The sequence below is a fragment of the Ostrinia nubilalis genome, chromosome 11 (assembly GCF_963855985.1).
Source record: "Ostrinia nubilalis chromosome 11, ilOstNubi1.1, whole genome shotgun sequence".
NCBI classification, from domain to species: domain Eukaryota; kingdom Metazoa; phylum Arthropoda; class Insecta; order Lepidoptera; family Crambidae; genus Ostrinia; species Ostrinia nubilalis.
Window position 1 is genome coordinate 13647179 of NC_087098.1, and position 72089 is coordinate 13719267.

The 72089-nt window shown below is 37.3% G+C and overlaps 1 protein-coding gene across 1 annotated transcript; it reads right to left on the reverse strand.

Annotated features, from left to right (window-relative positions):
* Nucleotides 1-5457: 5457 nt before the first annotated feature.
* Nucleotides 5458-57165, reverse strand: LOC135076344 (spondin-2). Its single transcript, XM_063970836.1, has 8 exons — nt 56973-57165; nt 35751-36019; nt 15249-15448; nt 10179-10283; nt 9582-9761; nt 8660-8877; nt 7241-7425; nt 5458-6019 (listed from the first exon to the last, which is right to left on the reverse strand). The coding sequence occupies exons 2-8, from the start codon at nt 35956-35958 to the stop codon at nt 5820-5822; spliced, it is 1296 nt and encodes a 431-aa protein (XP_063826906.1). The 5' UTR covers nt 35959-36019; nt 56973-57165; the 3' UTR covers nt 5458-5819.
* Nucleotides 57166-72089: the final 14924 nt, after the last annotated feature.

Genomic DNA, 72089 nt, shown 5'->3' on the forward strand with positions numbered 1-72089 from the left:
TAGGGGTGGAGTTTCGTAAAATCCGCTCTTAGCATCTATAGCGCATACATTTAAAATTTCAACTCTCTTACTTTAAACACATAGGACTTTCATAATATAAACTTCCAACCCTCCTTTTATCTCCTTAGCCCCCGTAGTTGATTTCTAATGATACATTTTCAGTTTCAGTATATGTACCACCACCACCACCACCATTTCAGCCATAGGACGTCCACTGCTGAACATAGGCCTCCCCCAATGCTTTCCATGTTGATCGATTGGAAGCGGCCTGCGTCCAGCGCTTCCCTGCTACCTTTACGATGTCGTCGGTCCACATTGTAGGTGGAAGTCCCACGCTACGTTTTCCGGTACGTGGCCTCCATTCCAGAACCATTCTGCCCCATCGGCCATCAGTTCTGCGTACTATGTGCCCTGCCCATTGCCACTTCAGCTTGCTAATCCGTCGGGCTATGTCAGCGACTTTGGTTCGTTTACGGATCTCCTCATTTCTGATTCGATCTCGCAAAGAAACACCAAGCATAGCCCTCTCCATAGCACGCTGTGCAGCTGAGCTTCTGTATAAGGCCTATAGTGAGAGGCCACGTTTCCGAGCCATAAGTTATCACTGGTAACACACATTGGTTATACACTCTAGTCTTCAGGCATTGAGGTATTTTGGACGAAAAGATGTTGCGTAGTTTCCCGAACGCTGCCCAGCCGAGTTGGATTCGACGATTGACCTCCTTCTCGAAATTGGACCTACCTAGCTGGATCGTTTGTCCGAGGTAGACATACCTACTTGTCGACAATCTTGAGAATTGAGCTCCCAACTGAAACTGGGTAGGGCGCAACATGGACATTCGGCATAAGCTTCGTTTTGTCCATGTTCATCCTCAGGCCTACCTGTTGGGAAAATCGATTAAGGTCTTCGAGCATTGTGCCAAGATCTTCCAACGATTCTGCCATGGCCACAATATCGTCGGCAAACCGATGTGTACACAGTACCACAGTGTACCGAACAGTATATGTACACCTCCACAATATCTAGAGATCATAGTGAGCATACACTTTAACTTTCAAGTCTCTTACTTTAAAAACCGAGGACTGCAATACAAACTTCTAACCCCCTTTTTAACTCCCATAAGGGTTGAATTTTGCAAAATTTCGTCTTAGTGACTACCTACGTTCTAAAAGGAGGTGTATTCCACTTTGATCACCTGGCTTTGATTAGCCAGGTGATCAAAGTGGACTTACAGCGACAATTTAGTGTCCTTTGAATTTATTCTGTGCCTTTGATCACCCACGGATACGATGACCTGGGTGAGCCAAGTGGACTCTAGTTAAATTATTATTTTAGTGTCCTTTGATCATCTACAAACAAATCACACCTCCTCTGAATAGTCACATTTCCAATTGTTGTACTACATATTTTGTTTTGTAACATTTTTGATATTTTCTAAAAACCGCAATAAACAAATTGGACAATGTGACAATTCAGAGGTATGATTTATTTATGGTGATCAAAGAACATTAAAAATATAATTTAACTGGAGTCCACTTTGATCATCTTGGTGATCAAAGCCAGGTGGAATAGACCATTAACCCCTGAGAACTCTTTTGAGACTTGTAGTTTCTGAGACTTCGTGATGAGTGAGTGAGTCACTTAGTCATTCAATGACCTTTCTTTCTACTAAAATTATACGTACCTATAGTAATTATCATTAAAATCAAATAAGTAAGTACCTACCAACCTAAGTAATTAAAATAAAGACCCTACCAAAAAATTAACAAATTACATACAGAAAATAAAAACGAAGTAGGTAATTCTTATCCTATTTAACTGCAATCGCCCACGCGCCCATCCCATTTGTCCGCCGCTGAACCGTACCCTAATATTCATCTCGGTAGATGGCGGCACATAGTAAGAATTTGCAAGGAAGTTTGTAAAAAGTCACTAATTAACACTTTGATTTGCTCGTTTAAACACAGTGAATGATTCAAATAGGTACATACAGTGAATGGTTCAGTTACATAAAATATCTTTATTTATTAAATTTTCAATAATTATTTACGAACAGCGCTATTCATAGTACCTACATGTAATATTTAGTTACTAATTTACTAATGATGTCGATAGATGGCGTTTGACAGCTTTGCCTTCATGAATATATGAAGAAGATTTTAACCAATGACGATAGATGGCGCTTTTCCACGTCTTATGAAAATCCCAAATATTTTACGGGACCCTATTTTTTCCAAAATAAAATTTAGCCTATGTTACTCGTGAGTTATGTAGCTTTCGAATGGTGAAAGAATTTTTAAAATCGGTCCAGTAGTTTTTGAGCCTATCCATTACAACTAAACAAACAAACAAACAAACAAAGTTTTCCTCTTTATAATATTAGTGTAGATGAATTTTCTCAAGAATAAGAAATGCAAAAGGCAGCTCGCACAAACCGTTCCTTAATTACGTGAGGTTGTTCCTCCAGTCCTCATGGGTGCAATTAGTGGCACACCACCGGGATTGCGTGGTCGGAGGACAGGGCGCGCCGCCGGGTCTCTGCCGCCGGACCACGCGCCGTGTGCGCAGGGCAGAAGCAACGCGGGAACATTAGCACGTGGATTTTGCGAAAAACTGTGTAACTAGTACTCGTTTTTTGAGGGTTTACTGGTAATTTGTGTCCAAGTAAGCTTAATATGCTTGTGTTAAGAGTGGGTTCACCATGAAAGTCCAGCGGCCGACGGCAATTTGGTTAGCTCTGAATCTTTTGACCTGGTATTATTACATAAACCTGAAAAGCCTGGCACACTTGAAGTCTCATGTCATGTCATATCTGTTTTTCGAGAAGAAATGCAAAAGGCAGCTCGCACGAACCGTTCCTTAATTACGTGAGGTTGTTCCTCCAGTCCTCATGGGTGCAATTAGTGGCGCACCATCGAGATTGCGTGGTGGGAGGACAGGGCGCGCCGCCGGCTCTCTGCCGCCTGACCACGTGCCGCGTGCGTAGGAAAGAAGCAACCCGGAAACTTTAACGGGTGGGTTTTGCGAAAACCTGTGTAACTAGTACTCGGTTTTTTAAGGTTTACTGGTAATTTGTGTCCAAGTAAGCTTGTTTTAAGAGTGGATTCATCACAAGTCCAGCGGCTGATCAAAGATGGTGGGGACCGAACTAGCTCTGAATTATTTGACCTGGTATTATTACATACACCTGAAAAGCCTGGCACACTTGAAGTCTCATGTCATGTCATATTATCAGTGAATTTTCGAGAAGAAATGCAAAAGGCAGCTCGCACGAACCGTTCCTTAATTACGTGAGGTTGTTCCTCCAGTCCTCATGGGTGCAGTTAGTGGCGCACCACCGCGATTGCGTGGTCGGCGGGCAGGGCGCGCCGCCGGGTCTCTGCCGCCGGACCACGCGCCGCTTACGCAGGGGAGAAGCAATTCGGGAACATTAGCGGGTGGGATTTGCGAAAAACTGTGTAACTAGTACTCGGTTTTTGAAGGTTTACTGGTAATTTGTGTCCAAGTAAGCTTAATATGCTTGTGTTAAGAGTGGGTTCACCATGAAAGTCCAGCGGCCGACGGCAATTTGATTAGCTCTGAATCTTTTGACTTGGTATTCTGACAACCTGGTCGAGATATCCCGAAAACCCGTGCACCCTTGAAATGTCATGTCATATCTGTTTATCAATGAATTTTCTCAAGATTAAGAAATGCAAAAGGCAGCTCGCACGAACCGTTCCTTAATTACGTGAGGTTGTTCCTCCAGTCCTCATGGGTGCAATTAGTGGCGCACCATCGAGATTGCGTGGTGGGAGGACAGGGCGCGCCGCCGGCTCTCTGCCGCCTGACCACGTGCCGCGTGCGTAGGAAAGAAGCAACCCGGAAACTTTAACGGGTGGGTTTTGCGAAAACCTGTGTAACTAGTACTCGGTTTTTGAAGGTTTACTGGTAATTTGTGTCCAAGTAAGCTTGTTTTAAGAGTGGATTCATCACAAGTCCAGCGGCTGATCAAAGATGGTGGGGACCGAACTAGCTCTGAATTATTTGACCTGGTATTATTACATACACCTGAAAAGCCTGGCACACTTGAAGTCTCATGTCATGTCATATCTGTTTTTCGAGAAGAAATGCAAAAGGCAGCTCGCACGAACCGTTCCTTAATTATGTAAGGTTATTCCTCCAGTCCTCATGGGTGCAATTAGTGGCGCACCATCGAGATTGCGTGGTTGGCGGGCAGGGCGCGCCGCTGGGTCTCTGCCGCCGGACTACGCACCGTGTGCGTAGGGCAGAAGCAACGCGGGAACAGTAGTGGGTGGATAGTACAAAAAACTGTGTAACTAGTACTCGAACTTTTTAAGGGTTACTGGTAATTTGTGTCCAAGTAAGCTTGTTTTAAAAGTGGATTCATCACAAGTCCAGCGGCTGATCAAAGATGGTGGGGACCGAACTAGCTCTGAATTATTTGACCTGGTATTATTACATACACCTGAAAAGCCTGGCACACTTGAAGTCTCATGTCATGTCATATTATCAGTGAATTTTCGAGAAGAAATGCAAAAGGCAGCTCGCACGAACCGTTCCTTAATTACGTGAGGTTGTTCCTCCAGTCCTCATGGGTGCAGTTAGTGGCGCACCACCGCGATTGCGTGGTCGGCGGGAAGGGCGCGCCGCCGGCTCTCTGCCGCCTGACCACGTGCCGCGTGCGTAGGAAAGAAGCAACCCGGAAACTTTAACGGGTGGGTTTTGCGAAAACCTGTGTAACTAGTACTCGGTTTTTGAAGGTTTACTGGTAATTTGTGTCCAAGTAAGCTTGTTTTAAGAGTGGATTCATCACAAGTCCAGCGGCTGATCAAAGATGGTGGGGACCGAACTAGCTCTGAATTATTTGACCTGGTATTATTACATACACCTGAAAAGCCTGGCTCACTTGAAGTCTCATGTCATGTCATATCTGTTTTTCGAGAAGAAATGCAAAAGGCAGCTCGCACGAACCGTTCCTTAATTACGTGAGGTTGTTCCTCCATTCCTCATGGGTGCAGTTAGTGGCGCACCACCGCGATTGCGTGGTCGGCGGGCAAGGTGCGCCGCCGGGTCTCTGCCGCCGGACCACGCGCCGTGTGCGCAGGGCAGAAGCAACGCGAGAACATTAGCAGGTGGGTAGTAGGAAAAACTGTGCAACTAGTACTCGTTTTTTTAAGGTTTACTGGTAATTTGTGTCCAAGTAAGCTTGTTTTAAGAGTGGATTCATCACAAGTCCAGCGGCTGATCAAAGATGGTGGGGACCGAACTAGCTCTGAATTATTTGACCTGGTATTATTACATACACCTGAAAATCCTGGCACACTTGAAGTCTCATGTCATGTCATATCTGTTTTTCGAGAAGAAATGCAAAAGGCAGCTCGCACGAACCGTTCCTAGATTACGTGAGGTTGTTCCTCCATTCCTCATGGGTGCAGTTAGTGGCGCACCACCGCGATTGCGTGGTCGGCGGGCAAGGTGCGCCGCCGGGTCTCTGCCGCCGGACCACGCGCCGTGTGCGCAGGGCAGAAGCAACGCGAGAACATTAGCAGGTGGGTAGTAGGAAAAACTGTGCAACTAGTACTCGTTTTTTTAAGGTTTACTGGTAATTTGTGTCCAAGTAAGCTTGTTTTAAGAGTGGATTCATCACAAGTCCAGCGGCTGATCAAAGATGGTGGGGACCGAACTAGCTCTGAATTATTTGACCTGGTATTATTACATACACCTGAAAAGCCCGGCACACTTGAAGTCTCATGTCATGTCATATCTGTTTTTCGAGAAGAAATGCAAAAGGCAGCTCGCACGAACCGTTCCTTAATTACGTGAGGTTGTTCCTCCAGTCCTCGTGGGTGCAATTAGTGGCGCACCATCGAGATTGCGTGGTTGGAGGACAGGGCGCGCCGCCGGGTCTCTGCCGCCGGACCACGCGGCGTGTGCGCAGGGCCGAGCCCACGCAGCCGCCATCGCTGTGGCAAGGGCTCCACTCGCCCCAGTCTGACACGCGGCAGTCTAGCAGCCCTGCGGGATAGGCTTTATGTAGTAACCGCGATGAAACCCTATCAATATGCATGCGTTCATTCCTCCACGATGCGGAGAACAAAATTTTTATCATGGAGGAACATTGAGTTATTGTATTTGTATGGCTTAAAAGCTGTTTGTGAAAGATTTAATTCCCCACACCATCTGGCAATTTTTTTTAATTAAAAGTAGGATGAATTTTAATTTTTATGAATGTGGTTGTTGAAAATAGGTAAGTATTTTTCCTTATTTACTTTTTTCCGGATTCAGGTGAGCTCATTAGCTTTCAACTTAATAAATGAATCTACAAATAATGACGATTTAAAAATAAAAATAAAAATTATATTATAATTCTGTTTCACTAACCAAATTGAAATTTCTACTTTACTTTCACTAGGTATTTTGTATCTAGGTTACTCTTTAACACGAGATACTTCACATTGACTTTGTGCCTTTGGAATAATACAATAAATACAATGTTGGATTCCCGTCACATGTCAAGCTGCTCCATACAGCTGTCGGCAGCAGGCTTGAGCCATCTACGTACTGTCTAAAATTAAATTGAATGTGTGTTCACGCTACAAATTCGCTGCATTGTTTGTAGACAATAAAAGCTGATGCGAGCTGTTCTGACTCAATGACAGTTTAAAGTGGCAAAATGTAACTTTAAAGCTGGCACTGTCAACTCTAGATTCTATATTGGAAAATATTTCAACGTAGTTTTTTAACAATTTTCAATATTCTCTATCTTTACATTTTGAAACAACGCGACGTGCAAGATCCTAAATGATGACCGTAACTCCGATTTAGTTAATTAACGTCTGTTTTTATTTTATAGCAGAGAGGACAGACATGCCTGCGAGTCTATTTAAATCTACATCAGTAAAACATGGATAACAGGAGAAATATGCTAACATCATCCCCAATCCATCTGGCCAAAGCGTATAAAGGAATATAAACCAAATCCTTCATTCCTTCATTAGCCTCTGCTTGAGAGAGTCGTGTTCCTGTAGTAGAGACTATAGATTGTTTCATCCACGAAGACGCGTCCCACCATTTTTCCGCTAATATTTGAGTGTTATCGGTGCCATCAGTACACAAGCACACTACAATAATGACGCTTGGATCAAACTCCCCGCACCCCGCGCTTCCTTCGACCAGAAATTTGTGGGGCGCGTCTTCGTGGATGAAACGATCTATTCACCTGATAATATGACTTACTCGCTCTTTTTCGCTTCCTCCGCTCAGCCGGGTCGGTATTGTCGGCTCGCAGCTTGCGCCGCCGCCTGGCCCGGTAGCGGCGAGCTAAGCTGCGCAGCGCCGACCGCTCGCTCGCTGTCGGACCCGACGTCGGCAGCTCGTTAGCTGAACGAGGCTCTTCGGTCGTCACTGATGTCGTGTTCACTCTGGTTTAAACATAAAAAATACTAGTACCATTTTTAAAGACTAGAAATATTGTCACTATGTTCTGATGACAAACTTGACCTTCACTGGTTTTTATTGGTGGTCAAGCTGTAGATCCTGGCTACACAGGAGTTGCAGCGGTGGGAACGAGAGAGGGGAATAGTCCCGTAGTACCATTTTTAATTTCAAATACTTATCTGAAGAGCTTGGCGAGAATTCGAGCACTGGAATGTTAATTTTCAATCACAGGGAAATCTACATTATTGGACGTTTGTGTAGGTAAACGCATGAGACATACGGAGCAGAAATATAACAATAATATTATTACGTATAATATCAGCAGGAATGTAAACATTATTGCACATTTTTGTCTCCCCTATAATAAAGCACAAATTCAATTTCTTCGTAAGGGGAACGTTCGGAGATCCTAAAATATAGTCACGTATTGTGAATTTTCACCCTCTTTCTCCTATTTAGTAGAATATTACGGTTTTTGTTTACGATGATAACGTAATAAGTTATTGTTTATTTTAATAACTATATAACGTCTGGAACTCAGGAATCGTCAATTTACGTGTAGGTACTCAGAAGTTATTTTTACCCTTCTGAAGGGGAAAGCTCTCTCTCCACCTTCTTCACTTACTAATAATAATCTATCTCATCGATGGTTTCTGGTTTTGTACCTATTTAGATCAGAGTAGTACGAGTACGATCCATCAGGCGTAGTCAAGTCGCCGTCGGCGTATATTATCTTTCGCGCTTCAGCTCTCTCCACCTCCTCGGCTATAGACAGCGCGCGGTTTCTGTCCAGCTCGTCGATGGTGTCTGGTTTTATCCCTATTTAGATCGGTTACTTACACAGTGTAGTACGAGTACGATCCATCAGGCGTAGTCAGGGCGCCGTCGGCGTATATCTTTGGAGCCTCGGCTCTCTCCACCTCCTCGGCTATGGACAGCGTGCGGTTTCCATCATATCAATAGGGTTGAGCTACGTACCTTTGTACTCTGTAGAGATCGTTTCGATGACTCTTTTATAATGCGAATAGCTAGGGACTGGAATTCTGCCTGCTGCTGTCTATCCCGAAGACTATAATTCGGGCATTTTCAAGGCGAGAGTGAATAAGCTTACAGGGCAGATATGTACCATCCTAGACTGCATTCCACTTAACAGCAGGTTGTGGTCAAATAACTGCCTTGTTATGCATAAAAAAAAGATCAAAGAATGTGATTACTTACACAGTGTAATATGAGTATGATCCATCAGGCGTAGTCAGGGCGCCGTCGGCGTATATCTTTGGAGCCTCGGCTCTCTCCACCTCCTCGGCTATGGACAGCGCGCGGTTCCCGTCCAGCACGTCGATGGTATTGTGGCTGAGCTTGTCGAGCTGCAGCACGTCGTATCGTCTGTCGTCGCTGCTTCGGTGGAACACTTCGGAGAGTTCGTATTCGCGGAGCTGACCAAAAAAAGATAAACGTTATTATTCAGGCAATAGCGTCTAGTTTTGAATGATGTTATTACATCATACATAATATACATTATCTATTGATAACGAAATTATTTTAGCTAGATCTTTCTTTAGTATAAACTGGTTGTTGCCCACGGCTTCTCCTGCGTCAGAAAGTGTAACGCGCGTCCCCCGAAACATTTTTATTCATATGTAAAAGCATAAAAATGAGAAACCATATCGCTATGAGAACTGATTGATTCCCCATACAAAGTTTCATCCCTCATCTCAACCCTTTTACGTTCTTGCGAGCCTTTATTATTATGTTATATTTTCATGACAAAAAATAACGCGCGACAACGATCAATACAAGGTTCCATGGATCTCTCCGCCAAAGTTGTTTAAAATTGGTTCAGTGGCATGTAAAGGTAACTGAAAGGCATACTTTTTATTGAATACCTAATAGTAATTTGTACCTATTGCACAAATTACTAATGCTCGTAGTCCCGTTAATCTCTCGTACTAAGCTAAAATGCTTGTGTTACGTATAGGCTCCCCCTAAAATAGTCGAGCGGGCGGCGAGTTTCGAACCCGCGTTTTTCGAACGTTGATTCGGCCAGTCCGACTCCTTTACCGTTCAGCTATCGTAACTTTCCTGCTTTTGTACGAGTATACCTATAGGAATTGACAAGGATGAAACAAACAAAACTTACTTTTATAAACTGGAAAGTGGCGATCGGCGGCAGCCTTCTCAGATGCGGGTAGAAGAACGACCCGGCCGGGTGTGAGGGGTACTTGGACGTGATGCGGTAGGCGACCCCTTGGGGGGCCGTCGGCCAGTTCGGGGCCGTGAACGTGAAGCCGTTGTCTGTGCCCGCGTCTAGGGGGTCCACCTGAACAAAACACCATATTTTACAGTCAGAATCAAATAGTTCGTGACACCCAAAGTAGCCAAAAAGTTCGTAACAAGTCTTTGTTACAATTTTTGGTTGCTTTGGGTGTCACAAATTATTTGACGTAGAGATACACCACTTAGAGAAGAGAAAGAGAAGTTCGAAACCGCCTCAAAACTTCCACGATTTTTGAAATGGGCGATGTAGTTCTCGATTTTAAGTTGATTTCACAGTTCCGCTGATGGACACATGCTAAAACATGAGTCACAAACCCAAGTGATTAAATAGCAGTGCTTTTGTGACAGTGAAATCAGCCTTAAGGACGTTCTATCTCTTTTTAGGTTTTATTCATCTAGTTCACAAAATAACTTCCTTTCCTTTCTCTTAATCTACACTATAACTCTCGTTACTTTGTACCTCAATGGTTATGCTATCGAGCCAGTTCCCGTCGACGCATAGGTCGAAGCTGTCGACTCCGATGAACCAGTCGGGAGACGGGACCATCCTGGCCATCACTGATACCTGGAACAAAGAGAATACAATGTATTTTGAACCTTGTGTAAGGCAGACAAATACTCTTATCAACAATTGAATGATGTCATCTTCATGATAGTAAAGATATAGATGGGACCTAGGACGTGGATTGTTTTATTCAGCGACACAAAACAACATCAAGAAAATGAAACAAAGCTAAAACTAAAATACAGTAGGTAATGTACGTGTCACCGAAACAGTATCCACTCAGTATCATGCCGAGGTGTTGTAAGAGCCACGCTGGTCATCCGTGGATACTCGAATTAGATTTAGATTACCTTTTGTCACATTAAATAGACGATGAAAGTTAAATATGAAACTCATTATTTTACACTCCAGCGTTTAGTTTTTGGTTACTTGTCAACCATCAGAGCATATGTGAGTAAAGGACAGTACTTAATAAATAGTGTTTCAAGATACTTAGTTTTAAATTACAAAAGTGCTTTACGATAATACCACAGATAATACGATAAAAAATCGCAAGCAGTCGCATCAAAAGCTAGTGCTTTTTCCCAAGAAGGTTGAATTCCCATAAATAAGTAAGGAAAATTACACGCTTTTCTTTTTCGCAATTAATATCTTCATACAGGTAGCCTCTAGACTAATCGTTAGACGTTTCAGATTTCGCTAGCTAATTAAAGTGTCAGGCGCAGACGAATGTTGTTGCCAAGTCCAAGCTTCGGGAATTGAGGATGTATACAGATACATCAATTCTAGAGAGATATTAAAGTTATCTAGAGAAATGTGTATCGATAGATCTTTAATAGAATTAGTAAGAAGAAGCCGTGATCTAGTTGAGCAGTAGGTTTTACAAAAAATAGATAACTTCTAAACTACGAAAAATAGTAGACCATACATAAAGGTGAAATCGATAGGTCTGGTCCTCACCTATCAAATGCCTTCGGCTTGACACCTTAGCCGTGTGGTGACGGCAGAGTAGAATACATTTGTCACCAACCCCTACTCTTCCCGCGGGTGTCGTAAGAGGCGACTTAGGGACTACACATCAAACAGAGAATGGGCAGCAGCGCTCTCTGAAAAACATCAATCTTTTAAACTGCGATCTCCAACCCGCCTGCCTAGCGTGGAGATTATGGCAAAACCCTCCACTATAGTGGAGGAGGCTCATAGTCCAGCAGTGGACTGTAAAGGGCTGTTGATGATGATGAATTATTTCATAGCCCTGACTATGAATAGGGAGAACAGCCAGTTCATAGTCCTAAATAATACTAAGTGATTTTTATCGTAATAAATGTTTCTTTCTTTCTTTCTAAATATTTAACCTGAAACATGCCATTTCAATATACTGCGCCAGAAACTAAATTCTGATAAATTAATTATCTTTTTGTCCTTATTGCACACCAAACACAAGGATGTCCACTGCTGAACATAGGCCTCCCGCCTATGTTCAGCAGTGGACATCCTATGGCTGAAATGATGATGATGATGATGATGATGAAAAAACATAATAAGGCTCTAACTTTCCAAGTTTCGAGGTCACAACAAATCTCTTCAATAGACTGTGACGTGCATCAGCAGAATATTTATTTGAATCTACATAAATAGCCACAAAGTGGCTGTTTTATTTAAACTCCGCTGTGCCAAGCGACCTAATTAATGTACGAGTGGGAAAATCTGACCCAACTACGAGTAAATGTATTTATGGAAACATAGAAAGCATTAGTTCTCGCCATTTTAGCGTCAAATGTGCTAACTGAAATTGTCGTGTTCGATCAACCATTACAGTAGATACGAATAAATTAATAGTCGACGTAGTTTATGTAGGTACTCGTATTTTCAGAAGGGGTGGAGCAAACTTCGTAGAATGCTGGAATTTTGTGGGAGCTATTGCAATTCGATACATTTTATTGCTGTTATTTTTAAATTATTTGAAATGTCTGTCTAAAACTTTATTTAAATTGAAAAAAAAATGCTATAGAATGCTCACAGCAAAGAGTATGAGACCCTGCAGTGATCCCGATTCAAAAAACCCCAAAGCCCCAAGCTGCGAGTAAATACGCATCTTCTGCATGAGCAAGCATCGATCATAGATCATGCTGCACCCTTCGGGTGGGGTTGTGATCAGGCAAGCTCATTCAACTTTAAAAAATATATCGATCGGGTCATGAAATAAAGGAGTTTGAAGTAGTGGCCATAATCCTTTAGAACTATTTCCTAAAAGGGCAAAATTTTTGGTGAAATCAATAAGTAATTGTTATCATCATCATCATCATCAGGCCATATTTAATCTCCACTGCAGAAGCACGGCTCCCTCTAATTTACCAGATGCAAATGGAAAATTTAGCTTACACTTTCCAGGCTGGCCAGACGGGTTGGCCACAGTAATAATAATCATTTTTTCCGTATTGAAGTAGCGATGACTTTAATAACAAAACGTTCATGACGTTCTATCAGTCACCAACAACTTTTGATTCGCCAAATGAAGCGTATCATGAGTCAGATAAAACCCGAACAAAACATCGAAATAAAGTCGTAAACAATCGGAATTAGGAACGATTGCGATAAAATCCCCCTATAATATGATGCTCGCATCTCCGGGAGGGTAGAGGTGTGGCGAGAGCTGGGTTTATTGATGTTTATGACGAGACGATCAAGGATCTGGGTCATCGGTTATTGCCTTATGCAGCAGTCTACACAAAACCCGCTGACATGAGTCGTCGACTTTTCAAATATCGTCAAAGTCATCGACATGATTCTTTTGAAATAAAGCCGCGAAAACCACCGGGCCGTCGATGAGCTTGGTCTGTAGAGTCCTTATTTACACAAAAGGATAGGCGAATGTGCTACGGTCAGTCTTACTGCTTAATCCTACCTGGTATAACAACGTTTAGTAGGTATGTAAACGTTTGGAGTGGCCCTAAAATAATTTTTGACCACCGATAGTAAATGCCACGAAGGTCGATCTCTCTTTCTTTCATTCAGCTGCCTGATAGCTCCTAGAGGTCATCGGCCCATCAAGCAAAGGACGTTGTACTACGTTTACTGAGACGTAGTCGCCATTTCATACCAATTCCACTTTTCATTGGTACTAATGTGACAGATTGAGCCCAGTAAATTGGATGTACGTCCACCAGTTGACTGACTTCATAACACTAATTTGCTAGTATCACTGTATTAACTATTGAATATAAGATTCAATCACAATGCATTAGAGCAGTGATTCCCCAAGTTGTTTGGGCTACGACTCATCTAAAACAAGATCCCAAACTCGGGACCCACCTATAGGACGCCTGCTGCCCAGCGGTTGGATGGGTAGGGTGGTGTGTCATTCTACAGGCAGGGCCCACTCAATGTCCGCTCGAGACCCACCACTGGGTCGCGACTCATAGTTTGGGAAACCCTGCATTAGAGTACAATGCGATACGAACCTATTCGATTCAACTTTAGCGGTATCGATACACCATTATCGATACCTCCCTAATCGATGTGCCTTTTTATTTGTCCGCACTCGACTGACGTGTCGTAATTGTTGTTTGCACTGGGGCATTAATTAGTGATGAAATACGATACTTGGGAAGGGAGCGGTGCCGCATTCTACAAGCAATATCCATTGGAGTGTTGTTTGATAGGGATACGAACTTCTGTATAGGAAACAAACAAAATAGAGAGATTCGTAGGTAGAGTTCTTATGAAGAAGTTACATGTCTTTCAGGGCAGGGCAGCTATAAATCATCCCAGACTGCATCTTACTTAACATCTGGTGCGATTGCAGTCAAATACCTGCTTTGTACTGTATAAAAAAGAGACGATAGTTAATCGATAGACTCTTTGACACCATTGAGCTCGCAACCCATTTCACTTACAACTTCAGAACTTCAAGCATTTATTTCAACTCCCAGTTCAAAATTTTAATTGCAAAATTGTCCACGTATTATAGTTATTGCTTTCAATTACCGTCGTTATTGTGTTCGCAATAATGAATCGTGGATAGTTCCGAAGTCCCAATAATTGAAATCGTTACCTGTCCGTACACCCATTATTTTAATTGGCATTATTTCTATAGCCTTTGTTGGTAAATTGATGAGCGTCATTAAGGGCGTTATTTGCATCGGCATTTTGTTTTTGATGACATTAATTTTGCATTTTGTAATCGCTTTGGTTTGCAGTCAACCGTACAGTCTATTGAGTAGCTATGGTAACCTAATTGGATTGAGAGGGTATAAAATGTTTCTATATTTTTATTTCTTCTCAAGACTATACCTATTGCATATTTATGAATAAGTTCGAGGCCTTACTTATAAAATACCTATTTCTAAAAACATTTACAACCTTAATAGTATGCTTTTAATTAATCACTAAGCTTTGATTTCTCTAATTGCCATTATTTCTCATTTCAGTGGCTATTGAAACCAACTGAATTAATTGGTGAATCTGAGTCCATCCATTACTCTAGTTTCACGTTTCTCCTTCTTGTTATTTGGCTTTGGGATTCATTAAAGCCGACTAAACTAAACTATCGGGTTTTGGCGCCGTTTGAGAGGTGAACGTGGATCTAAATAATTTCAAAGGTTATTAACTCCTGAATCCTCGTCTGGAGTTTAGTAACCTACGTAATTGTCATTATTTAGTTAATTTAATTTGAGGATTATCTGTTATGGGTGGGTATCTTAACATTGCGGATTTAATATGTGATCTACTCGTATGTAAACAATGTATTTTAAAATAAAGTACAGGCGATAGGCTCGCTCAAGTCAGCTCTTATAAAAATATTTAAAAATAGTTACAAAGTGGTCCTTAATTTAACATTAGGTAAGTAAGAAAAAATTACTGTAAATAAACTTAAAAGTGTTTTTAATGTGATCTTAAATGACTCGGCTATAATTGAAACCACTGTCTTGGGCTAGCCTACCGCCCGGTGCCCGCTTGACATTAAGTTTTGGGATACCATGTGTGTATAGATAGGAAAGAGCCCCATAATGAAGGGATACTTACCCTGGAATGGTTTCCATCGACGAAGAATTCGGCTTCGGTCCGTCCTGCTCCCTGGTTGACAGATGGCGCGCCGAACACATCAAGCGTGCCGGGACCCGAGCCGAGCGCGTCTGCTCGCCCCGATTCGGCGAACGCTCGCACGGGCGACGACACGCGGCGGCCAAGACGGAAAAGCACGTAAGACCGGTCGTGGGACACACCTGTGGACAAGAGAAATGTATTTTAACATTTGGGATGAAGGAACAGGAAGATAAAATTTTGATATTGTGTGTAGCGATGAAAACAAGTTGCTACCAATTTAAACTCTATGTTAATTTATTTGTGGCCGAAACGGAATACCATTGGCCAGTATCAGTATTCACAGTAAGAGACGACATTTTGCGTTGTATAAAGTTTCAATAATTTAACGTCGATTTCGTGAAACTCAACGTCTAATGCTTCAAAAAGATCCCAATCTACCTCAAATAGGTACCGGGATTATTCCCACTTCTCGCTGTAACCGCTGCAGCTCCTGTGTACTCAGGATCTAGGCAGCTTGACCACCAATTTTGTGTTTTCACACCCAACCAGTGAAGATAAAGTTTGTCCCTAACTAGTCATTTTTCTACCTCTAATATAAGAATGTCCCTAAATCATCAGAATTTTGTTCATCCAACATTAAATTCACAACGACCCAACCCTTAAAATAAAAGCACAACACTACGCTCAAGTACCTATCTCAGCTCCAACCTCGGTCCAAAACTCCAATTGGAACTTTCCAGATGTTCGCAACTTCGGGATCGTAAAACGGTACTTGGTCTGCAAGCAAAACAGCTAGCATTGGGGGAATTATCCTAACCCGGCAAGTTCTGCTAATAGCGAGTTGTGCGATTAGTTTCCGTTGAATCGACTTGCGGACAGGATGTAGAAAAATTAACATGAAAAATTCATTTTAGATCAATAAATCGGCACTTACGAACGTCAAAAATTTTTTTTTTAAATGTTAACTGTTCTATTTACATGTCTCCTTATCTTTTGGGCCCTACCAGTGCAGCGCCTAGTTTCTTGGATTTTTTTTAACAAAAACTAAAAATTAAACAAGGTCTATACTTACTAAAAAGTAACTCGAATAAGAATATTAATAAAAGTCAAGGTAACTAACTACTCTACATATGGTGGTCGGTACGGGTATAATATGGTAGGTGATCAAAATGGATTTCAAGCAACGCTTCATGGTGTCTTTTGATCACCTCTGGATAAGAAGTCCACTAGGTGATCTTATCCATGGGTGATCGAAAGACACCAGTGTAGCCTGGAGTCCACTTTGATCACCTTGGTGATCAAATCCAGGTGACTAAAGTGGAATAGACCAAAATCAACAGTATTAAACTTGGACCTATGAAAAGAGATGAATTATTTTGCAAGTAGTGAATTTACTGTCTCAAAAAATTTAGTGGAAAATGCTTTCTAGAAGGATGAACGAACACGTTCGTCGTTAAGTTTTTGCCAACACCCTGTTTGAGCTTGTTTATTTTAACTTTCAGCAGATAAGTTTACTATAATATTATCTTGACTGCTAAAGTTTAAGCGCACTTTAGCACTTTGCGATTATAGTTTCCGTAGGATCGACGCCTGTTGAAACTTTACGCTAACCTATACATCCTTACTACGTGATATTCATGGAAGCATAAATAAGTGGATGTTACCTACTTGGGTTGTTCAAAAAGTAATGAGAAAGTGATATTTCTAGCCATCATAAAAATCTGTAAAAAATTGGTTAATTATTCACTGGAAACTGGTAAAAAAGTCAAGAAAATCAGCCGACTGGTCGTGTTCAGGTGAATGTAATTCTTAAACGTAATGTTGAAATTAAATATTTTTTTTACCAGTTTCTAGTGAAGAATTAATTTACCTACCCAATTTTTTGCAGATTTTTGCGATGGCTATAAATGTCCTATTCTCATTACTTTTTGAACACCCTTCGTATAACAATGAATAATTGGATATGAAATTTTCTGCAGACAATAATGGAATCTATTGATCTGTTTATGAAAATCTGTTCACTGGTGTGTTTCACCAGTTATTCCTAAGTCACACTTTTATAACGTGAAGTAGTTATACAGTCAAAGCTTCCAAGAATTTTTGTACTATAATTAACTTTTAAAAAAAATAAAACCGACTTCAAATGCGTGAACACAAAAAAAAACTAAAAATTAAAAATATTGCGTATAAAAAAGTTCATCCCCAATTTTCCACCCTTGGGGGTGAAATATTTTCTTCAAATTCGCATGAAACCACCCTTTTGATAATACCTATTCAACAAAAAAATAATCAGTCAAATTGATTTATAATCGGCGGAGATATTGCGTATAAAAAAGTTCATCCCCAATTTTCCAACCTTGGGGGTTGTTTTTTCTATTATTAAATTTAAATGGGACCACCCTTGAGGTATTACCTATATGCCGAAAAAAGATTTGTTCAAATCGGTTCATAATTGGCGGAGTTATCGCGTAACAAACATAGAAAAAAAAAAAAAAAAAAAACATACGGGTCGAATTGAGAACCTCCTCCTTTTTTGAAGTCGGTTGAAAAGTGAAACAAACGCGCGTGGAGCGGCAATAATGTGCTACAGTAATACTAAGCCACTATTTTCACAACTAGTCCAACCGTTTCCTAGTAAAAAACCTAATACAAAAAATAGAATATTTTTAACACCATCTTTGCTCATTTAATGCTTATTCAAGCGAAATGTTTATTAAAAGAAAGTCATAAGAAAAACTCAAGGAAAAATAACGTTTTCATTAAGTAAGTCCCCGCTAATGAAGTTTTATGAAATCTCAGATGGACTGGGGAAAGAAAGGCTAACGAATTACTTCGTAAACTGCCTGCCCCTGGACAAAACAAAAGAGAACAGTCAGGTTAATTGTTATGTACGGATGAGCGAGTTTCTGTTTTAGTTACATGATTTCCAGGAATGTCTTTTTTATTTTTAAGAAGTTGTTAAGTTTTCTATTTTTTTTTATAACTGTTCTAATGTTTCTTCTTAAGGACAATCTGGCCAGGTGGGGATTCTTGGATGGCTTAAACATGGAGTGCAGGTGCGGTTTTGTTCCCCAGTCGATGAGGCACCTGATGTCATGCCCTGGGTGCCCAAGCAACTGCACTCAGGAGGATTTGATGAGTGCTACTGACAACGCCACTCTTGTGGCGGAGTTTTGGGCTGACACTGTGTAGGTTTGTTGTCGACACGAAAAGAAGAAGAAGAATGTTTCTTCTGACTTCAATCAAGCATAAATCACAAATAGTGATGACATAGCTGTTTTCTTTAAGCTATGTCGTTAATGTTGCACTTTTTTCATATTAATTAGGCGATTCTCACAGTAAGCACCTACAGTAAGGCAAAATGTGCTATATTTTTGATCAAATCTGAAACAGATTTCATTACAGACCACACAAGAAAAAAAAATATAAGAGGTATATTCACATAGCTTTATGACGGCTGATATAATTTAATTTTATACATAAGACCACGGGGGATATCAATAATTATGTGAAAGATTTTAAAAATCCATTACCACATTGACAGAAAGCAACATTGAAAAGAGAAAACTGTAGAAAACACAAAAGGAATTGTAAAAGAAAACGACATCCACTGCAATGCTGATAAATTCTTTTTTAAGTGCAATGTAACAAAAGCCACCAGACACTAATTGTGCAAGCATCTTGCACATGCCCATTACACAATATGAGAAGGGGCAGAATTACCACATTAAAAGTTCATAATTACTCCATAAAAATATAGTCAGCAAATAATTCAACACAAAATATTGAAGACTTCGAAAATACAAATAACCTTGAGAAGGAATGGTAATTAATAGCTTAAAAGAAAGAGAGACTAAAAGGCTTAAAGGTTTTTCGCTTGGTTTTTTAAAGTATTTTTGACCTTCTCCTCAAGATTATGGTAGCTTGCGAATGGCTTGCTTTTCGCTAGACATCTTTGTTTACTACATCTGAACCATCTTATTATCCTATTAGCTATTATTATGTTTATTCAGTTGATAGATGGGCATATGACATCTCTAACGTAATATAATCTATCTTCACTGAATCTCAAATATCCATACCAGATATTGCCTATTCAGTTTATGAGTTTTCGCATTGAGGAGACCAACTGAAAATAACTATATTATGTCAACTTTTTAAACTGTGCCGCATGTGGGCGACAATTAAATACGTTAAGATCGTTTTATTTTCGCTCGTTCTTTACAATAGTGGGCAATGAATAAGATTTACAATGAGTTTTTCCCGATTTATTTTCCGACATTAATAAAAACTTTTGGCCAAAGTAGGACGTTTTGTGGGCGGGTAATTAATTCGCGGTGCTTAGTGCTTTATGTTTATTTTTATTTGGATTAAACAGCATCAATATTTCTTTACTCATTCAGTGCAGTATGTTGCAGGATTTTAATTTTGGCGGCTTGGCTCGTATAGTTTTTTGTGCATTTAGCTTACAACTTGCTATCTATCTTATGTCAGTTGTTCATACCCTTTTGCACCCTCAGGGTGTAATTTAAATCGTTGGCATCCTTTTAATAAGAGACTCTGCTTATGATAGGTACATATATAGTATGTACAATTGTACATGGCTTACGTAATGGAAGAAGAAGAATGAAGAAGTTATTCGGGTCCTAAGCTAGAGCTTGGCAATGGCCAAGATAATACTAATATTATCAGTTTCATATTAGTAAGAGATCTTCATTGACTAGACTTGTAACAAGTTATTTCTCTGAAATAGTAACTATCAATAAAAAATGCAAAAATAACGTCTAATACAATAAGAAGGCAATAATTTACAGGACATAAAAATAATTACCTAGAACTTCACGCATTCAGGTTAAATCTATAAACTAATATTTGCCCCAATTGTCGCTCGAAAGTAAAAATACGGCAAGTTAAAATAGCTTGGCAAATTTCCAATTTATGATTAAAACATTTTCCCGTAGCAAATAGCTGAAAAGAGGTTGTGGAATAATATTTCATTGACTACGAACCTCCATTCACAGATACGGAAACTAAATTACTGGACCGAATCACGCGATGTTGAGGAATACAGAGTTTAACGTAATGTTTACGTCCATTTTGTTACGCCTGTAGTTTATTTTTTATTTTTTGTAAAGATAGTTTTCAATGCGTAATGTATTAAGAAAATTGTGAATAAACGGTATTCATAGTGCTTGAAATTAAAGTTCAATTAATTTTGCTGTGCCCAACAGGGTCCACAATGTCAAATATATTTTTAAGATCTGAATATTATGTGTAGATTTGTAGAACGGCAATAAAGAATTTCAAAATGATCGTAATATTGTTACCGCATAATAATAACGTCATCCTTATTTTTAGTATTACGTGGTAAATCCAGGTAAATCCATTTTTTTTGTTCGCTGCAGTCAGGTAAAAAATGTATTTCTACAAAATTAAATGACCTAGAAGCTTGGCCTAGAAGATATGCTTACTTTAGCGTAGCCTTGAGAAATCAACAAGTATTTACAAAATAGCCATAAAACCGTAATCTAAAAAGTGCAATCTCAGACCGCGAAAGCCCCGGTCACATGCACTAAAAACTAAAAACTAAGTTTGTTTACATAACCCGTGACTCACCGATATCAGAGTAGTGAACCCGGGACGCGCGTGCCAGCTGGCATGGCCGCCGCAATAAACAACTACTAGCTGTATTGTTTTAGTTTTGCTGTACATTACTCATCATCGTCATTATCGGCTCCCGTGAATATAGACCAGAGTGACTGGTTTTAAGAGGTATGCGCTAGGCTTTCACATCACATACATCAGCTGTTACTTGAGTATAGATGCAATAAGTGCGAGTTGGCAATAAAAAATATAATCATATGCACATTTTCTGCACTGTAAAGTTAAGCCATGTATTCATTAGGCAACATTTGTTGATAAACACTGTTTATAAACTGCTCATAAACAATGTTTCATCATCTCTGTAAACAGTTTATAAACAGTCCTAAACATAGGTGATGAAACATTGTTTATGATACATGTTGCCGTGCTTCTCGCTATGAGTGGAGAGCAAGTGTGGACGGCCAAGTTTCAGAAACCTGTGTTTATGGTAAGCTTGTTTCACACTAGTCATAAACAGTTAACAACAAATGTTGCCTAATGAATACATGGCTTTACAATATTATAGTTCTTGCAACTCACGAAGGCGATTGAGCTTTGATAGTGTGATGTCTGTCAAAACTTTTGAAAAACGAACAGTAGCGAGCCACCACACATGTAAAGCTCACTCGCCTTCGTGAATTGCAACAACAGGCAACAACTAGGTACTCGTATACCTATCTTGCTACGGCAACCTAACAGTGCAGGGGTCCGGGCCTCTCCGTTTCTGATAAGTACAATGTTGTTCTTCCCGTAGTGAATTACCTTTGTCCGATTTACTGTCGATTTTCACAAAGTCGACTCATGACAGGAAAATTCGGAACATTTTATAATGTTTTGTGTTATTTAATGTCGAATTGGCGCGTCCTTATCCAATGAGGGTTTTCGCGTATGAAAAATCCGCCAGATGGCAATACGTAGACACGAGGTCCAAATGCTGTATGATTGGTTATTTTTGACATGACATTGACAGATATGTCAAAATCCACCAATCACGCAGCAGTCAGACCCCACATCCACGTCCCGCCATCTAGCGGATCTTTTATTTGCGAAAACCCTCATTATGAAGCTCTCAAAAGTGTGACAAATATTTAGTGGCAAATGAACACTTTAACCTATTTCTTCATGAATACGGATAGATAACAAAAATGCGCGAGAAATCTCATGTAAAATTCCTTCCACTCAAGAAAGGTGGCCGCTATGCGAAGCGCCTTTCGTTATCAAAGAGTTGTGAACTCGGGACGCGAGTGCCAGCTGGCATGGTTACAGCACTAATAAACAACGAACTTGCCGTATTATTTTATTTTTGCTAAACGACAGGTGTAAAGCCCGCTCTCCGCGGAATCGGATCGTGTTAATTGCTGATTATTTTTAGTTTGGCCGACTCAGACAGGTGTAGCTGAGCTTTCTTTGCTGAAAGTCATAGATAGCTTTATCGTGACACACGCGGGTATATTGGGTATATTTTTTACTTATTGTGCCGAATAAATCGTTTCTACTTTTTATAAAAATTCCACGTTAAAAAGGGATTTGAGAATGGAGTTTCTCTGTTTTCGTTACATTATAATATGGCATTGCAATGTAAATAAGCGTAAACCAATATTATTTTTATATATGGCAACCTATTTACATACGTAACTAACATTACAAATAAGTAGGTATATGACGAACCACGGACGAACCATTATTTTACTATTTTAATTTTAAACTACATATTAATATGTAACTCATATAAAAATGTCGCGTTGTGACCCGTGTTTCTCTATTTTATTTTTATTTTATTTTGCATTGATCATTGACCTATCGATAGTAACTATTTCAAATTGACGCATGATCTAGATCTTTGATGGAAATATCGACATTGACCATAAAGCCGATATTCCCTCACCATGGGAAAAACCTTAGCCACGTACAAAAACAAGTATACAAGTCTCGTCGGCCTAACGACTGCAATTAGGGCCACCTTAAACTAATGGTTTTGTTTTTCGAAGGAGCCTCTCCCCTTAATTTCTTTTTCCTACGAAGGTATTGTACGTAACGGCAGCATTAATTTGCCCCTTGTTACTTTAGATACAGTTTCTAGTTCGATTTTCTGTTTATTGGACTCTAAGATTTGTTGATTGTTTTGGAAAAACAGAGGTAAAGTTCTGGTGTCGTTACCAACGAAATTATAGAGCATTTGTGTGAAATTATAGAAATTAGATCTGAAAGTGTTTTTTTTTATTCACAACAAAAAAAATGCACTAACATTTCAGTCATTTCAATTCACTTTTAAAAATATGTCAAACTTCATACAGAAAATACCGGTTATCGTTATAGTTACGGTTAAAATTAGATGATGTAACTCAGACTTAGATAATGTAGAGTTGAGTTAATGATATTAAGTTAACAGAATAATGCGAATACACAGAACTAATACTCGGCATGGGGCATACTGAAAACCAGCGCCGTGGCCTTCGTCACCGTGGACCACGGCATATGCTGAGTGGGCTCCCGTTGTAGTGGGCATCTTGTTTGTGAGTAGGTGGCACTGCTCAGTTTACTCTTGTTTTTGTGTTTCTTCCATTATTATTTGTTGCTGTTATGTCTATATGTAATTGCCTGTATGCGTGTGATGTCCATTGTATTAAACATAAAAATAAATGCATTATCTACTCATACATAGTTTCAATACTAAAATTCATTATTTAATACCTGCACACTTCTCGAGAAGCCACTAAAACAGTAAACAAATGACGCATAGAATCATCATTTCTTAGAAAACGTGTCATCATTCAGGTTAACGATTTGTTGCTCGCAGTATTGGGGCTGATGACAATGCACGACAATAATAGGCACACCTTGGCGCACTTTAAGGTGCTCCTTCATCTGGAGCATTCGTGTGTAATGTAACATTTCAGATTCGATTTAGAGCATCACATTACAGTACAGCACTGCCTCACTGGTTTGACGAGCATTTATCTGTAATGTAACATTCAGAGTCGATTGTTACATGTTGTATCAAAATTACACATAGTATTGCATTGTGTACATGTAGGTACAGTAATGCTCATTTTAATTAAAATAGTAAGACACGGGTCTTAACGCGAAGTTCATCAATGAGTTACATTATGTACTCACGGCTTGACGTTTCGGCTGCGATGCTGCAGCCGTGGTCACAAGCAGACTTATTATTTTAATTGAAATAGAACGCGAAAGTTTCAAATGCTCATTCTGTTCTCCCTGACGATGTAATTGCTCGACTCTATCACGTTACATACAGGCCATGGTCCAGGTGAGAGAACCCCTTTATTGTGGCCAAAATAAATAAAAATACATCGTGCATACTTTTGATGTAATGACGACACTTTCTATGGAGTTAATTAATGGACATTACTATGAGGTCTCACAGTGCGCGTGGACGCACAGGGTGACACATGAACCAATCACAGAGCTCTACTCAACGCTGTGCGTTCGATTTGCTGCTTCCTTAAGCAAGTATCTTTTGTGAATACGGGCGTAAGAATCTCCGCTTCAGAAGGCGTCAAAATGTTCCAAAGCCTTCTGAAGATAAAATTGTTAACGTGTCACTTTGAAACATGGGGACGAACTTTTACATTACATTTTATCACTTTCATAATCAAGGATATTTTGAAGGGACTCTATTCCAGTATCCATTTTCTTATTTCGATGATGTTGTTGGTACTCCACGAGTAGGTTTAAGCTTCATAAATATTAATAAAGCTAGCAAATATTTTGCTACTAAACAAAAAATGGTCTGTGAAATATTGCTTACAAGCATGAAACGAATATAAATTCTGATCCGGAACAAATACAGGGTTACAATTACAAATTTCAGACGTTTTTAGCGATATTTTTTATAGCCAACTGTATCTCAAATGATGGAAAGTGATGGTCAAGCCGAAGGTGAAAGCGATTTTCTTTTTTTTTTCACCCGGAATCTTAAAACCATAAAGAATTCATACCAAACGCATGTAACCCTACCCTAAGCGGGTAATTTTAATTAATCAGAGTGTATTTGAATATGAGCACTTATTTATAGTGTGTATAATTTGGTGTCTTTTTAAATAAGGCTGGTTTTTCTCCTGCAAAAAAAATCAACACACTCCCTGTGTTACGCAGTAAATGTTTAAATAATATTTATTACCCTAACTCTACATTTTATTGGTTTGAAAAATGTGCCGCTTTACTTTTGCTAATGTGACAACGAATCAGCACGAGTGTCAGACATTATTCAAGTCTCATAAAATGTATATTTTTGTACTGAATTTAAGACATGAAGGAAGAGTCTACTGAAATAGGTTTTAAAAATGTATGAATATTTAGAATGCTAGACAATACAAGTAGTCCCAATCTTGTTATGGAGGGATAGATAGTAAGTTAGGTGATATTCAGACTTAACATTGGTTAAATTACATAAACCGTAAAAACCTAAAATTTTAATACGAGTACGTAGCTTGACCTACCACGTCAGGTTAACATAACGGCTATTGCTGATGTGTTAGCTAGTTGTGTTAGTTACCGGATAATTCTATGAATTTGTAAAGTAGACACATTTTATGAAAGTGTCATTAGACACATTCTGTCATCCGCTTTGCAATGGAGGGAAGTCGAACCTTAATTTCGAACTCCTCCTATGTCCTTCTGATTAATTTCGTTGCGGGTCCAATGACAGTTTAACTTTCCCCCGGGACAAACTTGACCTTCATTGGTTGGGTTTTTGTGGCGGTCAAGCTGTAGATCCTGGCTACACAGGAGTTGCAGTGGTGGGAACGAGAGGTGGGAATAGTCCTGTTTTAGACACATTCTGCAAAAGTGTCATTTTGGCTAATGTGTATAGCGAGGTCTGCAACACTACGCTCCGCTCTGGTTTGGGCTGCGTCCAAGCGCGTGAGTAATCGTAGCGCCGTCTGACGTCACGAGGATACTCTTTCGTTACGACAGATATTTTAATGGCTCGACGAAAGGTGTTCGAATAGATGAATAGACAGATAGAGACAAGAAAAGAAAAAGATAGAAATATACAAAGTATACGGCACAATTTACGCGGTCTAAAGTGATATCTTCAAGACAACCTAGAAGGCAGTTGTTTAGAACGGATTTAGTAGAACGGTTGTTTGAACCAGTGAATCTTTCAATGTCGGTTGCATAATACGTTTTAGAGAAGGGACATGTAATTATCTTTATGAGCTGACATACGAGTACTTTTGAAAGTGTATAAATAACTGTGAGTAAGTATCTCATAAAATCCTAGTAAGTTTTACTAGTATTCGCTTTGTGCAGGTGTGTGGGTAATCGTAGCGCCGCATGACGTCACGGGATCCTCCTTCGTTACGACGGATATTTTAATGGGCCGACGAAAGGTATTATGTTTGAACCAGTTATTCTTCCAATGTTGGTTTCGTAACACTATTTAGAGAAGGGATACTAATGATCTCTATGAACTAACTAGAATAGTTTATGGACATTTATGGAACAGTATGAACCTTGATTATAATGAGCTTTTTCTTAACTCACATTAGCAGCAGAATCGATCGGAGTTTCACAAAACCATAAGAAATAAAAGGAACACGCACATAATTTATTATTAACATGTGATTTTCCGCCGTTATCAAGCTGTCTTCTGACATTAAAATTATCTTCCCGATTCCAGGCCGCGTATTCAATTCGCAAAGCGCCTTGAAAGTAAGGTTACCATATCGGATGTCAAAAACAGGAAAAACAGGACAATTTTAGAAGGTAGGTAACGCCCGATTCGTGTGAAAAACGACACCACGCGGAAGCGCAGACTCGTGTATAAAATCTGGAACGCAGAAGAATCTGTATTGCATTTTATTGATTCATTGAGAAGATTTTTTTTATAGTCCATTACTGCCAGGTTATACCAATGTACCAATAGATTAGTGTATGTAACAGCTTGACAAAGGAGGGTAATTTTCAATATAAGCTTACGTAAATCAGAAAGTCATATTTATGTACACTTTTGTATGTTAATAATCATTTTTGAGGAGTTTTCTCAATAACCTGAACTGATTTTCAAAATGTTTAATTTCATCGACAGAAATTTTAATTTGAGCCCTAGATAATCTCTTTCTCTATACCTTCGCGCAACGCGACTAAAAACTAGTGGAAAAATCGTTAAATAAGAAGAATCCTTGAAATAGTTTATTTATGGTAACCCTTGCAAGGTATCGGCTGACAAAACGTGGCCAATTTTCCCTCGCGCGTGGGTGCAGAACAATGTACTCGTACCTTATGATGTCAATTTGTACGTAAATAAAACCGAATGATTCATGCCTAAGCGTGGAGTATGCCATTCATCGAAAATGCCACTGTTTGATGAAGTTACTTCGTGAGATGGTTCATTTAGGAATTGATAGATTGCTAGGTTAAGATGTACGTTTTAAAGCAATATGTATGTATGTTCTGGGGCAGGAAAGATCTTGAGTAGCGACCACGAGCTGGAAGACGCAGCGTGGGCAGGCCTCCCACTAGACGGACCGACGATCTGGTGAGGGTTGCGTAAGGAGCCTGGATACGAGCGGCGTAGGACCGGTCTTTGTGGAAATCCTTGGGGGAGGCCTTTGTCCAGCAGTGGACGTCTTTCGGCTGAAACGAACGAACGAAAGTATGTATGTTCATGTACTAGTAGCAAGTGCAACGATAAAATACAGAGATTGGAGCTGATAATTAAATACCCCAATATTATTAAATTCAATTTAAAATAGGCACATTTCAAATATGACGTCGACGATGTTGACGAAGCCTAATATAATATCAACAACGACCAGGTGCTTCTCGTCACTTATCCATTCCATAAAGTGGGAGGCCTGTCTACACTAATAATACTTACTGACAGGTAAATTAGGTAATTGAAAATGCGAGTACCTACATTTTCACTATGGAAATAACATTAAGCAAACTTTCAGGATATTTACTAGAAAACTGCTGCGTACCTTACCTTTATGTATCGTCTCGAAAAGTGGAACTTATCGACAATATCTAAATGGTTGTTTACTGCTACAGTACGAAAGTGCCTTCAGTTGTTTGTCCTCGGACATAAATAACCCTAGCACACACTTGGATAAGTTAGGCTGCGTTTCCACTAAAGGCGTACGAATACGAAGAAGCTAAGTAAAATGAAGGCTAAAGATTAACTGCAAAACTACAATGTGTCTATTTTAAGAAAATGTGCATAGCAGCCTTTAATTCATAACAGACAAAACTTGGTTAGGTTCTCAGCTTATTTCCAAAACGTAGTCAAGAAAGCACATAATATCACAGTCATGCTTAACTCGCATCATACATCTATTAGAGCTCAAACATATCACAAATCCTTGGCTTCCAATAAACTTGACTAATACTCTTTCTTATGAGTAGGTACTTATTTTTTCCAGCTGAAAAATGTAAGATTGTAAGAAACTGTTGTGCATTTCTATGCCTTTGCCATCTTTAAAATAAGCTGTAGATAGAGCAAATAATTTCCATTGTCGAGACACATCCCTCGCTACGCAACTTACCACTTATGTGGTGGAAATACAGCCTTATACCAGTTAACGGAATGGTTGTTTACCTCACTCCAATGTTATTTTTAATGGTGGAACTATAATATTAACGTTTCATACTCGTAGATGACAGTAAAGCTATTAGGCCCCCGACTAGGGTTGCCAGGCGTCCGGCTTTAGCCGGACATGTTTGGCTTTTTAGGGTCTTGTCCGGCCAAATATTGCCTTGTCCGGCCTGTCCGGCTTTTGTTAGGCTTTTTATTTGGTTGCCGCGCCAGGCGAAAGTCGAGCCACAGAATCATATAAATCACGGATGTTGGTTAGGTTAGGTTAGGTAGCAACCGTTGATGATAGTACTCACTCATGAGCTGACACTTGCACCCCCCCCCCCCCCCCCCCGTTACATGTCCGGCTTTTAGGGTAAAATGTCCGGCCAAATGAAACACAAAGTCCGGCTTTTGTGATTTTGGACCTGGCAACCCTACCCCCGACAGACGAATTCTATTGGAGTTATAGCTATTTGAGAGGGGAAACTATGGTGAGATTACTGTATTTAAATTAATTTGACTGAAAAGATATAAATAATAAGTTATAAATGTTTCCCTGTAAGCTACTCAAAGTTAATATCCAGAAAAAGGTAAAATTACGTAGACTCAGATTGTTATGTCATTTCTAAAAAGATGATGCCTATTATAATTCACAGAAGTCAAAATTTTAAGAATTTACAGTTTAAAAATAGAAAATATACCTAGTCTTTGCCATAAACTTTCATCTAACTTCTGCTACAAGAATGTTATTTACTACGAATGTTCTACGTGCTCTTTCCTCCGGTGATAAATAGCGTCAGAACATGGTTATGTCATGTTACCACCGTCGGTGGTTACTTAAGACATGCATTTTCGATTTCTTAAACATTTGCGATGTATGAAAAAATTTCATAATTATCTATTAAGTTTTACCCATCGTTGACTGATTTTTCGCTTTTAAATTGGTACTTAGATAATTATTTACATGAAATTGTTATTTTGTACTGAGTTGTATATTATGAGACTGAATATGATTAAGATTTTTGTAGTATAAAAAGGCAAAAACATTTTGCAAATCTAAAATTAATTTTTGACGATTTCATTTTAGATGAAATTCGAACATTCTTTTGACAATCCCACTTTGATCCCATTATAGAACCCATTTTACAAATCACTTAGTAATATACTTATTTATTTTGTTGATTTAACGCTTAATATTACTATATTTTTTGTATAGCTCTTTTACTTACGACGAAAATTAAAATAGTAACACGTTTGTACTATGTGTTTCGGCAAACATTAATTTGTAATAAGACATGTAGTGTAGGTATATTTATTTACCTCTGGGAGATCAAAAACGGTATCTTGGGTGTATTACGAGTACCGCCTACACATAGGTATTTCGTTTAGTGGGCAAAGAAAACACTTTATTTGAAAGCAACAAACAGACAAAAATAAACATTTCCTTCTAATGTTTAATTAAGAATTCTATACCTATTACTTCTTTTTATTCGCTTGATATTTTTCACGTCTAGATTACTAAACTGATTTTGATGAATTACGTAATAGAGATCAATTGGTATGAGAATGTACCTATTTTAAGCTTTGGATTCAAATATATAGAAAATAACAGAAAGTAGGTACATAATGTAGACGTAGAGTTTCAGTCACCGTTTTTTTATCCACAGCGAGGAAGCTCTTGGCCTGTATCTCACCTGATGGTAAGTGATGATCAGACCTATCCTAGCATACGAATTATTAAGTTGCTCAAATGTCACATGCTCAAATGTTATGGTTATAGCATGTTCAAAATAAGCAAGCTAGAACAACTCTAATTGAGCATACTTATTATTATTAGCAATGTTCATAAGCTAACACATGCTACTAAGTAAGTAGCAAATACTCAATAGTGACATGCTTTCATGCTAGTAATGAGCATCTCTAACTGTACCTTTAAAATGATAATAATTTGCCAAAGAAAATACTTCATCACGACTAATGTTCCACATACGACCCTGTTGGAAGATATAAAGATAGCATATCAAAACTAACCACAGTTGCATCTTATGTAGTTTGTAATACGTGTTATTTTACAAAAAAAACAGTAAAGTTTATGTGTTTTCGTTATACTCTTTATTGGTCCATCTTATATTCAAAGCGGTTTTGGTTAAGACATTAATTATTGTAAACGATTATGGTCTCTGTTTAATGGTGTGTGTTATGGCAGTCGTTACTGAGCCATATTATAAGTTAATGGCGGATCATAAAGCTGTAGGAACTAGCGGTAGTCAGAACGGCTAGTAGAATACTAGATTATTCATACGAGTAGGTAGGTACCAATAACGATAATGAATGAAAGGATATCTAATTACGAGTTTTCAGTGACTGCTTCGTTTTAATAAGTTACCTACTTAAATATTCTTGGAAAGAAAACACAAGAAAATAGATTAATTTAAGTAACAAGTACCAATAGAAGATATTTGGAACATAGAATTCCAACTAAAATAATAATTCCAATTTACTACTTACTAGATAGACGTTTCTTATTAATAAAAAAATAATACCTACTTACTCACGTTTTCTTTAATATTTTGACTTATTTCTTTCTAGAATATATTTTTTAATAAGCCTCATTTTTAAAAATTGTGTAATCTTTTAAAGATACTTTGTAATAATGTAGACACATTTGGATTTTTATATTAAAATGGACTTAGTCTTAATTAAAGCTCACTCAACGGAATAAAACGTAATCTATACCTACCTACTTAAGTAAAGCTAGCTTGCCTAGAAAGCCTAATTGTAGTCTTTTGTTTCAACACAACAAAAAACATAAAACTTTCTTCTACTCGTACGGAATAGACTTAGCTCCTTGTGTAGTATTACTTTTGTTTCAACACAAAAAAATCTAATGTTTCTTCTACTTAGTAGATTTCTACGTGTGTGGCATTTTAACCTATAATTTCTAGCCAAAATTGGGTTACCGTCACTAATTATGTCGATGTTTTTTCAAATTCCCCGCATTTCCCGAAACATAATAGTGTTGTAAGCCGAGACCGCTTCCTGTCTATATCGATAAACGCCTATTTTAACACTCGACTTGGCACGCGGCCAATGCGTGTAGGGCATAGGTGAAGCTGGTGTTAGGTGTGTATTCCAGTGAGATATGATTTACACCTTTATTGACGTGAACATTCGCATCGTAAAAATGGAATAACGTATTTTCCCTCCCTCGGATTGCGGTATTTGTAGTTTATGCAAATATGTAGTAGTTAATTTTGCTGTGTCAGATTAGATTACAGATTTAGAAAAAGTACCTATTCCTGTAATTTAGGAATTTGAACCGTGAGATTTTGGATCGAAATAGGTAAATCCACTATTGAATTAAAGCATAAAAATATGGGGAATTCAGTCTAAGAATACATTGTGGCCACTAAGTATTCATAATAATTAATCACGCTTTTATATTAATTCATTTTCAGATTAATACATTTTAAACCAATACACGTGAATGTTTTGTACTGGAATCACGTTTAGTTTTCTGAAGGAAAATGCTTAGAGTTCGTAGAAATAATACATTAACAATGCAATTTCTGAAATTAATAACATATCTTGCGATTTTTTTAAAAGACTCAAAAAATATTTTGACCGTTCTTCTCGTAAAATATATTTTTTTAATAACCTGCAGTGGACTAGAAGACTTAGAACAAAGAGTTTGAAAGTATTTCTCTTACTTTGATGTTGTTTCATTAACACCTTTGCTGCGGCAGTAACTTTCTAATACTTTCCATTCCTTCGATACAAGGTCAGTAAACCTGGTATTAAAACTTACATTGTGGCGGCACAAGGCTTAAAGACCTTGTAATATTTAAGATATATTAATTTTATTTTTGGCTTCATGTTAATAGATATTGTGTTTTTTTTCTTTGAATATTAATAATAATGCATTTATTGACATACACCTGAAGGCGTTCTTGAATAACTTGTTTAGTATAAAAATTATAGCTATATTCAAAATACAAGGCTTATGCACCCTGTGCCGCACTGAAGTAGGGAAGTCTGGTGAGTATTCTAGGGATGTGAAATACAAATATCGATAGTTTAAATTAAGTTTTAATAAAAATTTAAAAAAGTAACAAACAAAGATGTTTTAATAATTTAGTCTAAATATTTTACAAATAAGACATACGTGCATAAATACTTAAATAAGCTATATTTAAAGAAAACATATTAGTTACAACTTCAAATGTTTGTCACGAAAAACATTATTTAAATTAGCAATAAATCGTGTAGCAAATTAAATTATAATCAATTTGCGGTTTTGATTTTGTTTGTTTCTCTTGACGCCATGTCGACATGTGCGTTTCTTACGAATGCGAGGCAACACTAGCTGCACGAAGCTAGCGTGGGGTGCGGTACCAGGTGCGCAGGGTACAAGGTGCTTCGACCTGGTTTCGCATTGTGAAGACATTTTATTACTTCCGTGCGGTACCAGGTCTAAAAACCTGGTATTAAGGTAGGTACATCATTGGATTCTATTTTAAGAATACATCATAGATATATATTCATCACTTTCCTATACCGGACCCAATTGAAGTTATGCCTTTCGCACGACAAGGAAGATTATAGTTTTCTTAGCCGCACGGTAAGCGAGACGTACACAAGGTCTATAGACCTGGTTTCGCACTCAACGTGTTAATGACAGATTTTTATCACAGTCTATTTTAATGCGAGATATTCTGATTCAGCCACTCGCGTGTATTAATCAGAATTTCTCGCTATAATAAGCTTTCTGTGTGACGATACAATTTAACAACTTTCATAGAGTTTTGCAAAAATAAGTGCATTTTATACAAGAAATACATCGGTATTGCATACAATAAAATCATATTTAATCCGAATAAACACTTTGCAATCGATTGTTTTTTGAAGTTTTTAGGGTTTTTTTTTCAACCACAATTTCGGCCAAGCTGAATGTGTAGTTAAAGGTCAATGATTTATCCCGTAAATTCAATAGGCTACGTTCAGGCACGATAATCATATTTTATTACTAAGTTCAGGTTTTCATGTTATTATTCTGGCAACTATAGTCACCTTTTTGTATGATTTTTTCTATAGAATATCACGTTCCAAACCACTTAATTTTACATTAAGCTCAATAAAACTAATTGTAGAAATGCACTTAACTTACAGTTCGCGCTTTAATGGGCTCAAATTGTCAAGCCTATTATTGAGACAGTTAGCAGTAATGGCTGCAATTTTTCAATTAACTGCTCTTCTTCCCATAGCTGACTAATTACGTGCACATACTTCAATCTAGGGATAATTTCATTCTTAAGAAATAACATAATCGAAACAAATACAATGATTATGTAATATTAAATTCTATTCTTCATTACGTGGGTTTTTGTGGTTCATAACAACTGAGTCAGGTTTGATGAGCCACCAGGTTCTTTCAAGATTACAATATTACCTACCTATTAATCAAATTGAAACCAACTAAATTAAATTAAATTATTTAACTCAATAGGTACCTATAACTTCAAAGCTGAATGACGTGAACAAGGCATGTATAAAGCTTGTTTTTAAGTAATCATTATCAATTTAGACTTGACTTTCATTATTCGTTTTATTTATCAGTCATTGACTGCATCATATCATACTTGAAGTGGGCACAGAAGATCATCTGAGTAATATCATGAAAATATGAAGCTTAAAATAAAACTTAATTATGTATCAACATAGGTACTATAATACGAATGTGCAATTTAAAATTTATTGATATTGCTACTTTATTCAAACTTTCAAGTTGAACTAGGTAGTTAAAGTTCTGCCGATTCTTGACTGGAGGATAATCCAAGCAATGAATACGAATGCTTAAAATTAAATAAAGTAGGTATTAACAAAAAATAATTCAGTTTATTAAAAATATCCTTTAAAATCTAAACTGAAATCGATGATAAAGAAATAAGCAGCACACGACCAGTTATTGTGGAAATCCGTAGGAGGACACAATAGGTTGAAACGATACAAAGTGTTATTTTATCCTATTAAGCTTTATTTGGTTAAGGTTGACCGACGATCTGGTGAAGGTCGCGGGAGGTGCCTGGATGCGAGCGGCACAGGACCGGTCTTTGTGGAAATCCTTGGGGGAGGCCTTTGTCCAGCAGTGGACGTCTTTCAGCTGAAACGAACGTACGAACCTTTATTTAAGCTGGAGTAAACCTACTGCGTTAACATCGATTGTGCCAACTGAGCGTTTTATCACGCGGACTGTGGAACGCATCATGCGTCACCGGCTTGCGTTCTGTTAGCACTGACATTCAATTTCTGCGAAATCAGTTTTGCATTGCAATCATTGTATTGTACCTACTGCAATTGCGATCCTTTAATTGCAACCGATTCATTATAGTAAACAAAAGTGGCTTTGTCAGAACTAAAATTGAAAAAAAAAAAAATTATAAGCTTTAAAAGAACCTCCCCTTTGTTGAAGTCGGTTAAAAGGGGTTTCGTCTGAGATTTCTTTCAGTCTGTCAGTCTCGTTTTAATCGATCTTTTAAATACTTAATAGAAAATATTTATTTATTTAATTAAATATGCGACGTGCAGTGTGTGTATTCATTGCCCGAATTCTCCTGTAGTTAAGCGTAAAAAGTACATTAACTACATTAAAACAACCAACAATGTTAAGTAAATAATCTGAATTATACGCATGAATGAAGCTTTCATATAACATAGACTAAACAATAACTTACTGAATTACGAACTATTCATGCTAAAATAACTAAAAACGGAAAAGTTCGTTAACATCGGATAGTTTTAAAATCCATCCCAGTTCAATTGACCATCAATTAAGACAAAGACGGTGAAACTTCAATTAATTCCCACGGCCCCGAACTATTAAATATTTTCCTCTGCAAATTCATCGACAAATCGTGAAAAGTTGGAGGAACTTTTCTCGCTACTAGTTGAAAGGGAGGGATGTAAATTTATGCGAAAACAATTTATTCATTGCCGTTATTTTAAGAAAATCCACACAATAGCGGAATTTATTCGCCGGCCCGAACTCTGAGCGGCCGGGTGTGTCGGAATAAGAACACCTTTGCAATTATAATTTGTTTCTTTTACTTATTCATTTCTGATTGTGAGACACGTACAATATTTGAATGAACTTTTATGTCTTAAAACTTTTAATTTGACTCTGACAATGGATAGGTAAAAGGTGAAATAACATATTCGATGTTCTATCTAGCTTCTACATCACGCAGCAGAAAAAAAAATGCTAAAACGTTTGAAAAGTAATAAGAACTCACCATAGACTTTAGACCACTGCGCCGGCGGCCTCCAGTCCGGATAGTGCTTGGGGAACTTCTCTCTCGTCCAATACGTGTGTAGTACCATCCGGTACACCGTCATTTTGTCCGGGTTACACGCATCCGAGTCGGCCGTTGGCGCTGCGATCGCGAGCGCCGGCAGCAGAAGCGCCAGCAGCAGCCGCGCCATTCTATCGATGGATTTCATCGACACTCGCACAACACTAAACTGTCATCGTGTCACAACATTTCACGCGCGTTCTTTGTACCTGTAACAATAATTGTTGCTTTATCCGATAGGTCGTCGGTAACAGGGTGTCGTGGCGTTACAAACACAATGTGATACAAATACATAGTGAAAAAGATTGGTATAAGGCTAGAATTTTTATAGGGGTATTGAAACACAAAGTTGCATTGGTACCTATACAACCTAACTAAAAGTACACTAATAATGAAATTCAACTCTACATTACACTCATAATATAGAGTGATTCGAGTTTTTCTACATTACACTCATAATATAGAGTGATTTAAATGGGTAATGTTATTCATAAAACCTCCTCCTTTTGTAAAAGTCAGCTTAAAAAAGCTGCAACACTAGCAATCTCTAGACGATTTATACTAGCAATTAACTCTATATTCAACATTTTATTTGGATTTAGGGTTGGAAAAGTCACGGTAATTTTAAACTGGCGTCACTTTCAATGTAAATTACCAGCTGGATATTCAAAACCACTAATAAGTTACACTTTCAAAGGATGATAAGGGTTGTTCTTACTTCGCCCTTGAGGGTGCAATGACAGGCTAGAAATTAGATTCAATTTGCGACTTAAATTATACCTGTCTGAGCCCAAATGTCTATGAATGAATTTGTCTAAAAGAAGACACGCCACATCAGGGCATCGAACCCACCTATTTTAGTACGTAGGATCGCATATCATGAAATAAATTAACATACAGTAGACCCACTATAAAAGTAGGTGAAGTTGGATTTAAATATTTTTTTTTTTATACAAAATGCTGTGATTGAGGTAAGTATTATCAGGATACAGATTCAGAAACTAGAATTTTATTTCATTTACATTATTTGACAATTTGTTATTAACTGCCTTCGTTTTTTGCATAGGTACATGCCTACGTTATTGTGAATGCGTAGTAAAATAGAAAAATAATAATGACAGTCATCATCATTTCAGGCATAGGACGTCCACTGCTGAACATAGGCCTCCCCTAATGCTTTCCACGTTGATCGATTGGTAGCGGCCTGCATCCAGCGCTTCCCTGCTACCTTTACGATGTCGTCGGTCCACCTTAATGACAGTAATAAAGAACAATTAAGAAAATTGATATAAAAAGAAAGGTACTATCTGACTGGGATCAAAATTCTAGCGAGAAAATCCCCGGAGCACTGACACGTGACTCACGTATTTGAAAGGGTCAGCCTAGGTTATATTGTTAGTTAAGTGCAAGATCTAATGAATAAATCATAATAAACTGCTTATGGCTGCATATCATATAGATCACTAAATCAGTCAAACGTTTAATGGCAAACTACCGTTAAAGTCCTAAGTCCATCAGGTGAGATGCTGACCAAAAGCTTCACCGTTATAGGTAAAAAAAGATCCAAAGGAATGTAACAAAAATAATTTACTGCTCATTTCTGCACTGTGGTTGAAAGATGTCCAAGGGAAGAGCGTGATAGATTGATGTGAATATGAAAACAGCTTTGTGTCGACAGAGATGTGTGGTTTGCTTTGAAATATTTCACCTTCGGACAAGCTAATTACCGTCGCAACGTAGACAACTGTAATGTCTGCCAGTTATCTAACTAGACATCCGATAAACTCTGGTTCGAATCCCGCCGCTCGACTATTACGCACGTATCCACAAACATTACTATGAGGTCTCACAGTGCGCGTGGACGCACAGGGTGACACACTTACCAATCACAAAGCTCTATTCAATGCTGTGCTTTCGATTTGATGTTTGTGAATACGGACGTTATATATAATCCACTCGTGTCGTGACACAAGCATAATATTTAGCTTAATACGCAGAGTTTGACAATACTTTGTGCAGTACAAATACTAAATAGTCCATAATCTTCATCTTTTTTAAATGTTAAACAAATAAAAATAAAAAAATCTGGTCCCGGATGAGTCAATCTATCAGGAAATAAGCATTTTCCTATTTATGATCCATTAATTAAATTATTTAAACACTGAAGGGATCGGCTATTACTTTTTTAGCTTCATTTTAGCAAAAATAAACAAAATACATTTGAAACTCTTCTTAAACATGAAAGATTTGAATCACCATCAGCCAATATCAATCATTGTTAGAGTTAGCGTTTAATCTCTTTAAAATTAAGAAAAACAAAAGAAAGAAAAGACAAAAAACAATGAATAAATAAAAAACAATCATCACTTTAAAGTCATGCTCGCTTATATTCATGAATGCGTCATAAATTTAAGCTTTTATTAATATTTATCACTATCATGACTCTACGCCCATACGTTTACCGTTTATATGACTCTGCTGTAATTAAAAAGGCTCGAAATTGATAACCCGACATTCGTTCTCTGCTTCGTTCGGAAAAAAGTAATTCCATCGATTGAAAAATTCGGACAATGAAATTTTCCAGAAATTTCTCGAACGATGAAAAAAGTCGAGTGTTCTGGAATTGAGACCTGGAGGTCAATGAGTAGAAATGTTATTGTTTGGTACAGACAGCACGTCAGTCTAAATTTGTTTGTTGCAAAATCTCATTTATTAATAACTAAGTACATAAAGAGTTTCAGTGTTTAACTGGACGTGACGCTGCTCGTTTAAATATAGCGCTATTATCAATTTGTAGGTCTTTGTAGGTACGTTTAATATAAAACTGCTTACATGACAAGAAGTTAAGTGTAGGTAATTATAATTATCTTTACGCGGCGGCTGCCACAACCCTAATGATCGAAGTCAAAATATCATTATGGTCGACTTACATGCCATCGCAAAGAATTTTCCATCATATTTTCACTGTCCTTGAAACATCACACTTAATATGCCATGACAATGTAATGTAACCGAAAAATTGATAACATAATGCATCCACGTCACATACATTGTGTCTGGGCCGCTCGCGCGCTACAAAAATAATTAAATTCGACTACAGACGCGCGCATACATCAGGGTGGCATGTTCACGCGCTTCATTTGTTTTTTCAATAAATTGCATGCAGTTGTTTTTTTAACTTCTTTTTTATAATGCTTTATTTTCGGCCGGTGTTCGGGACGTTTGTTAATTAGAAGAAAATAAAACCAAACATTTAAATCAAATAATATGTAGTAGGTTAACTTTTTAAATAACTCACTTTTGGGGAGTAAGGTTAGTTTACAGGAGGTGTCATAGTTTGGAAAATACTTGCAATTAGATTATTTAAAAAAAAACTAAAGTATTTGATGTACTTAATTATGTTTTGGTTATACCCCGAAATAGAGAGATATTTTTAAGAAAAACTATAAAAAACGATCCCATTTCGGTACGATTCCGAGCTCGTGGTAGAGTGGCGGGTTTAAAATTACCCGCATCTACCCCAAAGGTTAGTTTTCGCTGCATACATCAGTGGAACGGTTATTGTTGAAAGCGCACACCGGTCTCCGCTGGTAATTAACCTAACATGCAGTCAGTGTAATGGCACAGCCCAAATAGATGAGCCACAGAACGTAGATTCAAATGAAAAGGCGGGAAAACTAAAAAAACGTATAAAATAAAATGTTTTTGGCTGGTCATTTAGTTAAAAAAAGGGTAAATAGGTTAGTACTTATGTAGTACTAGTAATGTGAAAGAGAATACTTGTATTTTTGAAATAAACAATTCAGTTAAAATAATGTTCATTTGACAAATCAAAGTTCATGAAAACGATAACAGGATGCAATTTGCTCAATCACTAAACTTAAATTTTGATAACTAATTTTGGTCACTCATTTATTATTTCTGAAGTCTGGTTTAACCTGCCAACTTCTACTAAAACTAACAGTATATTGATTTTTTATTGATTAACAAATACAAGTACAGATGATGTTGCTTAAATGACAATTACAGTAATAATTTTGCATGCATAAAGGTGGAAGATGGAGATACCTACTTGAAAAATTGTAACACCTATTGATGTAAACCCATTTTCGCAAAATATATTATTTGATTTGATTGATTTGATTTAAAATCTTTGTAACTGAGCTGGCTGTTCAATTTAGTCCGTTGTTGCTTAATGCAGCCTAACTGCCTGCAGTGAGCAATAAGTACAGTACAACAGAATTAAGCCTCCATTCCATGGCTGTGCAGTTACAAAGTGTAACCCACAACCTAATAAATAATAGAAAATAATGTAACTGAACAACCCGTTATAATGACCTATGTGTAATAGCTAGCCCGTTGCCATTTTAGCTTGCTAATCGGTCGAGATATGTATAGAATAGAATAGAATAGAATATTATTCATGTAAATGTCAGCTACTTTAGTTTGTTTACGAATGTACTTATTTCAAAATCAAAATCAAAAATATTTATTCAGTTTAGACCACAAGTGGCACTTATGATTTCTAATTGGATTTCGAAAAAAACCGAGCACAAACCTTTCCATAGTGTATACATTGAGCTTTCTGAAATAGTGACTTTTTCTAAAATGAGAGACCATTGATTAAATCTTTTTTTTTTTAATTTTTGTGTCGATAGAACAATTTTAGACAAGAGTAATTGTTTTCTAAAGATTTTCTTTATTAAAAAAAGCATCTTATAAATAGCAAAGGGAAAACTTTTGACAGACAGAGAGTTCGTTTCTTTATTATAAAATAAAATATCAATGTCTCAATTTTAAAAATTCAACCGAAGCACTAACTTCTATCAACATTTTTAAACATTTATCTTGAGAATTTCTCAAGCTGAGTATCATAAATATTCCGGTCGCTCCCCACGTCCGAAGGGCGGCAGTCACTTCTTGCCAATATTTTGCCAATATTTCAAAGGGTATAAAGTGCTGACATCATAGGGAAACGTGGCCCAAATTTAATCTGCCAAGGAATATTCCGTGGGCGTTGCACGGACCATTCGGAGGTATGGACGGGATTACCAATTCTGTCTGTCTACTTTACATTGTAGCTGTTAAATGTGGACATTTTAATCAAATTATTAAGCTTATTGATCAGAATTTGATAGTTACAATTCTGAAAGGGAAGAGAAGAACTATCGATTCAGACGAATTTTGTTTAGAATGAGTTCGATGTAGACACATTAATGGTAAATAGTCTTTTACAACTCCCATTTAGAATCCACAGTCGAAAGAGATTTGCCGTGAAATCTTCGGTAAAGAATCTATTTTCAATACAAAACAATCGCAAATTCGGTAAATACATAAGAAATAGCCCACAAAAGCCTTTTTAAATGCAAACCCGAGCCGTATCGCGGCAACACCCAACGAAATTTTCATAAACCAATACCGAATAACGGCGAACAAAACTGCCGAAGTAAAGTGAAGTTTCAATGAAATCACGCAATCGGGGCCATTCTCAAAGCAATAAGCGTAATCAGACTTCAATACGTTTTACAGTGAACGCTCAATTCCACGTTAGAACGATCGGGTCGTGACTCGAAAGAAAATAGTCCGAGTAAGACTTGCTACATGATTAAAGCAAACCAATTATGAAAGCGCTATTGTCGAGTGCTGTGTACTTGCAATTGTGATGTCGATTTGAAAAGTTATATGAGAGTGGAATAATAAAAATATTTTTTAAGAACAAAATACAATAATTTGATCCGACATTTCGACATTGCAATTATTGTACAATCTGTGACAGGTTGAGTTGCACCACCAAACTTTAACCGTAACTAAGGATAGCCAGTGATTTTTGTATGGAGTTTAAAATATTTTTGACGTTTGTTACGGTCAAAGTAAGATAGTGCAACCCAGCCTTATTAAATTACTAGCTGTGCCCGCGATTTCGTACGCGTGAAAACCCGTTTTCACAACATTTTTCATTATTTCTCTTCTCCTATTGATTGTAGCGTGATGTTGTATAGCCTGTAGCCTTCCTCGATAAATGGGCTATCTAACACTGAAATAATTTTTCAAATCGGACCAATAGTTCCGGAGATTAGCGCGTTCAAGTAAACAAACAAAAATCTTCAGCTTTATAATATTAGTATAGAAATGCAGACTGCGTTAAAACATTGATTTGAGTTACTTTTATCTTTAATCGCAAAGTGAACTTACCAACCAACATAATGTAACCAACTGAACATAGGTAGACAGTTTAATCTCTAATTGAGTGTATTTTTATAAGAGACCTACATCTGCTGAAACAGTAGTATCAGTAAATGGAGCTATACCTAATGTAAACCTAACTCTTATGTTTACTAGGTTCATAACTGTTTTGTTTTCTCTTACTCAAATAGCATTCCTTTTAAAATAACGTTACTGGACATCTAGACAATACAATAACGTTATTTTATTTAGATTGTAGACTAGACCAGCACAGCAAATAATGAGCAAATTCTTTTAGCGACTGCCCCACATAATGGCGTCCTACTTCCCATAATAAGTTTTGATCCCGTTTTCCCCTCATTTCGAGCGCTGGCCTTATTTTGTTGACAAGAACATAAGTTGGTCTGTTATTGTCTTAAGAACTTCAAGTTTTCCTGGCTTTGTGGAAGTTTACCTGAATTATTAACATTTGTGCTGTTGGGAAAGAAATTTCGAGAAGCGTGGGAGCGAAAGTGTTCTATTTAGAGGTCTGGTAAATTATTCAAGGGAACTTATACACGGGTTGGCTTTGTAAAATTACCGTCCTAACAAATAAAATATTATTCTCAAATTAAATGTACCTAAATACTATTAAGGCCGCTACCAACCGTGCGATGTGAAAGTCATTGGAAGAGGCCTATGTTCAGCAGTGGACGCCCTGTGGCTGAAATGATGATTATGATGAAATTAATGTAAATAAGTTAGTCAGCTACTTTTTTACTTTACAAGAAAATAGGTGTACATATTTAATGTCACTACATTTCCCTGAAACAATAATGTATGAAACATACCCAATTCTGTTTTTCAGAAACTTTATTAATACCTTTTTTTTTTTTTTTTGCGGGGAAAACCTTACCTAGTTTAACCTTTGCCGATCGTTAAAGTAATTATACCGATTTAAATGTAATTTTTAAATGTCAATTTGAACGAATAATTTCTCCTACTTCCCGTGAACGAGACCGATCTCCCCCAAAGTAAACAGGGGCACGGTAAACTCGCGGCAAGTTCTTGTTTTTAACCGCCTCGGGGTGAGCGCGATTCGATTATATTATTGTTTTATGGCGGCTGTAAATTCGGGGTTACCGTTCTTGCTATAGTAATGCATTCGATAGAGATGTTGCAAAGGTTCTTTAGTGTTATGGAAGTTACGTAACTGAAGATGTTTATTTTTGTAACACGGTTTCTAGTACGGACAAGCCAGATAAAAAATATTAGGCATGCAATTTTGGCTAACATTTTTTCCGCCTAAGGCAAGTATGTAAGTGATGTAAATAAATTGAAGATGCAGTCGTCAGATATGAAACTTCATGTCTTTGAAGAAGATTCCATAGAATAGTGTATAATATTTGAAAGAAAGAAAAAGTAAACGTAGTTATTCGATGAAAGTATAAAATGACGACTAAAACTGAACAACACATCTGTTTTTAAATCATTAGTATTTTTAGATAAATTATGTGGTGGTCAAATATACACTTATTATAGTAAAAAAAAGCGAATTTATAAGGATAGGTGAAAGAAATTAATTTTCTTGCTATAAATGTTTGCTTAAGTTTTAACAAATAACTAGGACAAAAAAACTAATAACTAGTAGTTATCCAAATTAATCTATTAATGTCGAGTAAAAAAAACTTTTCAGTTATTGGACACCGTTTTCTTACTTAATACACAGTTCTTACACTTTATTAACTGCTTTTGTATTTTATCAAAATATTGTTAATTTTGAACCATATTTCAAACGCGCAAAGATCTAAATATGGCGGCAACAATTTTATTAAAGGGAAACTATCTTTAATGAACAGCCTTAGTTGTTTCATCTACTAACTTCATGTAAGCCTCTTACATTTATAAATAAACTTTATCATCCATTAAGCCACGGAGCAAGTAAGAACGATGAATTTCGGTTTGCGATCTTGAAATAGTGATGGGAGGAAAGTATCGATAATTTTATAAATATTTTAAGAATTATTCAAGACTTGAAGTCATCGTTTTAAACTTATCGAAGGTTAGTTTTTAACTGTCCTACTCTAAACTAGCTTCAATCCAAATTGTTTTGGTACAGTACAAGTTTGATCTAAAATGGCATACATTAGAACCACTTTAAAATGCTATTTTGGGTGGATATGCCATTTTATGTAACAAAATCATCGTTAGGTAATTTTTGCTTACTTTGGGACTAGATGGCGCAATGTAAAATTTTAATTTCCAAGGATATATTTTTAATTTATTTATTACTAGCTTTCCGCCCGCGGCTTCGCCCGCGTGGAATTTTGCCTGTCACTGAAAAACTTTATCGCGAGCGTCCCTGTTTCAAAAATCGGGAATAAAACTATTCTATGTCCTTTCCCGGGACTCAAACTAACTCTGTGCAAAATTTCATCAAAATCGGTTCAGTGGTAACACTAACACTAACCAATCACAGAGCTCTATTCAACGCTATGCGTTCGATTTGCTGCTTCACTTAAGCAAGCAGCGTTTGTGAATACGGGCGAAAGTCTCACACAATTCATAAACCAATGCATTAACGCAATGCCTACAAAACCATCACAACCATTTAATAAAGTTGCTCTGTCGATATAATTTTATCGATATCTCGAAACACTACCGTCTAATGAAGTTTTAATAATTCACAATGTTCCCAAACTGTTCTTGGGGCCCGCGTGGTCTCTCTCTGGTCTCTTTAAAATGTTAATTGTCGGACTTGATAAGCAGTTTAGATATTTAGAAGTTGTTCCGCGATGCCAGCCAGTTTAATGACTGCGCAGTCAATTTAGTAATACGGTCTTAACCTTTATAATATGTATGTATTTTAGATCTTTATCTAACATACTTAAAAAAACATAATCGTGAACGTAACCACAGACAGACAACAGTCTGTGGATTGTAATCTTTATCAAAATTACGCGTCACAAAAACTTGGATAAAAAAAATCTAATTTATTCTTAAACAATATTGTCTTTTACTTCCTAAGCGTAAGTAAGTACTTTTTAATTTAACTTAAAAGAAGTCTATGTAGGATACAATATTTTTTAAATTTTATGCCTTATTTTCTAACGATTTATATTCTATACAGGGTGTTAGGTAAATGGGTATATGAGCCGACACTAGCCCATGTTAACATGGTCATATAAATGGTATGGTGAAGTCAGAAAATTGATATCTTCATTTTTATTATTTTATTTTTCATACAAATCGTATTTTATAAAATTTATTTTGTATGAAAATTAAAAAAATTAAAACGATGATATCAAATTTCTGACTTCACCATACCATTTATATGCCCATGTTAACATGGGCTAGTGTCGGCTCATATACCCATTTACCTAACACCCTGTATAATGTATCTTTCACTTTACCAAAATTTGGTACAAGTACGAGGGTGGTCTGAAAAGTTTCCGACCTCAACGTGAAGATGGCAGCATACATCAATTAAAGTCAGGGAATGTAATTGTGCATCTTTTGACAGCAACACTTCAAAATTTCAGCCATTTTTGACGCGCGGTTTTTATTTGAAAGTCGTTTGAGTGAGTCGATGTGAGTATTTTTGTGAAAATGGAAAAAATCGAGTATCGATCTGTCATAAAATATTTGTTTTTGAAAGGGAATACCCCTACGCAAATCAAAGATGAGTTAGATTCTGTGTACGGGGACTCTTCACCGTCATTTACCACAGTAAAATTTTGGGCAGCCGAATTTAAACGTGGCCGTAAGAGCTTGGGAGATGATGAACGTTCGGGACGTCCAAAAACTGTAACTACTGACGATAACATCGCTAAAGTTCACCAAATGGTGTTAGACGACCGCCGAATTAAAGTGAGAGAGATAGCAGAGGCAATGAAAATGTCCAAAGAACGTGTTTGTCACATATTAAATCAAGATTTAGGCATGAGAAAGCTGTCCGCGCGTTGGGTGCCGCGTTTGCTAACGCCAGACCAACGACGTGTTCAAACGAACATTTCCAATGCTCTGTTGGCGCAGTTTAGGCGCAATAAATCCGAGTTTTGGCGCCGACTAATTACTGTGGATGAGACTATGTAGAAAAATAAAAATAAATTTTAAGAAAAAAAATCTTGTATCTATGTTAGGTCGGAAACTTTTCAGACCACCCTCGTACTTCCGCTTTCACATTCATGTACCTAATATTTAACTGAGTAACATAATGTATCACCAAATATTAATTCAGAGTGTTCAAAGTCCAAAATTGTTTAATGGATTCCAGGAAACTGTATGAAACAGATCGGCATTCATTTAAAATTCGGCTTTACCCCCTGATCAAAGTTCTACTGACGAAGGTAGCCCTATCAAAATAGTGGCAACGTCAATCATAAACAGATCCCTGCCTTCCTAAATTCACTGGTTTGCGGTAAAGTAATTTGCGAATCAAACAATACCTTATTAATATTATTGTAGTACGTACACTCGTAAATACCTATGTATAAATACCTATGCTATGTAATACAGATTTCCCAAACGCGTGAAACAATTAGGCACCAATTAAATCTTTAAAATCTAAGCTCGATATCTTCTCGCTTAGTTAAATGACAATGTTCCACGAACTTTAAGGCTGAGTTGCACCATATTCTTTGACTTTGACAAACGTCAAAAAGCTGTCAAACTCCATAGAAAATGCACCAGTGTGCTTACCCTGAGTTCACGTTAGGTGTGCTCGCTAGCGAGTACGTCAAAAAAATCTATGAAGATTTTATTTCTTGAAAGTAGCCGCTACGGGGCGCTGCACAATATGTCATACATTTAATGTCATTTTTTTACGTAGTCGCTAGCGAGCATACCTAACGTAAACTCATGGTAAGCACACAGTTATCGTCGTAGTTACCGTTAAAGTTAGGTGGTGCAACTCAGCCTAAATATCTCACACCGCCTTTAAACTCTACCTTGTAACTTGTTGTTGTAAATAGGTAACTTACAGTTCTATACGCAAGGTAGTTACGATATGTGACTTGCAAAGAATGTATTCGTTTGAAAATTTTTCATAAGTTAATTACCTACGTAACATACTTTAAATTCGAGCCTTCACTCGTTAATTTTGATTCTGTGAAGTTGCTTAGGTACAGAAATAAAGTTTATTTTTTAAAATAATTTGCTTTAGGCCTAATTGTAACAAGTTAGCGCTAGCTGGAATTTAAAAAAAATATATCGACATTCATTTGTTGTTAATGTTCGGCCACATCAAGTCGACCTCTTGGCATCTGACATCAAAGCATTCTGTGACAGACCGAAAATAAGGCGAGTGAAGCCGCGGGCAAATGTATTCTGATAATTTGTTAAAAAGTTTAAAACCGTGGTTATTGGGAATAATGCTTCAGTGCTGAACACTAGTTGGTACAGTCCAAATCATTTAGCCGTCGATCCACGTCATCATTCTGTCAATAGTAAAAGCCTTGCCGTGTTGTGGGCGGGAAATAATTTAATTCCAGACGGGCTCCAGGCTAATAGGGTTGCCATTAACCACTTTTACCACTATTAATCATATTAAAATGTCGTAAGTCCGATATTATTTTGGTGACGTAATGAATGATGAATTTTAATTATTTATTATATTATTTATTTATTTATTATTCATTATTGAGCAATTACATATTTGATCCAAATAGCGTCCTAAATCCTCTTTAGGTTTGTCTATGATTAGTAATTTGTTTGTTTATGATAATTGATGTTGCTATTGAGTAGGTGTTTAGCTAGGTCTGTTGTTCTTCTCTGTTGGTTTATAGTCTTTAGACAAAAATAACTGCCATTTTACGTTACAACGTTATGAATACATAATAATTTTACTGAGATGAGTGAAAGCTCAGTGATTTTAGTCGCCTGCTACGTAAAAAGTCCAGGATTTGAGTTCCTTATGGGTTCCGTTATATCTCCCTTAGCCTAGGCAATACATTAGGACTTGAAAAATCCTTTTGTCTCCCCAACGGGACACACGTCCTCTACCGTTTTATGTTGTCAACTGAAAGAAATATGGTATCTCACAAATATAATGCAAAAATATTTCATTAATTTCCCAATAAGTATTGATGTTGATTACGAGAGCCCGCGGGAGGCTTGTTATTAGCACTCCACTGATCAGCCAGTCAATAATCGACTTATGAGATTTCCTTATATGAAAAACTCTATTTATTTACTGAAGGCTCAGATGAGGCACTTCAAGCTATCACTGGTTTCTTGTGTGGTGGTAATAAGTGTGGTTTTCCAACAACAATGTATTAAAGTCTGATATGCTGTCAACTGTACACATGAATATTGGTCTTATCGGTACATATTTATAAAATAAATATAAATTTCTTTCTTGTTCTAATATTATTTTTTCTTTTATTTTCTTTTAGTTTCTGGAATGGAAATCTCGACACAACCACACTCTTACGCCCATATTCACAAACGATGCGTGAAGCAGCAGATCGAACGCACAGCGTTGAATAGAGCTCTGTGATTGGTTTGTGTGTCCGTATTCATAAACATAGTAATGTTTGTGAATACGGGCGTTAGAGTGTGGTTGTCGAGATTTCCATTTCAGAAACCTAAAGAAAATAAGAGAAAAATAATATTAGAAGAAGAAAGAAATGTTTATTTATATCTTTTATAAATATGTACCGATAATACGGCGGCGGAGCTGTATCGCTGCGTCGTCTTACATAGAAATAACTGTGGCGGGCACACGAGCGGTGCGGCGCCGCGTCGCGCGATACGGCGAAATCTTGGTGGTGCGGCGCCGCAACGCATCGTGTGTTTTGGCTCTTAGATTTTCAGACGCATCTTCCCAGTGAAAGTAATTTAGCCCTACTAAAATAAGTAGGCGTCACAAAAAACGAAGTACCTGGCAAATAGTAAGAAAATTAAAACACAAAGTTTTCTGTCTTACAAAGCGCCTTGGCACCGTTACGCCGACCATTCATTCGGCGAAGTGGTTCATGAATTCGTTATATTCAACTGGTGTTGGCTTATGAAACTTAAACATTTTGCAGGCAATAAAATCTTTGATAGTTTCAGTTTCAGATTTACGGGAAAATTTATATTTTTAAATAGCTGTATTCAAAGATTTCTTCTAATTTCAGATACGAGTATTCAAGCAATTTGGTACCGGTTGCCCATTTCGTGAAATCGCAAGCTCCAATTTCCACTGGTGAGTCATATTGAGAATTTATTTCCGCGTAGATTTACTTGCTTGGATTTATTGGTACATAGATAACTGAAAATTCATAGCAAACTACTTCTGATATAGAGCTCTTTGTCTGTTGCAGAAATATAAAATCTATAGCCGAACGGTAAAAGGGTCGGACTGGCCGACTCGTGATCGGGGAACGCGGGTTCGGTCCTCGCCGCCGCTCGACTATTGTGGTGAGCTCACTCGTGACACAAGCACATTTATTTAGCTTAGTACGAGTGGCTAACGGTATTAGTAATTTGTGAAATAACAAGTTACGAATTATCTTTAAAAAAATCCTAATACTGACCTAGTAAAAATACCATATATTTTTTTAATGTGGTATAAAATATCTATCTCTTGTTATTGGAATCTTTATACATAGGTCACCCTCGTCATCATCATCAGGACATTTGGTGTCCAATGCCTCAAGACGACTCTCTCTCCGAGAGGCACTAGGATTTGTCCTGCACAAAACATAACTTCAGTAAAGTTCTAACAGCGCGAAAGTAATTTTTTGGCGGTTTTAACATTTTGATGTCATTGAATGTAGAAAGACCTCTTGCATTTTTCCGACCAATCACCTGTAAAATGCACATTTTTGACTTGCGCACTGTCAGCACTTCACTGACGATAGCTATACAGGGTGTTAGGTAAATGGGTATATGAGCCGACACTAGCCCATGTTAACATGGGCATATAAATGGTATGGTGAAGTCAGAAATTTGATATCATCATATCCTCTCAAGCGATCTTCGGCGGGAGCCCACGTACGTCACGAAGCTCTAAAGTGATCTGCGGCGGCTCCCGCCGCAAATCACTTGTCCAAGTTCGGGACCCTGTCATTTAAAAAATATAGTTCTGTTTCTTTCGCACGAAAGTAATAATGCTTAAGGCACTATGGTTGCTTTTCAACCAAATTTTTCTTAGTCTGTGTTTGAAGATGACGCGCTCCGCGTCGCCCGTCTGGGTAGTGATAAAGATGGATGTTTTTTATCGTTTAGATGCTTTGAAAGTGTGTTTTTCTTTATAAAAAACGTGTATAATGTGATTAACTTTGGAAATAAGTGTTAATATATAACATTGCTTTTAATTTTGAAGGTGAATCAAGTGCCATCACAAAAAGTGACAAAAATGACGAATCTTTTTCTTTCACGTAAGTTTTGTACCTAAAATATATATTTGTTAGCCTTAAAAGTTACACCAGAAGACGGGTAATTTTATCCAGATTCCAAAAATGTGACTCGATAGTATGTAACGGTAATAATGATAAGCTATTTTAGGGAAAATGCGAATAGGTATTTATTTTTTTTTTATTCCCGCGGGAAGGGCACGGCACGGCTTCACGCAGTAGCGCCTTCCCTCCGCAGATCGCGTGAGGGGTATTTTTTTTAATTTTCATACAAAATAAATTTTATAAAATCCGATTTGTATGAAAATTAAAATAAATAAAATGAAGATATCAATTTTCTGACTTCACTATACCATTTATATGCCCATGTTAACATGGGCTAGTGTCGGCTCATATACCCATTTACCTAACACCCTGTATTAATTCACACTTTTTTATTCAATAAAACGGTGCCAGTACGTAACTCAGCTGCGTACACTTTCTTGCTTATCGTGGTCAGATAAAAATATCAACATGAGCAAAAAGTTTCATAAAACGTTGACTTCGGCGGCCTTGCGCCTTCGGCATACTGACACCGAAACATTGGCGGGCGTTTTAAAGATAAAAAGTGTTACTCATACATTATGAGCACGATGTAATGTTTGGAGAGAACATTCAGAAAGTCACATACTTTTTTTGATTTATGTTTTTTTAAACAACTACTCTAATTTCTTCATTTAAAAAAAATAACATAGCAATTTACGCAATCAAATCTCTCCTAAATGTTACTTTGTATAAGGGGACTAAAGACAAATTTGAAAAAAGTGGAAAGTTTGATAATTTTTTTGCAAGCATGAATGAAACAGAAATTAGCTTTTCCATTTTTCCGTATTACTTATTTGGATATGGTATACTTGTTCCATTAAAATACATAACAATATCACGACTTTCTTGTACTCATAATTTTTTTTAACAAAATATTGTTACTAATTTATTACCACGTGTATATCACTTCAAAATAAATTTTATTAGGATTTCCGTCGCACACCTGCATAAGGTGGGATATAATTAATTCTATGTATAATTTTGGACTCATTAAAATCAATTCCACTGATCGACCGCAGTCGGTGACAGCGTACTATGACCCATTTTGAATCTATTTCTGGGAGCGTATATGCTGCGGGTGATTCCTTTGCCTGAAAAAACAGGTGACGTTTGATGAAAAAGCAACGCTATTACTGGGTAATTAGCGGTTAGAATTGAAGGGGAAAGTGGTTTTTGAATTAATTTTGATGCCCGAATATGTCATTTTGCCTTCAATATACTTTACTGCTACGACTTAGATAGATATTGTTTTCTTACCATAGCTTCATTTAACTCTAACACAGTTATGTGCAGGAATGTGATTTCATGTAAGTAGGTAAGTAGGTACCTACCTACCATAAAATTAATAATTAGAACTTAAAAGCTGATATTCAGTTCAGGATCGTGATCGCTTCGCTACGCTAGTCACATACAATATACTTTGAGTTGCATAAAATGAGTTAGTAACTTTAAATTGAAATAAAATAAGTCACCACCATTCTAACCCATTGATTTCTCAGAAACATAGTTTGTATTTTCAAAAAATATTTTTTAAATCGTTCAAAAACCGGAGTATTCAGCTCGAGCGTTTCCGAATCATCTAGCGATACTAAGTAAACACCCCGGTCCGCATGCAAATCGTGCAACCGAACAAAACGCGTATTTCTGCACACAGATTCAGTTAGTTTATCTTCTTTTTGTATGAAAAAACGGTTATTTTTAGACTTGACTGAAAGTTGCAATTTCAGATTAGGCAATACTTAAGTCATTTATAATTTTCCTTAACCTAGGAATATGAACTTTCGTCACTTGAAGGCACTTTTCATAAAAGGTACCTTTTCTGAAAAGTTCTATACTAAATAATTTGATTAGCTGTTTATACATATCTACCTACTTTTATTCATTCTTTCAAACCCGGAGACTGGGTCAATAAACATCACACGTCTTTGTAGCGTTTAGAACACTTTGTATGGTGCCAACAACTGAGTAGAATAACAGCTGCTATTCGCAATAAAATTTGTTCTGTTCAAAGCTTGAATATTTTATATCCCAGAATTCAAAATATAAACCCAGCCATTCATGCTCACCATCGAATTCTTTTAGCGAAACACAAACATCAATCTCCTCGGCACACTTCACGCGACGCGTAAATAAGCATAAAAGCAGCTTCAAGCCGAAATTGATATCTTCAAGCGCTCCCAACCATTCGCTCTGTACGCTTTACAGCTAAAGTCACTTTCAATTTCCAGGGAGAACCGCTTTATAGCTTGCTTCGGGCGTGACGGGCATAAAACCTCCAGAGATACCGCCTTCACTTGTCTCCATCTATACAGTATCCACGGGAGAGTCGCAGATTCTGCAAACCTAATATAAACCATATTTCTTTGTGCACAGAGCATACGTTTGTCAGAAGCGACAGATTTCTTAATCTACTACAGTTATTTTAATTTTTTATCTGCAGATGTTACCTCAAATTATAAAAAGTTACAGCATTTTTATCACTTAAGCAAATTGACAATGAAAGTGTCTTTACGTTTTCAGACTTAATCTATCCCGGTACTAAAATATTTCATGTCAGTTCATTGTTCAATTCATGTTTTCCTTTATGTTGCCAAACAGGGAAATATGAATTATTATTGAAGAAGCCGTGTAATGTAATTTCACTATTAGGTATGATTTGTCTAAATAGGGTTTCATTAAATTAATTGGGTTTGTATTACAACCTTGCCTTACTCATATCACCTAGGAATATGAATCAAAAAACCAAGAGTTAAGTTACATTGGCAATCATAATAATTATGTTTTTTACATTAACATGACTGTGTCTAACAATATTAGAGTACTAGCTGTGCCCGCCAAATTCGTACACCTGACGATAGTTTAAATAATATTTCCCATTTTTTCCAATATTGTTCTTTATTGCTCCGCTCCTATTGGCTGTAGTGTGTTTAATATGGCTTAAAGCTTTCTTCGATAAATGGGCTATGCAAAACCAAAAGATTTTCTTAAATCGGACCAGTAGTTCCTGATATTAGTGCGTTCAAACAAACTCTGCAGCTTTATAATGTTAGTATAGATACGCCTTGTATCCATCAGCTATCTAGGGATTTTAAAAAAATGAGTAATCCATAGAACAACCAACGAAAACTGATCATTCTACCGCAGGCCACAAAAATTACCCCCCATAAAATATGCCGCCTCTAAATCACTGCACATGGCAAGCTAATGGAGAGTGGGCGGTTAAAACGTTCCTCGCAATTTAAAATATAGGATGGTAAGTCAAGTGATGATAGACGATTTACACATGATTAAGTAAACCCGACACATTATTAAATAAAAACTAGCAGTCGCCGGCGACTTCGTACGCGTTTTACCCCCTTAGGGGTGGAGTTTCGTAAAATCCGTTCTTAGTGAGCACCTACGTTCTAAAAGGAACCCCTATGCAAAATTTGAGACTCCTAGCACTTGTAGTTTCTGAGATTTCATGATGAGTGAGTGAGTCAATCAGTCAGTGACCTTTCGCTTTTATAAATATAGATACGTTCACTAGGTGGACCGACGATCTGGTGAAGGTCGCTGGAAGAACCTGGATGCGGGCAGCATGGGACCGGTCGTTATGGAAATCCTTGGGAGATTCCTTTGTCCAGCATTGAACGTCAATTGGCTAAAACGAACGGTCAAAAAGTTTATAGTGTTGCATTTAAATAAAGATAATTGGATCTCTTATTATATTGGATTTGATATAGTGAACGAAATAATGTTACTAAGTACGCTGTTTATTTTGTTAACTATATGACTTCAAAATAATTCTGTTCGTGTAAAAAGCACTCAAATAAATGATGATATTTTTGTCCAACAATATCAATTGATTTACTATTAAAATTTATTGCGCAGCGCAGGACCGTTTATTGTGGAAAACCTTGGGGGAGGCCTTTGTCCAGCAGTGGACGTCATTTGGCTGAAAACGAACGAACGAACTATTAAAATTAAAAGATAGATACCTACTTATATTTATTAGACTTCGTTCGCATGGACCCCGTTTTACCCCCTTAGGCGTTGAATTTTGCAAAATCCCGTCTTATGAAGCACCTACGTTCTAAAAGGAACCCCCATGCAAAATTCAAGACATGAGTGAGTCAGTCAGTGACCGTTCGCTTTTATAGATATAATATAATAATATGCCCTAAGCTTAATAAACTTCCTAACCCCATGTACGCAACTTTTTAGGCAAAAACAGACGTTAAAAGCTTCATTGTAGCGTTCTGTAATGTCTTTTTTCAGGGCTCGATTGGTCTGTTCGCATTCGACGGTTCATTGTTTCAGTAATTAAGCGAAAGGTTTTAATTATGTCGGTACGTAACTCTGTATTGTCTTTTTCGTGAAATGGAGATCATATTGTAAGCACTTAATAAATAACCCTCCTTCTGGCGCAGTCGGGTAAATATGTAATATGGTAATAATATTATGAGAATAGTTGTGGTCTACATTGCCTTCAATTCTTCAGGTAGGTATTTATCTAAAATTATACCGTTCGCTATACCATAATACCTAACTAATAAATGACATTAGTTTATTCAACGTGACAGACGAATAGTTTATACAAAAAAATCCCATGAAAAGTCATTATTTTTTATCAATTATCATAGATTTGCATGCAATAATCTGTAAAACATTTAATTTGTATTTATAGAATTATCACTTCACGGGATTTATAGTATAGTGTTGTATATCGTTGTATGTGTCAAAATTTATAGTAAAAATACGACATAATAGTTTAAAATAATTTGTATTTGCCAAAAAACTTCTGATGTGCTACTTAAAATTATTTAATTTCAATTAAAATATGACTTATTGAATTTTGAAAGTAGGTATATTGGCATATCAATTTCCAAAAAATGAAACCCCAACACAGTTTTAATTTACCCAGAAATGAGCAATTCAGTAGCTTTCCCAGAAGCCTAACAAAATGTTTTAATTAAGGAAACGAACCTCAACGAGGCTGTAATAAAACAGTATTACACGAAAGTTAACAAAACAGTTAAAAAATGTTGGATGATAAAATTTTTTAGTGATCTGAAGTAGATATTTATGAGAAAGTTAAAATTTTAGTCCTTTGTCCAGTAATGGACGTCGCGTCTTTCGGCTGAAACGAACGAACCAACGAAAAATTATAGTAAAGGCAATAAATTATATCACATGCGATCAAATAACAGAGCTTTAGCATGCAATCTTATCCCTGGATTATTCAGTTACATAAATAAATTGCCCATGTATAAACAATCACAGTTTCCATCTACGAGTATTAAGATGAATGATTGACGATGATGACTGCATTTGAATAAAGTAACAAACATCTAACTTTGAATGGTTTTTTTTGCATAACAAGGCAGGTATTTGACCACAATCGCACCTGATGTTAAGTGGGATACAGTCTAGGATGGTACATATCTGCCCTGCAAGTTATTATTCATTTGTATCTCTTTCAAGTATTTTTTGTCGTCATAGTTAATCTCTGCATAGTTCTGGCTAGGCAAGAGATCTAGGACAATTTAAATATGTTACTATCGAAAGAATATCAGCTTGATGTGTAATAAAATATGTCAAGAATACCAATCCTAAGCTTCACATGAACTTCGCGAGCTTAAATTGTTTACAGCCTTAAAGAAAATTGAAAATACATAGCCGTAGATCCGTAGCGACTACGGCGTAGTGTTCGTAGAACAACACTTGCTACGAGATCTTGTTAAGCCTCGATGGCTGTTTATTTTTATCCTTATCTAGGAATTTTTAAGCCTCAATGTTTGTTTATTTTCTTATCTACAAATCTTGCATTCACATTTTGTAAGTATTACAGATTTGCGGAAAAATTATGTAAAATTTTAGTTTTGCAGGATATTAATTCATTATTCGGTTAAATAATGCAAAAAATAGGTGGCATGTTTGGTATTCTAAAATGTATCTTCAGTTTAAATTGTTTTTAAAGGGTTTTTGAGGTACAGGTATGTACTCTGGGGGATTGTATCTTTCAATTTGAATTGTGTTTACAAAATTACATTGTTTTACAATTTATCAATGTTGATCTAACTTAAGTAACGTAACGTATGTAGAAATCAATGAAGAAATTGAATAACTCGGTAAAAAAGCATCTTTATTTAGATTATTTGCATCGGATCCGACGTAACGGAACCAATACTTTATATTCATGAGCAAAACTTATTCGCATATTCGTACCTTTATCGATAAGGAAAAACAAACAAACTCGTAATAATCTTCAGTCTATGTTTACTTTTCACAAGTTAGATACTTGACTGTAATTTTCCATTACTTACATTTCTGTAATTATGTTATGTTATCATTAAGCCATTAAAACAATTGGAAGAAACTCAAAAGGTTTTTTAAGTGAAAATCGAGGCAAAACTTCTACATCTAAAATACATACAACAAAGAAAAAAGATAAAGCTAATATCAAAATAAATCTTTCTCCAACCGTAGACAAGAAACAGGAAATAATAAACGGACGTAACGCATTCAGAGCGCAACCGAAGAGCAATTTTCAGTCACCTTATACACCTGAAATTGGCACTGTTGAACTCACCTTGTGAATGCTACATTATAGCGATATCCATGCACACAATTAATTAAAACACAGTCCGAATGCGTCCCTGTGACGTCAGAGGGATCGTTAAATGCGAGTTTTCATCAATTTTTCATTAAGGTCCCGGTAAAAACACGCCTGTAGCGTGTTGAGGGGAGCCGGCGCAACGCGAGACACGTCTGTGCGGCGCGGGATCGCCAGCAAAACTAGGAGCTGGCATGCTCAAAGCCCAAAGCGTAGTGGGAACGAGAGAGGGATATCCGAGGGACAGGGACAGGCGTAAGTGCAGAGGTGCGCAGGAAAGAATTAGATGTTTATTTGGGCAACGTGTAATGGGATAACAGAAGCTGTGCGTGCGAGCTTTTTTCTAGTTTCGAGGATCAACTTGGGTGCGGAATTGGTTGGCGGCCGGTTACGCCTGGAATTTATGTTGCCCTGGTACAAGGAGCGTAAACGTTTGATGGACAGTTAGTAACAACTATTGACAAAAAAGACAAATAGTTTTTTTTATCCACAACGAGGAAGCTCTTGGCCTGTATCTCACCTGATAGTAAGTGATGATCAGGCCGAAGGTGGAAAAGCGAGCTTCACCCGAGTAGGTATAATAGAGCAATATTAATTTTCAAAATTCTATATAAATAGGTAATAATAACGAATAAGAGCCGTTCGAGCTGTTTCTTCAATTATTTTTGAACATTAATTTCTTTATATTACTTAACAGAACATAATTATTATGTTCTGTTCGCTATTGCTTCCAGTAGAACACGTGATACTAAATCACTTTATCCTCAGCTATTACTTATAACCAACTTAGCGTCTTTATCATAATTTACTATTTTATGCTTATATTCAATGAAATTATTAAATTCTTAAACTCATTCAGCATTGAAAGACCGTTTTCTTTATTCTCCCATCATTTCCCAAATTATTCCATCAACATCAAGGGAACCCACAATTTCTTGTCAAGATGCGTCAGAAAGCTCTTTGATCAAAATTATTAGAATGACATTAAATACCAGTGAGCACCGAATTCAATAAATTGGAATTGTGTTTTAATGCAAAAAAGTTGCCAAATTCGTTTGCCAGGCTAGCAATAATATAATGGCCAGTAGATTAACTGGGGCCGAAAATCAGCGAGGCGGAATGCATAAAATAAATAGTCTAGGGGACGACAACGTTTGTTTTTGCACTCACTGGACAATGTAAGGTTGGTATTTTACGAATTGTTCATCGTCATTTTAAATGTATGAGCAAGTAATACATTTTGAGTGGTGCAGTTTGTTTTTAACGAAAATTGGAAAAAATAAAAAACCAATAATGTTAGTCTACAACTGCTATAGCTATCCTAAATAAAATAATATTATAATTGTGGTTAAAAGAAATAATAAAAGAAGCAAATTTAATTCTTACTAATTTGTTTTGACTTTCAGATGTGTTTAAAATCTTTATCCTAAGCGATGAGCTGATAAAACTTTACATAACAGACATTGAATGAAAGAGACTTAGGATGAGTTGCACCATTTTAAGTTAAACTTAGACAAACGTCAAAAATCTGTCAAACTCCATACAAAATACACCGGTTATTGTTATAGTTGCGGTCAAAGTTAGGTGGTGCAACTTAGCCTTACAAAAGTGCTGTCGATAGGTGATAATCAGCAGTACCACAACTTACACAACCCTACAACAATATTGGACGCAATCGACGCGTTCAGTTTTACGACAACGAGCTCTTGCTAAACGCGTACTTTACACATGACGTTTGCACGCGTCGAGTCGTCGAGTGCATACTTTACAAATAAAGGTGCAAAAACGAAACGTTTTAGCGTAATTCAAATTAACGAGTATGTTAAATGTTAATTTTAACAGAGAATGAATGTGTAATAAAATTAAACTGTATTGGATATCCATTGAACAATGATCATGCAAGGTGAAATAATGTTTGTTAATAATTGATAAAAATAAAGTTGTGGTTTGTTACATTTAATAATCTAAGTGAATTATTAGATAAAAATCAATATTGAGAGCTCATAAGAATAAAGTCACATAGGATGACGTTCCTTGAACTTTATATTTACAGAGAAACCTAAAAAACTAATGTCTATTTGAAAAGTAAAACACATTTTATGACCCCGCGACTATGTCCAAAATGTCAACTTGATAAATAGGCATAGGTAAGTTTGTGAATAGCCGTGTTGACTCATTATTATGTTGCCAAACCAAGTACATCTCGACGTACCTAATGGTTCAAAACTATAAGGTATCTCGGTTCTAAATGGCTTTTACAGACACATGAACTTATTACCATATACTCAGCCTTCTTTTGATTTAAGCAGTAATAGGAGTAGACGATAATAGATTATTAAAAAAATCGTTTCTTTTCTGCTCAACCCAAAGGTAAACTGATCGAGAATGCTTTAGTGCACTAAGTTCACCTTATGTTCAAATTTATTTGGCGTTAAAGTTTTAAATAAATATCACATGCATGATGTACGTCCCCAAGACTATATCCGAACTGCCCACTTGATAAATATTGATAGATCTGTGAATAGCCAACGATGTTGACTCTTGATTATATCGCCAAACTCTATTTTGTCGACAGTTAAAAGCAATACGAATCCGTCCTTTATTTATAGAATAGCTTCAGAGAATTGATATATTTTCCTAGAACTGACTAAAGGAAAACACTGAGCTTTATAAATAACTTGGAAAAATCGAGGCTAAGGTGGAAATCAACCCTACGACCTTTTGCTTGTCAGGCCTCTCCCACCTTATACAGCTCTTTTGTTTTGAAATAATTTAAATTCATACTTTTATTCCCAACATGTCAAAAATATTAAAAAAACACCTTTGGGAATATAAACCCTTTTTATGGGGATATATGAAAATAATTCACAGCTTTTTATTTCTTATTTGTCTTGCAGATTGACTCATGCGGTATGATTGAGTGACTCCATCTTAATTAATAATTTCACGAGTAATTTAATGCAAACCTGATTATTTGCTCAATCAAATTGACCAAGCATAATCAACTAACAGTCAGTCGATCTCACATGCCAATCTACCGAGCTATGTCTATGTCATAGACAAACCAAACTAATAGACACCACCTTTACTTTTTTTACTAACAATCTGGAGGCAATAGTCCAATATTCGATAGTCACAAAAGTTGATACGCACGTTTTACATGTGACTTATTTTATTTCATACTAGTGGCCCGCCCCGGCTTCGCACGGTGGCAATGGAATTTCCCGCCTTTTCTCTTCTATAATATACATGTATATGTTACGGTCAAAGTGATAAATGTGAAAATTATGAATAATCGCCGGTTATTATGAATAATTACCGCATGATTTGGTAAATGTGATTAATATGAGGTCATTTATGTGTACAAACAAAGTCCCTGATCTCCTGGACTTTTTTGTAATGAGAGGCATATCCAGAAACTACGCTACCGTTGAAAGCGTGGCTGATCTATCTTCTGACCACTCACCTGTTATCATAAGTATCAGTGGTAACTTCGCACTCAACGTGAGTCCTCCGGGATTGTACAATGGATCGACAGACTGGGATCAGTTCAGAGAAAACCTAGACACAAACTTAAACCTCAATGTCCCGTTAAAGTCACTCAAGGACATTGAAGAAGGCGTAGAGCAATTGAATGTCAAAATTCAACAAGCAGCCTGGAGCTCAACACGATATAACACCAAAGAAATGCACCAGAAAAAGCATTACAACAACCTAATTAGAGACAAAATTAAGGAAAGAAGACGCCTAAGAAAAATCTGGCAGATAACACGATGTCCGGACGATAAGAGGAACTTCAATCATTGCTCCAGGAAGGTTACTGAGCTGATTTCGGTGGCTGAGAATGAGTCCTTGCAAACTTATCTAAAAAATCTTACCCCGGATAGCAGCACGGACTACTCGCTCTGGAAGGCAACCAAGACACTGAATCGCCCGATAAAATCGTCTCCTCCCATAAAACTACCAAATGGGGAATGGGCCCGTAGTGACCAAGAAAAGGCCAATGCGTTTGCGGAACATCTGACTAACGTCTTCAAACCGAATCCACCGACTAACTACTCCAGGAGCGAAACTGAGATAGACACGTACCTCGAGTCTTGCAACCAGCTCTCCCTGCCAATTCGACATGTGTCGCCGAGAGAAATACAGCACATAATTAAAGACCTAAAGCCAAACAAAGCGCCAGGTTATGACCTTATCACTGGCAGGATATTGAAGGAGCTACCTAGAAGGGCAATCATGCTAATAACATATATATTCAACGCCATCTTGAGAACTGGACTCTACCCGGGCCAATGGAAGATTGCTCAAATTATCATGATTCTCAAACCCGGTAAGCCCCCAAACGCTACATCTTCCTACAGACCTATTAGTCTTCTACCGCTGATGTCGAAAGTATTCGAAAAAATTCTGTTGAAACGAATGAAGCCCCACATCGGTGATCTGATACCTGAACACCAATTTGGTTTCCGGGAAAGACACTCCACTACTGAACAGGTCCACAGAACCATAAACATCATCTCAGAAGCACTAGAAAAGAAACGATACTGCTCAGCTGCGTTCTTGGACATAAGTCAAGCCTTCGACAAGGTCTGGCATAAAGGGCTCTTGTACAAACTGAAACAGAACCTCCCATGCCCGTTCTACGAAATACTTGGGTCGTATTTGGGAGACAGATGCTTCGAAGTCAGATCTGGAGACTCTTGTTCTGCCCTATGCAACATAGCGTCCGGTATACCCCAGGGTAGTGTTTTGGGGCCCGTGCTGTACCTATTGTTTACCGCAGACCTGCCAACAACTACAAATACATTCACAGGCACCTTTGCTGACGACACGGTAACAATGGCAACACACGACGATCCAGTCACGGCCTCACTCTATCTCCAGGAAAGCTTGACGGAAATGGAGAAATGGTATGGTACCATTTCTCCATTTCCGTCAAGCTTCCGTTCGCTTTAATACGCCATGAATGGTCATGGCGTATTAAAGCGAACGGAGAAAAATCTGTGCATGTAACCTTCACTCTCAGAAGAAACTCCTGCCCACCGGTCAAACTTAATGGTATCCAAATACCTCAGGCTGAGGACGTTAGGTATCTGGGCTTGCACCTGGACCGCAGGCTAACCTGGAGAAAGCATATATGGACAAAGAGGAAGCACCTAGATGCCAAACTAAGAAACATGATGTGGCTTGTCGGAGGCCAGTCACAGCTGAACACCAGTAGCAAAATGATGGTCTACAAAACCATCCTTAAACCTATCTGGACCTACGGGATACAACTGTGGGGAACAGCTGCCAACTCCAATCTCGACATAATCGAGCGCTTTCAGACAAAAGCCATACGTTTGATTTACCAAATCCCATGGTATATCAGCAACAAGCTCATCTATCAGGACTTGCCATTGCCCACAGTCAGAGAGGAAATAAAGAGCCACACACTCCGCTACAAGGATAGACTTTCAAATCATCCAAACTCTTCAGTACAACAACTCATGACCATTGAAGGCTTCCTATTCAGCAGATTGCAAAGAGCTAGTGTCAGGGGTCTCCTTAGTAGATTCCAGGACAGTTGAGAAACCATGACCACTGAGGGCAACTGAGTCACTGGACTCCACCCTACCCATGACAAAGAACAGTGCAAACGGACACAGGAGTGGATTATTGTAGTTCCCTATAGATTGCCGCTGGGACCACGGATATAAGAGAAAAAAAAAAAAAAAACATTTATGTGTGTATAAAACTAAATAGGCGGCTTAGGGGTGGCCGCCGCACCTTAACCTATTTTTAACTTTAAATCAAAACATTATGTTATAGGCATCATGGAAAAGTAATATTATGCAAGAAACATTCCAAACTCATTATGCCAAATTATATTAATATATGATATCAAAACGTTCAAAAGTTTGGTTGTACACGAGCACGTACACAAGATGTTGTTCTCTTTTATGAAATTTGTTAGTACTAAGGTTGGATTATTAAATAATGTGATTAATTTATCACTTTTACCGCGACTGTCGGTAATTATTAATAATAACCGGTTATTATTAATAATTTTCAATGTATCACATTAACCGTAACATATACATGTTTTATGCGTATAAACCTTCCTCTTGAGTTAATCTATCTATTAAAAAAACCGCATCAAAATCCGTTGCGTAGTCCTAAACATTTAAGCATACATAGGGACAGACAGCGGAAAGCGACTTTGTTTTATACTATGTAGTGATTTATTAGAGGCAAGGCCCAATAGTATCGGTGTCGGACTAGCTGACTCTAGATATACGCAGTATAATACTCACCTTAATAAGTTTTCCCCTTATTTATGATGCAACTACACCTTATTTCTTGCTTTTGAGGAGATGCGTAAACGAACTAAAGTCGCTGTCATAGCCTGACGGATTACCAACCTATAGTGGCAATTGGCAGGGCACATAGTACGGTGAACTGACGGCTGATGGGGTAGCAAGTTTCTGGAGTGTAGGCCACTTACCAGAAAGTGCAGCGTAGGACGTCATAAAGGTAGCAGGAAGGCGCTGGATGCAGGCCGCTACCAACCGCTGAATATGGAAATTATAGGAGGAAGCCTACGTTCAGCAGTGGACGTCCTATGGCTGAAATGATGAAGGCTGCATCTAGAAGCTTAGTTGTCTATGCCCCGAGTTTATGGCCTAAATAAAGTAATTAACGGATCGCACGCCTCATGCATAAGTATTAGACAATCACACGAGGCGATTGCCTTAGTAATTGAGAAGTATTTATCCTGGGACAAAGGAAATGGGCTTTCTGGGCACTAATTTGATTGTACGCAATTTCTTGCTTGATTACGATATAATGTGTACTTGGGGAGTCAACTATTGTTCCTGAAAAAGTAGACTAAGGCTATTCAAACTTGTGAAAAAATATAATACCTAATAAGTTTTGTTCCGAAACATATTTTTTATATTGTGAAAGTATAATATTTTTTTTTACAAATAGTGTAATGTGTAGAGCGCCTTAACTGTCAAGATAGTTTGATGTCGACTATAAAACACTAACGCTCGTATTCACAAACGATGCTTGCTTAAGTGAAGCAGAAAATCGAACGCACAGCGTTGAATAAAGCTCTGTGATTGGTTCGTGTGTCCACCCTGTGCGTCCACGCGCCCTGTGAGACCTCATAGTAATGTTTGTGAATAGGGGCGTAAGGCCCGTTTCGGCCAAACTTTTATCCGAGAATAACTCCTGGTATAACTGGCACATTGACAGTTTCAGTATGGGAAATATGTCAAAATGTCGACTAACTAAAACTAAAGCTTACTGAAACTTTTCAACAAAATACTTTCATATAAAACACATGTCTTTTTCAAGAACTACACCAATCAGAAACTGAAACGGTATAACTATCAAATATATAAGTCGTAAACCACGAGAAATATTCCAAACAAAAAAGTAATATCAAGCAAACACGATAGACTGCAATAAAGTTCGCAAACACATTGGCAAGACCGCTTTTGTATTAACATCATACTATCATGGAATTCTTTCCCGCATCTCGTCCTTCGCAGATCCTTAATAAACACACTTTAATAAAATCCAGTGGTTTCCCTTCCCATTATTCCAATTCCCATGGCATGGATATTGCTTAATTTTCGTATTGAGTCGGATAGAGATAATTTCAATATAAACAACCTATATTATTTGGCCATAAGCCTTTAAAATAGAGCCAAGAAAAATTCAACATGATAAAAATACTACAATTTGACATCATTACATTTTCCTATGTACCACCACTATAGGTGGTACCTATAAGTAAAGAGGGTCTTAATTAGATAGCTGTACGAAGTCTAGAAGACGACACTTTAGTAAAAAGTATATTTTTTACAATAAAAAAAATTGAGTTTGTTATAAGTGACCACGGGGCTGTAGCAACACTTCCAAAACGTCAAGATGTGTGCGAGTGCTAATGTAACTCATATTAAAATGTCACGTTGAGACCCGTGTTTCTTTGTTTTAATCAAAAAATAGATCATATCCTTTGAGTCAATGTACGTCAACCAAGCCAAGTCTTCGTGTGCTTCATTCAAAGTCAAAGTCCAGTCTTTTATTCGGTACTGATGCCCTTTTCAGGGCTCTATACACGTCCCAAATATAGCTTGCCTTACCACCACTTCGGAACAACATGAAGAAACTCAGTCACCTTTGTCAGCCTCTTCTTCAAGTAATACAGCAAATACTTACATTTAACAAGATATATAATAAGTGTGAGCTAAGCAGGTTTAGTCCATGCACTCTTGGCATTTAAATAATCATTTAGTTTATCGTATCCTTCTCCTCTTGTATGAGACTACTGCGACCACTTTCATCAAAGTAAAGGTTCAAATTCATACATATTAATAGACGAACGCGACCCGGGTTTTTATTGTCCCCATAAAACAGTGTTAGCCGAACGCCAGCGAAATGGGTCGTGTGATGTGCTATTCGGACCCCGCCAATTATAATTTGTAATTATCACGGCCCTTTGAATTTTAAGTTAACTTCAATGTAGCCATTTTCGAGCAATTCAAATTAGAATATTCGAGTCACTTAATTCAATGTGCAATAAATGTTTGTTTATTCAAATTTTATTGATCAACTTAGACAGTGGCACGGCACTAAATATAAGTATATACAATTTATTTAAAACTACCACACGGTTTTGTTATGGTGCCTTGCTTTTCTCTCTAGAGTTTTCTTGCCTTGTCTCCTAAATAGTTTTATATCTGGCACTTAGCCAGAAGGATATCTTAGACTTGTCATGCTCACTAAAATGTCTCTGGGGTAGTGGCGTGTGAGGCGGGTCGTTACATTCCCTATAATATGGTCGAGTGAAGCGATGGCTGGTTCACACGTCATGTCTGTGAACAGGCGCTGCCTTCGGGGACTGGTCAAGGAAAGATATACCTGACATAAAATATATGTATCAAAACGCAACAATTAACCTAGAAATTAGCACGGCACTAAAGAAATATATTCAAAACTGCCACGCGGTCTCGTGCTAGATGGGCGTCTTAAAGGCCACCTTCTATCAACGGGAGCGCGTGGTAAATAACTTGCTTCTGAATGTATGTAACTTCCTACTTTTTTATATTTTTAAACCGGCAGACAGTGGTGACTGAGTTTGTTGCGGCGCTTCTTCTCAGCACTTGCCAAATGTTTGTCTCGAAGCGCTGGTAGGGCAAAAAAAGAATGAGACATGTATAGGCTCCTTAAGAGCATTTGACGATTTGCAAGAACTAATTTAATTAGTCTAAACAAATAAAGATAATTTTGATTTTGATTTTGATTTTGATTTTTGATTGTTACTAACGAATTTGGCGTGAAAGAGTAGGTAAACATTAAGTTGGACCTACCTAAAAAGGGTCAAGTATTTTAAAACTTATTCGGATTGTTTCAGACATTCGCTTTTGGTTACAGAGTTGGACTTTATCGACTCAATGATTCTGTATTCCAGGTGGGACTATGTAGAAATAATTCGCATTATGATTTATTGGTCACTCACTTAGGCTGGGTTGCACCATCATACTTTAACTTTGACAAACGTCAAAAATCTGTCAAACTCCATATAAAAAACACCGGTTATCGTCAAAGTTACGGTCAAAGTTAGGTGGTGCAACTCAGCCTAAATGTTACATTGACTCAAAATAAAAGAAGACAAAAAGAAGTTAAAGAACTAGGTATGACAAAATAAGGGTAATATATCACATTGAACGCCAACGCGGTCAATGTTGTCCGACACTGCACTTTCCTACCAGGCCAAGTAAAAATTTCAATTTTTTTCAATTTTCGTCGATTGTTTTTTTTTGTTAAATCGTTACATTATAAACATAAATAAAGGATTTTATTAACATATAGTTGTTTTTGAGTCTTTACATCGAATTATTAAGCGTCGGACATCATTGACCCCCATGGCCCCAGCGAGCGAAAATTCGAAAATTCGTTCCGTAGGGCCGCGCGGTCATGTTGTCGACCATCCCCGCTCGCATCCAAAAAAAAAAGGAGAAAAACCAAAAAAATAAAGAGTTGTACATTGGTAGGTTTTTGATATATTATATTACGCATAAATAGGAATATTTTTATTATAAGGTATAAAATGAGAAACGAAACTAGCAGGATAAGTCTTAAATAGTGATTAAAAATAATAATAAATAAATCGATGATACCGTAAAAGGAACGCTAAAAGTGATTTTTTTCAAATTGTTTTAATTAAAAAAGGTTTAAATTTTATTTAAAAAATTGAATTTATCAATAATTCGTATAAAAGTTGTCCGAAACTGAGCCGTCCCAGCTATGGCATTGTCAGGAAGGCGCTACTATCAATACTGAACTATTAGTTCCCATTTTTGGCTCGTTGGACAGCCATATAATTATAAAATTTACAGAATGGTGCTACTAACAACTGGGTTATTAATCCAATTTTTGCGACTTGACGTTTTAGAAATTGTTTGACTGTATTTTGAATTTTTCATCCATCACTGTAGTGTCACTTTCGATCGGTTCTTTTTCAAAACAATATTGAATTGTCAGTATATTTACAAATAATATTTAAAAATATACTTAAAATTAAAAATAATTATAATGACATAGCTGATTTAACATGCCAATAATTTGACCTACATGAATAATAAAAAAAGTTCTAGAATAGAGTATCGATAAGAGAAAAAATGTTTTTTTCATACATTAAACAAATCTATTTTTCTCGACAATCCTGCTAGGTGTAAGCATCTAATAAGTACAATAATTTATGCCACTAATAAGGTTTTAAATGGCATAAGTTTTGTAGCTGTACAAAGAACTTAGTACCTGTACCAACCCTTCATACAAAGTGGTTGTTCAACAATGAAAGTGTTTTTTTTTTTATTGTCCTGCATATTATAAATTATATAAAATAAGTAAACGATATGTTTTAATTAATAAACCGTTATTATCTTACTAAAAAGTTGATAAATTTGCAAAAATGCATTGTATAATTACCATGTTTCATTGCGCTACCGTTATCCACATTTTTTTTTCTAAGTCCGAGCTTTACCTGAGAACCAAGTGACGTACACTAATCTTGGGAGCCGCGCGGGTCAGCTTATATGAGAATTATTGAAGAAATGCTGTCCATCGGCTCAATACAGAGGTTTAAACATAGGTCTGACTCGCGGTCATCATTGTCCGACGCGGCCCGAACGGAAAGTTAAAGTGTCGCCCATCATTGTCCCCCATGGCCCGAACGGAACAGTGCCATTTTTAGGCTGGCAGCGAAGGTGATATGTAAATTATTGTTCAGTTCGTTCGATTCAGCTAAATCACGTCCACTACTGGACAAAGGCCTCCCCCAAGGATTTCCAAAACGACCGGTTTACGTTCAGTATCGAATAATAAACATAATAAAACTATGACCATATAGAACAGTGTCGATTGAACGTCGAAAATCCTTCGGATTACACAAAAAAGGCTTTCAAAAGATTGGTAGGGGCGGTTGTATTAAATTTATTTTTAAATTTCCGACGCAACCGCTGACAAAGAGCCCGATGATGACTTTATGGTGGAACGCTTGTGACGATGGAATGCGCGATTACACAAGGGGTCTTTAATATCTATAAGCTGAATTATTAATTAAAAGGCCACCGTTACTGACGGCTCTACCAGCAGCGTTCATAAGTGCCAAAATTCTGGTCAAAACCAGATATAACCTTAACCACCCATATACGTTTTATACATTACTTACCTATTTTGAAAATGCATCAAAACAATACAATAGAATAGAACGCTACTAAACGTATGGAAGTACCTACCAGTCCCATTGTTCTTTAGAAATGCGTAAGCTTGTTTCGATAAAAGCCAGACCACACAAACGGGCTTCAAAACTAAGTATTGTTTCTTAACATTGTCAACCACAATGATATTTTTACAGGTAGTAATACAGCCGCCTTTTTGGGCTAAATCATTTTACCATTACCATTTCCACCTTCGGCCTGATCATCACTTACCATCAAGAGAGATACAGGCAAAGAGCTTCCTGTTTGTGGATAAAAAAAATTAAAAACCACCTTCTACTCGTCGGTTTTTACATAGGAAAACGTGTAACCTATGAGACAAAATAAGCAATGGCAGAGATGCATTTAATTTTTAATGATGAAATACTAATGTGTAGATAAATGAAGTTTTGTAAATGTATAATATTTAAAAGAAACACGAAGATAAACGAAGCTAAACAAAGTATTTTTAGAGAATAACGAGTTCTTGACAATTATTGTCAAGAACTTATTTATTAAGAGTAGGCGCACACCGTTGATTTTTCGTCGGCCGATAGTTTAGTCGGGCAGTTGATCAGTATGGGCATGTATGGGAGTGCGCACACTACGCCGATTCGATTTGGCCGATTCTTCATTCAATTTAAAATCGGGCACAACTATCGGCCAACTAAAAATCAACGGTGTGCGCCTACTCTAACTGAACTGAATTCAGTTCAGTTTCAGCCAAATGACGTCCACTGCTGGACAAAGGCCTCCCTAAGGATTTCCACAACGACCGATCCTGCGCCGTCCTCATCCAGGCACCTCCCGCGACCTTCATCGGATCGTCGGTTCACCTAGTGAGGACAATTATTATTATTTTTAATTTTATATCAATAAAAATTATTGGGTATAATATCCTGTGACTACTATGTAGTCGAAGCCTAATTCAAAGGAGATCCTGTCTGCAGCATAGACGGATGTGATTTCCTGTTCCCGTCGAAATAGAGGGTTTCGGGGAACCATTATCGTTGCGTTGCATCATTAGGAAGCTGCAAGTTGCATGACGACTGCAAATGGTAAATTGATACTTATACCAATTTTAAGTACTAGTTAGATACTATTCTATTATAGAGCATGTTCATTTATGATATAAAAAATAAAATTATTTTTAGTAATTAACTTTTACCAGAATAAACAGGGATGTCGACATAGATGCGGTAAAATGGGAAGCGAACCAATAAAAGTTTAAAATAATAGAAAGGGAAAGAATTAAAACACCAAGTAAGCAAACACATACATTCAAATTTTTGATACTCCTCTTTTATTAGTTATTATTAATAAATAACTTCACCAGTTCAAAAAGCTTTTCCAACGTTACTCGGCCCATAATAACAATCGTTTGAGAATTATTATTTTTCAAAATCTGTGAAACATAGACACATAAATAATACCATACATACTTAGACTCCTAAAACCATAACCCTTCCTTTTAGCGTCGTGTCGGGTAAAAAACAAAAGCGCATAAAATAGATAACGTTCATTACCCAATCCGGAGTTCTCCATCGCAAGGGCCAAATAAAAGTTGGAGCCCGTAAATCCTTGGAGTCTGGAAACTTCTGGGTCCCCCGAGTTTAAGACTGCACACCCCTCTGATGTAGGAGACCAATTTGTTATTAACACATGGCCGCACTTAGTGGTGGGCAATACATACAAGTTTAAGGCCTGTTTACACGCTCGAATACACGGAACTATCTCTACATTGACAGGTTTCTGTAGTGTGTAAGTAGGAGTATTTTGCGGAAAGATCTCAAAAGCGCATACTTAATGTGATATACACACACACACACAATCATACCAACGGGATGTAATAGAATACGGGATATAGTTTTGTTAAGTGACATAACATGGTAAGAACGGGTTTTCAAATTCTTATGTTACTACTACGAGTAACCTACGTTAGTACTACTAGAGAGCCGCCTGAATATTGAAGAATTTACATGATTTTTTGAAAAAGCTAGGTAAAATCTGTGATACAATTCTTTGTCGATTTTAGTATCATGTGATTTTTGTTTGTTTGTGATCTTTATCCTACACAAGACTACAACATTGCACGTTTTTTGTAACTCTAAAATATCAGCCACCAACCACAATCTGTAAAAAATAAACTAGAAACACACAGACTGAAAACATTTTCGAAGCTAAACCTTCTTAAAACTCACATTCCTTCTGAGCCGGGTAAGAATCATGCTTAACAAGATTTGAGTTGCATCGCATGCATGCATAGCTATGCAAATGCATTCTCATAATCCACGCGACAAAGAGACGACTCAACAGATGCGCCAAGTGTTCAGTGCATTACAGCGACGAGATTAACGGGGTATTGGATTCAGGTTTTATGGGATTTGGAATTCTGTTATTGGAAGAGAAGGTCTAAATTCCATTTCTATAAAAAAACGCGGATTAGACTAGCATGGTTTATAAAGATACGAGTATGTAGGTATGTATATTTCAGCGCATTGTAATGACATCTGGATGAATTGTGTAAGATGCATTTAATCGATGCTGATAAAAAAAGTTTCGCAATCGTCCGATGATATTTTCTCATGAAAAATAAACTTGTCATTTTCACACATTTCCCATACTGAAACTGTGTCAAACTCATTCTTCAGTTAAGATCCGAGGATTGGAAAATCAGCCTTAGTACTGGTCGTACCTAATTAAAAATTTGGATTTTTGCAAGGTTCCTACTACAAGCACACATTCCTCAAGGAACCTGAACTAGACGCTTCATTATACATCTTTGACATTGTAATAAGTATGACTAATGACAATGCCACGCTTCCGATAGATATGGCCCTTTCGCAAATACATAATTATAATCAATTCAAAGTTTGGAACAAAAGGGTGGTCTATAGAGATAATTCTGCGAAGTCGCGAATGCAAATACAGGCGTGTGGGTATGCCGATTGTGTGACCACCACAATGCCTTCCATTATGCGACGCGTGACACGAATAATGCTGTGCTATGATGAGCCTTTTTATGAGCAGACATGTTTTGCTGAGTGTTTTATACGTATGTGGTTAACTGGAGCATATTTTGTTTTAGTACTAGCCTTTGCTATTGTGCGGCTTTTCCCGAATTTTTCATCTGTCGCTTTAGTCACGCTTCCAAAACAATTTGTTTCATACACAATACACATACATGTGAATTTTCAGATGGTTCGCGTAAGATATAAATTGTATCGCCTGTAATGCATTGTACACTCTTTGTGGATTGTATTTACAAATCGATTCCATTTTGAAGCAAAAAACAATATCATGTAACTTGTAGACTACTAATACTAACGTTTTC

Excerpts from the sequence above, each read along its gene's own strand:
- LOC135076344 (XM_063970836.1), bottom strand. The coding sequence starts at position 35,958 with ATGAAATCCATCGATAGAATGGCGCGGCTGCTGCTGGCGCTTCTGCTG. Across the intron at positions 10,284-15,248 it reads TCGATGGAAACCATTCCAGG|GTATCAGTGATGGCCAGGAT; the intron begins GTAAGTATCCCT and ends TCTTTGTTCCAG. Across the intron at positions 8,878-9,581 it reads CCACTTTCCAGTTTATAAAA|CTCCGCGAATACGAACTCTC; the intron begins GTAAGTTTTGTT and ends TTTTTTGGTCAG.